The sequence below is a fragment of the Dendrobates tinctorius genome, unplaced genomic scaffold (assembly GCF_039654945.1).
Source record: "Dendrobates tinctorius isolate UK_male_01 unplaced genomic scaffold, ASM3965494v1 ptg000157l, whole genome shotgun sequence".
In the NCBI taxonomy this organism is placed as follows: domain Eukaryota; kingdom Metazoa; phylum Chordata; class Amphibia; order Anura; family Dendrobatidae; genus Dendrobates; species Dendrobates tinctorius.
In genome coordinates this window covers 3,480,237-3,552,325 of record NW_027361824.1, presented here as the reverse complement: position 1 = coordinate 3,552,325, position 72,089 = coordinate 3,480,237, and the positions used below count along the sequence as shown (strand labels likewise).

The 72,089-nt window shown below is 51.3% G+C and overlaps 2 protein-coding genes across 4 annotated transcripts; one reads left to right on the top strand and one right to left on the bottom strand.

Moving 5' to 3' along the window:
- Positions 1-23,595: 23,595 nt before the first annotated feature.
- Positions 23,596-38,598, top strand: LAMTOR1 (late endosomal/lysosomal adaptor, MAPK and MTOR activator 1). The gene is made up of 5 exons (XM_073548465.1): positions 23,596-23,775; positions 29,905-30,053; positions 30,149-30,226; positions 30,436-30,562; positions 37,754-38,598. Exons 1-5 carry the CDS (start codon positions 23,734-23,736, stop codon positions 37,844-37,846), a joined length of 489 nt encoding a protein of 162 aa, XP_073404566.1. The 5' UTR covers positions 23,596-23,733; the 3' UTR covers positions 37,847-38,598.
- Positions 38,599-39,956: 1,358 nt separating this feature from the next.
- LRRC51 (leucine rich repeat containing 51) lies at positions 39,957-62,706 on the bottom strand. 3 transcript variants are annotated; one of them, XM_073548462.1, is made up of 5 exons: positions 62,587-62,706; positions 50,266-50,352; positions 46,999-47,204; positions 46,772-46,920; positions 39,957-46,439 (listed from the first exon to the last, which is right to left on the bottom strand). In XM_073548462.1, exons 1-5 carry the CDS (start codon positions 62,642-62,644, stop codon positions 46,301-46,303), a joined length of 639 nt encoding a protein of 212 aa, XP_073404563.1. In that variant the 5' UTR covers positions 62,645-62,706; the 3' UTR covers positions 39,957-46,300. The 3 variants fall into 3 exon arrangements, with proteins under 3 accessions (XP_073404563.1, XP_073404564.1, XP_073404565.1); XM_073548463.1 differs by lacking the exon at positions 62,587-62,706 and adding an exon at positions 60,813-60,919; XM_073548464.1 differs by lacking the exon at positions 62,587-62,706 and adding an exon at positions 60,772-60,869.
- Positions 62,707-72,089: the final 9,383 nt, after the last annotated feature.

Below are 72,089 nucleotides of genomic sequence, written 5' to 3'. Positions count from 1 at the left end.
CCTTCGGCGTCCCGCTTCTTCGACGTCAGCTTCGTGCGGCCAGAGGGGCTTGAGCTCTTCTGGTCAAACTACGAGCTGGTGCGAGAAGAGCCCGGATGGCGAGACTTCGTGGCTCAAGCGGTGTCTCGCCAAAATTCCGTCAAGCGAGTGACCGTGGTTACATGTAACGAGTCACTCGCAGGCGTGGACATCATGACGTGGCTTTCCCGTTACGGGGAGGTCACCGAGGTCCCAAAAAAGAACAGGGACGAGTTTGGCATCTGGTCGGGGGGCTGGACCTTCATGGTCAAATTGAAGGTTTCCGGCGGCACGGTCACCCACATCCCTTCCTCGGCGTTCCTGGGAAGGGACAGGATCCTGGTCTTCTACCAGGGGCAACCGAAGGTCTGCCACAAGTGCGGCGACCCCACTCACTTCAGCGCCAACTGCAAGGTGCAGAAGTGCGCGTTGTGTGGTGGGGTAGGTCACCTGGCTGCCTTGTGCAAAGACATTCGGTGCCACCTGTGTGGTGACCTGGGTCACCCTCTCAGCCGCTGCCCTCGCTCTTTCTCTAATGCCGCCACAGGCCCGGTGGGGGGAGACCGCGGGGGGGCAACCCCCGGTGGCGCTGCTTCTGCTGTGGCAGGTGGTGGCGGAGGGGGAAGGGCTGAGGGGCCAGTGAGGAAGGGCAATGCTGCAAGGGGCCCCGCGTACCAGCGGAGGCAGGAAAAGCGCCAGGGAGGTAAGGGACAGGTGGAGCCTCGGGCAACCGGGGTGATGCCTGCTCCTCCCTCCAGGCCCGTGGCCAAAGCCTCTGAGGCCCTGGGGGAGAGTGCGGTGAGTGAGGAGATCAGGAGGATGGAGAGAGAGGAGAAAGCGGCTGACTCGGACAATTCCTCTCAGCATGAAAGTGTTGATGAGGATGTCCAAGAGCAGCCTACAGCACCAGGTGGCAAAACCAGGCGTGCCAAGCGCAAAGCGGTGGGGAGGAAGGCTGACAAGCCTTCAAAGTCCCCCCCGCCCCCGACCGCAAGGGTGCATACGGAAGGGCCCGCTGACCGCCCTCTGATCAGACTCTCCAACCGGTTCAGCGCCCTCGGGGGTTCAGATGATGAACCGCAAGACGAGGGTACTGGGCCGGGGGCAACACCGGAGGGTCCTTCAGGGGATGGCGGAGTCCGTCCCTCAGGGGGCATTGCTCCTCCTGAGGGGGGGACAGACCTGGAACCCGGGGGCGAGGACACCGGGGGGGGTGGGATGGACACGTCGGGAGCTTCCCTGAAAAGGAAGGTGTCTGACCCCTCCCCAGGAGGAGGTAATAGCGGGGTAGGGAAGAAATTGGCCATCCAACTCGATCACCCATGATGGCTGAACTCGCCCCGTTGACGCTGGCGTCTATTAATGTCGCCAGCATTAAGTCAGATGCGGCTCGCTTCACGGCCTTTGATTTTTTCTCCCGGATTGAGGCAGAAATTTTATTCTTGCAAGAGACCAGACTAACAGACATGGGGGCCATCTATAAAGCACGGAGGGAGTGGAGGTGCGGGCCCTCATACTGGTCTCTTGCGGCCGAGCCGTATAGCGGGGTGGCAGTCCTTTTTAAGACTGCAGCAGTTGAATGCCGACGGGTTACTGAGTTGGAAATGGGGAGGTGCCTGATCCTAGATGTCTTCATGAGGGGACAAGAGCTTCGGCTCATCAACATCTACGGCCCGCAGTCCAAGTGGGACCGCAAATGTCTCTTCCTGAGGATCAAGCCCTTTCTTTTTACGAGCCGACAGGTGGTCTTCGGTGGGGACTTCAACACCATTACGAGGTCCCGTGACCGGGGGGGTCCCGGAGATCGCCTGGCTTATGATAGCGTCGCGTTGAATAGCATAGCCAGTGAAGCTCGCCTGGTGGATGCCCACATCCGGCACACCCCAGGTCACGGGGGTTTCACCTACCATAGGGGTAGCAGTAGGTCTAGAATAGACAGGTTTTTTTTGAAGGAGGACGCCATCTTTTCTGCTGTGTCCGCCGTTGAGGTGGAGTTCTCCGATCACTGTCTAATTTTCTTTTCTCTGAATGTTGCAGAGACTCCTCGGATGGGAAGAGGGCTGTGGAAGCTCAATTCGTCCCTGCTGGAAGAAGCGGAGGTGAGACAATCCTTCGAGGATTTTCTTCAGAGCCAGGTACCGCTGTTGGATCTCTGTAGTAGTAAGTCAGAGTGGTGGGAGATCTTCAAAAAGCGGGTGGTGGGGTTCTTCCGTCAGCTCTCGAGCCTCAGGAGTCTGAACAGGCACCGCTTGTACCAGGCTCTGGGGAGGAAACTCGAGCAGCTTGTCTCGACTGGAGGTGACCGAGAGGAAATCTCCAGAGTGAAATCTTTGCTCAAGAGGTGTCAGTATGATAGGCACACATCCTTGGTTTTTGAGAGGGACTTCGGGAAGTACCGCTCGCCCGACCCTTACAGAAACTGTAAGATGTCAGTGAATTGTAAGATGGTGACAGGACTGATCGACAGTACGGGGTCCCTGAACAGATCCAAATCAGGGATCCTGGAGGTAGTCAGATCCTTCTACTCACACCTCTTGGAAAAGAAGGATCTGGATCGGGACAGGATGTCGGCTTTCCTGGCTGAAGCCATCCCTGAGCCAGGGGGTGACCCCTCTCTTGGTGTTTTGGCAGAAGAAATCAGGGAAGAGGAAGTGAGACTGGCCATTGATGGGCTTCGGCTCAAGAAATCGCCAGGTCCGGATGGCTTAACATCTGAGTTCTATAAGACTTTTAGGGACTCCTTTGTCCCCCTCTTGACAGGGGTCTTTAATGAGTGTCTCTCCTCGGGCACTCTTCCCGGCTCAATGAGGAAGTCAGCCCTCATTATTCTGTCAAAGGGTAAGGATCCGTCCCGAATCGAGAACTGGCGTCCCATAGCGCTTCTCGATACGGACCGGAAGGTTCTGGCCAAGGTGCTGTTTAATCGGCTGGTGAAGTTTGCACCCCGGCTCCTTTCAGGGGCCCAGCATTGCTCTGTTCCAGGCCGCAGTACTTTTAGTGCTGTGCTCGGTGTCCGAGAGGCAGTGGAGCAGGGTAGGGCAGGTCACTGGAAGGGGTACTTGCTGTCATTAGATCAAGCGAAAGCCTTTGACCGGGTCAACCACGAGTACCTCTGGTCCGTCCTTTTGAGGTATGGTCTGCCTGGGAGGTTTGTAAAATGGTTAGAGATCTTGTACCAAGGGGCTGAGACTTTTCCGCTGGTGAATGGTTGGTCAGGTCGTCCTTTTGAGGTGGGTTCTGGGGTCCGTCAGGGCTGTCCGCTGAGCCCGCTTTTATACGTGTTCGCGATCGATCCCTTCTTAAGGAGGGTAGATCGTGGACCGTTGGCGGGAGTCGGGATGGACCGGGCGGGCTCTGGCTCCTCTCTGAGGGTGGTGGCGTACGCCGATGATGTTTCCCTGTTCGTATCCTCGAGAGGGGAGGCGGACTGGGTCATGTCGGAGGTAGTGCGCTACTCGGAGGCATCCGGGTCCATGATCAACCGGGATAAGTGTGAAAGTCTCTGGCTGGGAGGGGGAGATCCTAGTTTTGATCTCCCGGACACCCTTCCAGGGCCCCAGGCCACCGCCAAAATTCTAGGCATCGAATTTGGCCCCGGGGACTACCCCCAGCAAAATTGGGAGGGCAGACTTAAGATCGCCGCCCAAAAGGTGGACCAATGGAAGGGTTGGTCTTTAACCCTGAGGGAAAGGGTTGCCCTGGCTAAAGGCTATCTGCTACCTTTATTGATATACCTGGGCAGTGTGTGCATCTTGCCGGAACCTCTCTGGACGCGGGTCTATAGCCTGTTCTTCCAATTGTTATGGGGGAATAGGCTTAACCTAATCAAGAGGGAGGTTACATACCGTACGAGGAGACTAGGCGGGTTGGGTATGGTCAACCCGGTGGTGTTTCTAGTAAACACCTTTCTTAAGACTAACATCTCCAACCTCTGGCTAGAGAGGGCTCCTCCGTGGGTAGTCTCCTGCAAGGGTTGGCTTTGGCCTTTCTTCCAGGAATGGGAGACAGGAGGGCGGGTGAAGGACCTACGCACACCTCATGGGCATCTCCCGGCTTATGCTACCCCGGTTCTGAAGGTGATCCGCCGGTGGGGTCTGGGAATGTGGGAAATCAGGACCATGTCGAGGCAGTGCCTTGACAGGAGGGTCCTGTTGACCCATTTCCAGAAGCCCCTGGCCCTTAAGGATTGCCCAGGCCGGGATCTGGAGGTCGGGCTGGGGCTTTTAAATTCTAAGCGGATCCCCATGAAGTTTTGGGACTTGACCTGGCGTTGCTTCCACGGGAGGCTGTATGTAAGGGACAACTTGAAGTGCAGGAACTCCGATGACCGGGGTTGCCCTCGTGAGGAGTGTGGCGACGTGCTGGAAAGCATGGAGCACTTCCTGCTTCATTGTCCCTTTAATGCAGAGGTTTACAACAGGGTGGGTGCCTCCATACGTTGGCCGCAGCTGGCGTCCCTCTCCTACGCTGAATGGGCCTATGGAGCATTCAGATCCCTGGGTGGCCGGGACCCGTGCACTTTATTCCTAGTCAGTGCAGCGGTTAGGTTCCACACTTGGAATGCACGGTGCCTAGTTACGACGCGGAAAAAAACCCTCCCAAGGGATGAGGTGGTAGGAAACATCTTGGGTGACCTGGTGAAGGTCCGTTCTTTGGAGTTCGAAAGGTTGGGTGTGAGGAAGGCCTCTTGGCTTTGGAGAGACCTCTCCTTTTAAAAACGCACTCAAGGGAGAGCTAGCTCCGTGTGAATGAGGGTAGGGATAGCATAAGTTTCACTGGGTGTGTTAGGGACAGAAGTAGGGGCAGATAGGGACAGGGAGGGACAGGCACTGAGGGACAGATAGTTAGTTATGATAAGTTAGGTAGAGTAGGGGCAGGTAGGGACAGATAGGGACAGGTTTCTTTTTTTAGGGACAGAAGTAGGGACAGTCTTAGTTCTTGAGGGATAGGGTGAATGTGTTAGTGAGGGATGGAGCCTCTAGAACCCCGTTTTCCTGGTGGTGGGCTGGTGCATGCCACCTTAGCTTTTTGTTTTAAAAACAGGACATATAATGGATATTGGGCTTACAGGTGCCAAACTTGGGCCTTGGGTATGTAAATGCTGTGTTTAGTTTGTATATTAATGCGTAAGTAGATGGGATGGTATTGAGAGTTTTGGAAAATGTCTTTTGGTTGTGCTTTGGTAAAAGGAAAAACATATAACACACTTTTTTTGTTTTTTTAGTTAGAATGTGTGGATGGGGTGTAGTCAGGTTGGGAGGGGGGTGCATGGGGGGTGGTGGATGGATGACCGGATGCCAAGAGCAACATGAAGGAGCAGAGGAGCAGGGCAGGAGAAGTAGACTCTGCGGACCCTGGAAATAGTTTTCGTGTGGAATCAAAAGGCCATAAACTTTCGTGGACCAGATTTTGCAGTGACAAGGCTACAAACTTGTAGGACCTGCGGTGCAAGGTGGTGGGAAAAAAGGCTGCGAACTTGTTGCCATGTGTGGGAGAGGAAAAAAAAAAAAAAAAAAAAAATCTTTGCTGTGTAATAGGAGGTAAGGTTTGTCGGCCAAAGTGGCAGAGTTCTTGTTTTTTTTCAAGGCGGAGGGCCAGGAAAGGGTTATTTTCGTTTGGTTTTTGTAAATAGTAAAATTGTAAATAGTAAACTAGTAAAATCGGTGAGGTGTGAATGGGGGTGAATGGGGGTGAACGGAGTGAGAGTGGGGAGAGGGGTTTATGTTTCTTTGTATTCTCTTTTAAGTGGATTCCTGCTGGGGGACCCTAAGCTGCCAAGCTCAGTGGAGGACAAGGAAAAGATTTGGACTTTCAGTTGTTTGCGCATGTTTTGCACATTTTATGTCTGTCTATGTTGGTTTTCTTTAGTTTATGTATTGTGGTTTGTTTCTGAGTGTAATTTTGATAATTTTGTAAAATAAAAGAGTTGGAGGACAAGGAAAGGATTTGGACTTTCAGTTGTTTGCGCATGTTTTGCACATTTTATGTCTGTCTATGTTGGTTTTCTTTAGTTTATGTATTGTGGTTTGTTTCTGAGTGTAATTTTGATAATTTTGTAAAATAAAAGAGTTGGAGGACAAGGAAAGGATTTGGACTTTCAGTTGTTTGCGCATGTTTTGCACATTTTATGTCTGTCTATGTTGGTTTTCTTTAGTTTATGTATTGTGGTTTGTTTCTGAGTGTAATTTTGATAATTTTGTAAAATAAAAGAGTTGGAGGATAAGACATGATAACTGCAGCGGGTGGCATGGTGGCTCAGTGGTTAGCGCTGCAGCCTTGCAGTGCTGGGGTCCTGTGTTCAAATCCCACCAAGGACAACATCTGCGAGGAGTTTGTATGTTCTCCCCGTATTTGCGTGGGTTTCCTCCGGGTACTCCGGTTTCCTCCCACATTTCAAAGACATACTGATAGGGAATTTAGCTTGTGAGCCCCATCAGGGACAGCAATGATAATGTGTGCAAACTGTAAAGCGCTGCGGAATTTGATAGCGCTATATAAAAATAAAGATTATTATTATAGTGAGTGGAGGTGACTGGAGGATAAGATCTGATGTAACAGAAGAACAGGGACTGCACATTTGCAAGTGACTGGAGTAGGCCGCTCTTCTGCTGGAGACTTACGACCTATAATTGAATGCTATAAGGAAACAATGAATTTCTCACATTTGAGGCCTCCTCTGTGGGATCCTCCTCCCCCAAACTACACAATAAACTTCAAAGTGTATCCTGGGGAGGATGAAAGAGTCGGACAGGAAGTCGTTATTTGGCTCCTAAAAGCTAAAATCCATCATTGTTACAGACCGACCGGAATATCATCATACAGGGGTGTATACAGACCGGCCGGTATATCATCATACAGGAGTGTATACAGACCGGCCGGTATATCATCATACAGGAGTGTATACAGACCGGCCGGAATATCATCATACAGGAGTGTATACAGACCGGCCGGTATATCATCATACAGGGGTATATACAGACCGGCCGGTATATCATCATACAGGGGTATATACAGACCGGCCGGTATATCATCATACAGGGGTGTATACAGACCGGCCGGTATATCATCATACAGGGGTGTATACAGACCGGCCGGAATATCATCATACAGGGGTGTATACAGACCGGCCGGAATATCATCATACAGGAGTGTATACAGACCGGCCGGTATATCATCATACAGGAGTGTATACAGACCGGCCGGAATATCATCATACAGGAGTGTATACAGACCGGCCGGTATATCATCATACAGGAGTGTATACAGACCGGCCGGTATATCATCATACAGGAGTGTATACAGACCGGCCGGTATATCATCATACAGGGGTGTATACAGACCGGCAGGTATATCATCATACAGGGGTGTATACAGACCGGCAGGTATATCATCATACAGGGGTATATACAGACCGGCCGGAATATCATCATACAGGAGTGTATACAGACCGGCCGGTATATCGTCATACAGGGGTATATACAGACCGGCGAGTATATCATCATACAGGATATCAGTATGATATCAGTATACTGATACTGATATCATCATACAGGGGTGTATACAGACCGGCAGGTATATCATCATACAGGGGTGTATACAGACCGGCAGGTATATCATCAGGCAGGGGTGTATACAGACCGGCCGGTATATCATCATGGAGGGGTGTATACAGACCGGCCGGTATATCATCATGGAGGGGTGTATACAGACCGGCCGGTATATCATCATACAGGGGTGTATACAGACCGGCCGGAATATCATCATGCAGGGGTGTATACAGACCGGCCGGTACATCATCATGGAGGGGTGTATACAGACCGGCCGGTATATCATCATACAGGGGTGCATACAGACCGGCCGGAATATCATCATACAGGGGTGTATACAGACCGCCGGTATATCATCATACAGGGGTGTATACAGACCGCCAGTATATCATCATACAGGGGCGTATACAGACCGGCAGGTATATCATCCTACAGGGGTGTATACAGACCGGCCGGTATATCATCATACAGGGGTGTATACAGACCGCCGGTATATCATCATACAGGGGTGTATACAGACCGGCCGGTATATCATCATACAGGGGTGTATACAGACCGGCGGGTATATCATCATACAGGGGTGTATACAGACCGCCGGTATACCATCATACAGGGGTGTATACAGACCGCCGGTATACCATCATACAGGGGTGTATACAGACCGGCAGGTATATCATCATACAGGGGTGTATACAGACCGTCGGTATATCATCATACAGGGGTGTATACAGACCGGCGGGTACATCATCATACAGGGGTGTATACAGACCGGCCGGTATATCATCACACAGGGGTGTATACAGACCGGCCGGTATATCATCATACAGGGGTGTATACAGACCCGCCGGAATATCATCATACAGGGGTGTATGCAGACCTGCTGGTATATCATCATATAGGAGTGCATACAGACCGGCCGGTATATCATCATGCAGGGGTATATACAGACCGGCCGGTATATCATCATACAGGGGTGTATACAGACCGGCCGGTATATCATCATACAGGAGTGTATACAGACCGCCGGTATATCATCATACAGGGGTGTATACAGACCGGCCGGTATATCATCATACAGGGGTGTATACAGACCGGCCGGAATATCATCATACAGGGGTGTATACAGACCGGCCGGTATATCATCATACAGGGGTGTATACAGACCGGCCGGAATATCATCATACAGGGGTGTACACAGACCGACCGGTATATCATCATACAGGAGTGTATACAGACCGCCGGTATATCATCATACAGGGGTGTATACAGACCAGACGGTATATCATCATACAGGGGTGTATACAGACCGGCCGGTATATCATCATACAGGGGTGTATACAGACCGCCGGTATACCATCATACAGGGGTGTATACAGACCGCCGATATATCATCATACAGGGGTGTATACAGACCGGCCGGTATATCATCATACAGGGGTGTATACAGACCGGACGGTATATCATCATACAGGGGTGTATACAGACCGACCGGTATATCATCATACAGGAGTGTATACAGACCGCCGGTATATCATCATACAGGGGTGTATACAGACCAGACGGTATATCATCATACAGGGGTGTATACAGACCGGCCGGTATATCATCATACAGGGGTGTATACAGACCGCCGGTATACCATCATACAGGGGTGTATACAGACCGCCGGTATATCATCATACAGGGGTGTATACAGACCGGCAGGTATATCATCATACAGGGGTGTATACAGACCGGCCGGTATATCATCATACAGGGGTGTATACAGACCGGCCGGTATATCATCACACAGGGGTGTATACAGACCGGCCGGAATATCATCACACAGGGGTGTATACAGACCGGCAGGTATATCATCACACAGGGGTGTATACAGACCGGCCGGTATATCATCACACAAGGGTGTATACAGACCGGCCGGTATATCATCATACAGGGGTGTATACAGACCGGCCGGTATATCATCATACAGGGGTGTATACAGACCGGCCGGTATATCATCATACAGGGGTGTATACAGACCGGCCGGTATATCATCATATAGGGGTGTATACAGACCGGCAGGTTTATCATCACACAGGGGTGTATACAGACCGTCCGGTATATCATCACACAAGGGTGTATACAGACCGGCCGGAATATCATCATGCAGGGGTGTATACAGACCGGCCGGTATATCATCATACAGGGGTGTATACAGACCGGCCGGTATATCATCATACAGGGGTGTATACAGACCGGCCGGTATATCATCATACAGGAGTGTATACAGACCGCCGGTATATCATCATACAGGGGTGTATACAGACCGGCCGGTATATCATCATACAGGGGTGTATACACACCGGCCGGAATATCATCATACAGGGGTGTATACAGACCGGCCGGTATATCATCATACAGGGGTGTATACAGACCGGCCGGTATATCATCATACAGGGGTGTATACAGACCGCCGGTATATCATCATACAGGGGTGTATACAGACCGGCCGGTATATCATCATACAGGGGTGTATACAGACCGGCCGGTATATCATCATACAGGGGTGTATACACACCGGCCGGAATATCATCATACAGGGGTGTATACACACCGGCCGGAATATCATCATACAGGGGTGTATATAGACCGGCCGGTATATCATCATACAGGGGTGTATACAGACCGGCCGGTATATCATCATACAGGAGTGTATACAGACCGGCAGGTATATCATCATACAGGGGTGTATACAGACCGGCCGGAATATCATCATACAGGGGTGTATACAGACCGGCCGGTATATCATCATACAGGAGTGTATACAGACCGGCAGGTATATCATCATACAGGGGTGTATACATACCGGCCGGTATATCATCATACAGGGGTGTATACAGACCGGCCGGAATATCATCATACAGGAGTGTATACAGACCGGCCGGAATATCATCATACAGGGGTGTATACAGACCGGCCGGAATATCATCATACAGGAGTGTATACAGACCGGCCGGAATATCATCATACAGGGGTGTATACAGACCGGCCGGTATATCATCATACAGGGGTGTATACAGACCGGCCGGAATATCATCATACAGGAGTGTATACAGACCGGCCGGAATATCATCATACAGGGGTGTATACAGACCGGCCGGAATATCATCATACAGGAGTGTATACAGACCGGCCGGTATATCATCATACAGGGGTGCATACAGACCGGCCGGAATATCATCATACAGGAGTGTATACAGACCGGCCGGAATATCATCATACAGGGGTGTATACAGACCGGCCGGAATATCATCATACAGGAGTGTATACAGACCGGCCGGTATATCATCATACAGGGGTGCATACAGACCGGCCGGAATATCATCATACAGGAGTGTATACAGACCGGCCGGAATATCATCATACAGGGGTGTATACAGACCGGCGGGTATATCATCATACAGGGGTGTATACTGACCGCCGGTATACCATCATACAGGGGTGTATACAGACCGCCGGTATACCATAATACAGGGGTGTATACAGACCGCCGGTATATCATCATACAGGGGTATATACAGACCGGCGGGTACATCATCATACAGGGGTGTATACAGACCGGCCGGTATATCATCATACAGGGGTGTATACAGACCGGTCGGAATATCATCATACAGGGGTGTATACAGACCGGCGGGTATATCATCATACAGGGGTGTATACAGACCGGCCGGAATATCATCATACAGGGGTGTATACAGACAGCCGGTATATCATCATACAGGGGTGTATACAGACCGGTCGGAATATCATCATACAGGGGTGTATACAGACAGCCGGTATATCATCATACAGGGGTGAATACAGACCGGCCGGTATATCATCATACAGGGGTGTATACAGACCGGTCGGAATATCATCATACAGGGGTGTATACAGACCGGCGGGTATATCATCATACAGGAGTGTATACAGACCGGCCGGTATATCATCATACAGGGGTATATACAGACCGCCGGTATATCATCATACAGGAGTGTATACAGACCGGCCGGTATATCGTCATACAGGGGTATATACAGACCGGCCGGTATATCATCATACAGGGGTGTATACAGACCGGCGGGTATATCATCATACAGGATATCAGTATGATATCAGTATACTGATACTGATATCATCATACAGGGGTGTATACAGACCGGCAGGTATATCATCATACAGGGGTGTATACAGACCGGCAGGTATATCATCAGGCAGGGGTGTATACAGACCGGCCGGTATATCATCATGGAGGGGTGTATACAGACCGGCCGGTATATCATCATACAGGGGTGTATACAGACCGGCCGGAATATCATCATGCAGGGGTGTATACAGACCGGCCGGTACATCATCATGGAGGGGTGTATACAGACCGGCCGGTATATCATCATACAGGGGTGCATACAGACCGGCCGGTATATCATCATACAGGGGTGTATACAGACCGCCGGTATATCATCATACAGGGGTGTATACAGACCGCCAGTATATCATCATACAGGGGCGTATACAGACCGGCAGGTATATCATCCTACAGGGGTGTATACAGACCGGCCGGTATATCATCATACAGGGGTGTATACAGACCGCCGGTATATCATCATACAGGGGTGTATACAGACCGGCCGGTATATCATCATACAGGGGTGTATACAGACCAGCGGGTATATCATCATACAGGGGTGTATACAGACCGCCGGTATACCATCATACAGGGGTGTATACAGACCGCCGGTATACCATCATACAGGGGTGTATACAGACCGGCAGGTATATCATCATACAGGGGTGTATACAGACCGGCCGGTACATCATCATACAGGGGTGTATACAGACCGTCGGTATATCATCATACAGGGGTGTATACAGACCGGCGGGTACATCATCATACAGGGGTGTATACAGACCGGTCGGTATATCATCACACAGGGGTGTATACAGACCGGCCGGTATATCATCATACAGGGGTGTATACAGACCCGCCGGAATATTATCATACAGGGGTGTATGCAGACCTGCTGGTATATCATCATATAGGAGTGCATACAGACCGGCCGGTATATCATCATGCAGGGGTATATACAGACCGGCCGGTATATCATCATACAGGGGTGTATACAGACCGGCCGGTATATCATCATACAGGAGTGTATACAGACCGCCGGTATATCATCATACAGGGGTGTATACAGACCGGCCGGTATATCATCATACAGGGGTGTATACAGACCGGCCGGTATATCATCATACAGGGGTGTATACAGACCGGCCGGAATATCATCATACAGGGGTATATACAGACCGACCGGTATATCATCATACAGGAGTGTATACAGACCGCCGGTATATCATCATACAGGGGTGTATACAGACCAGACGGTATATCATCATACAGGGGTGTATACAGACCGGCCGGTATATCATCATACAGGGGTGTATACAGACCGCCGGTATACCATCATACAGGGGTGTATACAGACCGCCGGTATATCATCATACAGGGGTGTATACAGACCGGCAGGTATATCATCATACAGGGGTGTATACAGACCAGACGGTATATCATCATACAGGGGTGTATACAGACCGGCCGGTATATCATCATACAGGGGTGTATACAGACCGCCGGTATACCATCATACAGGGGTGTATACAGACCGCCGATATATCATCATACAGGGGTGTATACAGACCGGCCGGTATATCATCATACAGGGGTGTATACAGACCGGACGGTATATCATCATACAGGGGTGTATACAGACCGACCGGTATATCATCATACAGGAGTGTATACAGACCGCCGGTATATCATCATACAGGGGTGTATACAGACCAGACGGTATATCATCATACAGGGGTGTATACAGACCGGCCGGTATATCATCATACAGGGGTGTATACAGACCGCCGGTATACCATCATACAGGGGTGTATACAGACCGCCGGTATATCATCATACAGGGGTGTATACAGACCGGCAGGTATATCATCATACAGGGGTGTATACAGACTGGCCGGTATATCATCATACAGGGGTGTATACAGACCGGCCGGTATATCATCATACAGGAGTGTATACAGACCGCCGGTATATCATCATACAGGGGTGTATACAGACCGGCCGGTATATCATCACACAGGGGTGTATACAGACCGGCCGGAATATCATCACACAGGGGTGTATACAGACCGGCAGGTATATCATCACACAGGGGTGTATACAGACCGGCCGGTATATCATCACACAAGGGTGTATACAGACCGGCCGGTATATCATCATACAGGGGTGTATACAGACCGGCCGGTATATCATCATACAGGGGTGTATACAGACCGGCCGGTATATCATCATATAGGGGTGTATACAGACCGGCAGGTTTATCATCACACAGGGGTGTATACAGACCGTCCGGTATATCATCACACAAGGGTGTATACAGACCGGCCGGAATATCATCATGCAGGGGTGTATACAGACCGGCCGGTATATCATCATACAGGGGTGTATACAGACCGGCCGGTATATCATCATACAGGGGTGTATACAGACCGGCCGGTATATCATCATACAGGAGTGTATACAGACCGCCGGTATATCATCATACAGGGGTGTATACAGACCGGCCGGTATATCATCATACAGGGGTGTATACACACCGGCCGGAATATCATCATACAGGGGTGTATACAGACCGGCCGGTATATCATCATACAGGGGTGTATACAGACCGGCCGGTATATCATCATACAGGGGTGTATACAGACCGCCGGTATATCATCATACAGGGGTGTATACAGACCGGCCGGTATATCATCATACAGGGGTGTATACACACCGGCCGGAATATCATCATACAGGGGTGTATACAGACCGGCCGGTATATCATCATACAGGGGTGTATACAGACCGGCCGGTATATCATCATACAGGAGTGTATACAGACCGGCCGGAATATCATCATACAGGGGTGTATACAGACCGGCCGGAATATCATCATACAGGAGTGTATACAGACCGGCCGGAATATCATCATACAGGGGTGTATACAGACCGGCGGGTATATCATCATACAGGGGTGTATACTGACCGCCGGTATACCATCATACAGGGGTGTATACAGACCGCCGGTATACCATAATACAGGGGTGTATACAGACCGCCGGTATATCATCATACAGGGGTATATACAGACCGGCGGGTACATCATCATACAGGGGTGTATACAGACCGGCCGGTATATCATCATACAGGGGTGTATACAGACCGGTCGGAATATCATCATACAGGGGTGTATACAGACCGGCGGGTATATCATCATACAGGGGTGTATACAGACCGGCCGGAATATCATCATACAGGGGTGTATACAGACAGCCGGTATATCATCATACAGGGGTGTATACAGACCGGTCGGAATATCATCATACAGGGGTGTATACAGACAGCCGGTATATCATCATACAGGGGTGAATACAGACCGGCCGGTATATCATCATACAGGGGTGTATACAGACCGGTCGGAATATCATCATACAGGGGTGTATACAGACCGGCGGGTATATCATCATACAGGGGTGTATACAGACCGGCCGGAATATCATCATACAGGAGTGTATACAGACCGGCCAGAATATCATCATACAGGGGTGTATACACACCGCCGGTATACCATCATACAGGGGTATATACAGACCGCCGGTATATCATCATACAGGGGTGTATACAGACCGGCGGGTACATCATCATACAGGGGTGTATACAGACCGCCGGTATATCATCATACAGGGGTGTATACAGACCGGCCGGTATATCATCATACAGGAGTGTATACAGACAGCCGGTATTTCATCATACAGGGGTGTATACAGACCGGCCGGTATATCATCATACAGGGGTGTATACAGACCGGTCGGAATATCATCATACAGGGGTGTATACAGACCGGCCGGTATATCATCACACAGGGGTGTATACAGACCGGCCGGTATATCATCACACAGGGGTGTATACAGACCGGCCGGTATATCATCATACAGGGGTGTATACAGTCCGGCCGGAATATCATCATACAGGGGTGCATGCAGACCTGCCGGTATATCATCATATAGGAGTGCATGCAGACCAGCCGGTATATCATCATACAGGGGTGTATACAGACCGGCCGGTATATCATCATACAGGGGTGTATACAGACCGGCCGGTATATCATCATACAGGAGTGTATACAGACCGCCGGTATATCATCATACAGGGGTGTATACAGACCGGCCGGTATATCATCATACAGGAGTGTATACAGACCGCCGGTATATCATCATACAGGGGTGTATACAGACCGCCGGTATATTATCATACAGGGGTGTATACAGACCGGACGGTATATCATCATACAGGGGTGTATACAGACCGGCCGGTATATCATCATACAGGGGTGTATACAGACCGGCCGGTATATCATCATACAGGAGTGTATACAGACCGCCGGTATATCATCATACAGGGGTGTATACAGACCGGCAGGTATATCATCATGCAGGGGTGTATACAGACCGGCCGGTATATCATACAGGAGTGTATACAGACCGCCGGTATATCATCATGCAGGGGTGTATACAGACCGGCAGGTATATCATCACACAGGGGTGCATACAGACCGGCAGGTATATCATCACACAGGAGTGTATACCGACCGGCCGGTATATCATCACACGGGTGTATACAGACCGGCAGGTATATCATCACACAGGAGTGTATACAGACCGGAAGGTATATCATCACACAGGGGTGTATACAGACCGGAAGGTATATCATCACACAGGGGTGTATACAGACCGGCCGGTATATCATCATACAGGGGTGTATACAGACCGGCAGGTATATCATCATACAGGAGTGTATACAGACCGGCCGGTATATCATCATACAGGGGTGTATACAGACCCGGCAGGTATATCATCATATAGGAGTGCATGCAGACCAGCCGGTATATCATCATACAGGGGTGTATACAGACCGGCCGGTATATCATCATACAGGGGTGTTTACAGACCGGCCGGTATATCATCATACAGGAGTGTATACAGACCGCCGGTATATCATCATACAGGAGTGTATACAGACCGGCCGGTATATCATCATACAGGAGTGTATACAGACCGGACGGTATATAGACCGGCCGGTATATCATCATACAGGAGTGTATACAGACCGCCGGTATATCATCATACAGGGGTGTATACAGACCGCCGGTATATTATCATACAGGGGTGTATACAGACCGGACGGTATATCATCATACAGGGGTGTATACAGACCGGCCGGTATATCATCATACAGGGGTGTATACAGACCGGCCGGTATATCATCATACAGGAGTGTATACAGACCGCCGGTATATCATCATACAGGGGTGTATACAGACCGGCAGGTATATCATCATGCAGGGGTGTATACAGACCGGCCGGTATATCATACAGGAGTGTATACAGACCGCCGGTATATCATCATGCAGGGGTGTATACAGACCGGCAGGTATATCATCACACAGGGGTGCATACAGACCGGCAGGTATATCATCACACAGGAGTGTATACCGACCGGCCGGTATATCATCACACGGGTGTATACAGACCGGCAGGTATATCATCACACAGGAGTGTATACAGACCGGAAGGTATATCATCACACAGGGGTGTATACAGACCGGAAGGTATATCATCACACAGGGGTGTATACAGACCGGCCGGTATATCATCATACAGGGGTGTATACAGACCGGCAGGTATATCATCATACAGGAGTGTATACAGACCGGCCGGTATATCATCATACAGGGGTGTATACAGACCCGGCAGGTATATCATCATATAGGAGTGCATGCAGACCAGCCGGTATATCATCATACAGGGGTGTATACAGACCGGCCGGTATATCATCATACAGGGGTGTTTACAGACCGGCCGGTATATCATCATACAGGAGTGTATACAGACCGCCGGTATATCATCATACAGGAGTGTATACAGACCGGCCGGTATATCATCATACAGGAGTGTATACAGACCGGACGGTATATAGACCGCCGGTATATCATCATACAGGGGTGTATACAGACCGGCCGGTATATCATCATACAGGAGTGTATACAGACCGCCGGTATATCATCATACAGGGGTGTATACAGACCGCCGGTATATTATCATACAGGGGTGTATACAGACCGGACGGTATATCATCATACAGGGGTGTATACAGACCGGCCGGTATATCATCATACAGGGGTGTATACAGACCGGCCGGTATATCATCATACAGGAGTGTATACAGACCGCCGGTATATCATCATACAGGGGTGTATACAGACCGGCAGGTATATCATCATGCAGGGGTGTATACAGACCGGCCGGTATATCATACAGGAGTGTATACAGACCGCCGGTATATCATCATGCAGGGGTGTATACAGACCGGCAGGTATATCATCACACAGGGGTGCATACAGACCGGCAGGTATATCATCACACAGGAGTGTATACCGACCGGCCGGTATATCATCACACGGGTGTATACAGACCGGCAGGTATATCATCACACAGGAGTGTATACAGACCGGAAGGTATATCATCACACAGGGGTGTATACAGACCGGAAGGTATATCATCACACAGGGGTGTATACAGACCGGCCGGTATATCATCATACAGGGGTGTATACAGACCGGCAGGTATATCATCATACAGGAGTGTATACAGACCGGCCGGTATATCATCATACAGGGGTGTATACAGACCCGGCAGGTATATCATCACACAGGGGTGTATACAGACCGGAAGGTATATCATCACACAGGGGTGTATACAGACCGGAAGGTATATCATCACACAGGGGTGTATACAGACCGGAAGGTATATCATCATACAGGGGTGTATACAGACCGGTAGGTATATCATCATACAGGGGTGTATACAGACCGGCCGGTATATCATCATACAGGGGTGTATACAGACCGGCAGGTATATCATCATACAGGGGTGTATACAGACCGGTGGGTATATCATCATACAGGGGTGCATACAGACCGGCAGGTATATCATCATACAGGGGTGTATACAGACCGGCGGGTATATCATCATACAGGGGTGTATACAGACCGCCGGTATATCATCATACAGGGGTGTATACAGACCGGCAGGTATATCATCATACAGGGGTGTATACATACCGGCCGGTATATCATCATACAGGGGTGTATACAGACCGGCGGGTATATGATCATACAGGGGTGTATACAGACCGGCGGGTATATCATCATGCAGGGGTGTATACAGACCGGCAGGTATATCATACAGGGGTGTATACAGACCGGCCGGTATATCATCATACAGGGGTGTATACAGACCGGCGGGTATATGATCATACAGGGGTGTATACAGACCGGAAGGTATATCATCATACAGGGGTGTATACAGACCGGTGGGTATATCATCATACAGGGGTGTATACAGACCGCCGGTATATCATCATACAGGGGTGTATACAGACCGGCAGGTATATCATACAGGGGTGTATACAGACCGGCCGGTATATCATCATACAGGGGTGTATACAGACCGGCGGGTATATGATCATACAGGGGTGTATACAGACCGGCAGGTATATCATCATACAGGGGTGTATACAGACCGGCGGGTATATCATCATACAGGGGTGTATACAGACCGCCGGTATATCATCATACAGGGGTGTATACAGACCGGCAGGTATATCATCATACAGGGGTGTATACATACCGGCCGGTATATCATCATACAGGGGTGTATACAGACCGGCGGGTATATGATCATACAGGGGTGTATACAGACCGGCGGGTATATCATCATGCAGGGGTGTATACAGACCGGCAGGTATATCATACAGGGGTGTATACAGACCGGCCGGTATATCATCATACAGGGGTGTATACAGACCGGCAGGTCTGCTTTGAGCAGGGGGTTGGACCAGATGGCCCAGGAGGTCCCTTCCAACTCTACGATTCTATGATTCTATGATTCTATGATTCATCATACAGGGGTGTATACATACCGGCCGGTATATCATCATACAGGGGTGTATACAGACCGGCGGGTATATGATCATACAGGGGTGTATACAGACCGGCGGGTATATCATCATGCAGGGGTGTATACAGACCGGCAGGTATATCATACAGGGGTGTATACAGACCGGCCGGTATATCATCATACAGGGGTGTATACAGACCGGCGGGTATATGATCATACAGGGGTGTATACAGACCGGAAGGTATATCATCACACAGGGGTGTATACAGACCGGAAGGTATATCATCACACAGGGGTGTATACAGACCGGCCGGTATATCATCATACAGGGGTGTATACAGACCGGCCGGTATATCATCATACAGGGGTGTATACAGACCGGCAGGTATATCATCATACAGGGGTGTATACAGACCGGCGGGTATATCATCATACAGGGGTGTATACAGACCGCCGGTATATCATCATACAGGGGTGTATACAGACCGGCAGGTATATCATCATACAGGGGTGTATACATACCGGCCGGTATATCATCATACAGGGGTGTATACAGACCGGCGGGTATATGATCATACAGGGGTGTATACAGACCGGCGGGTATATCATCATGCAGGGGTGTATACAGACCGGCAGGTATATCATACAGGGGTGTATACAGACCGGCCGGTATATCATCATACAGGGGTGTATACAGACCGGCGGGTATATGATCATGCAGGGGTGTATACAGACCGGCAGGTATATCATACAGGGGTGTATACAGACCGGCCGGTATATCATCATACAGGGGTGTATACAGACCGGCAGGTATATCATCATGCAGGGGTGTATACAGACCAGACGGTATATCATCATACAGGGGTGTATACAGACCAGACGGTATATCATCATACAGGGGTGTATACAGACCAGACGGTATATCATCATACAGGGGTGTATACAGACCGGCAGGTATATCATCATACAGGGGTGTATACAGACCGGCGGGTATATCATCATGCAGGGGTGTATACAGACCGGCAGGTATATCATACAGGGGTGTATACAGACCGGCCGGTATATCATCATACAGGGGTGTATACAGACCGGCAGGTATATCATCATGCAGGGGTGTATACAGACCAGCGGTGTGACGGGGTATACGACAGAGCAAGAAGGGACAACAGGCCGAAGGACGATCCAGCGAGATTTATTAAGGCAGGGAGCATACAACATCAAATATCCATAATGTCCTTGGAGTCCATGAGAAGTCCACAATAAGTCCACACAATGGAATCAAATCCGGGCACCTCACGATAGTCCTTGTTCCAGATGCGATAACAATAATCCTTGCAATAGTCCACAGGATTCCACACAATCCCACGGACGTCACGAGCTGGCCTCAACTCAGTTCGTGACTCCTTCCACATCCACACTCAAATCACAACTGATCTTAAAAAAAGAATGTATTGTCAGGGCTCCTGGGATCAGCCTATCTGAAGGGGGGTTGATGGACCAATGGTTTGGTCCATCAGAAGATTCTAGAAATGTAAGGGCTCCACTGAGTCTACAGGATGTGTATTGTAGGTTATCTTCTGCTTACGAAACAATAGCCACAGTTCCACTAGCTGTTGACACAAGCCTAAATTAGATTATGGTCCAGGTACATCATAAGACATTGCAAAGTATTGGGGAAAGGAGACATGGTTAATTTACAGCAAATACAACCAGAGAAAAGTTACATGATATATTATACAAAATACAGGACAGGGCAAAACTACAAATCATGACATCACCTATGTTGCAGGAGGGAAAAGTTAAGGCCCCGGACCGTTCCGGGCAGTTGAATGTCGATATGCCTGTGTAAAAGCTCCCGCTGTGATGCGACGGGGAAGATTAGGTTAGAGCCTGGGACGACAAAGCGATTCCACAAAAGACTGCCGACTGAGTTCTGTACTGACAGCGCTGCCACTGCGGACACCGCTGACTGTGAGTGACAAGGTCTGTGAATGGGACGTCGGCGTGCACCCATACGGTACGATGAATCGGGCTGTCCGTTGTGAACTGTGTTTGGGCAGTGCTGCACGTCTCCATAGTGTTGGGGCAATCACAGCTGGGGATGAGGACATTATTCTCTTTGCCTCCACATCTTCTGGACCCAAAACCCGCGTCAGGACCATGAGGAATCACCGCCAACATCAGGACCACGAGAGAACACTGCCAACATCAGGACCACAAGGAATCACCACCAACATCAGTACCACGAGAGAACACTGCCAACATCAGGACCTCAAGATAACACCGCCAACATCAGGACCATGAGGAATCACCACCATCAGGACCACGAGGAATCACCACCAACATCAGGGACCACGAGGAATCACCGCCAACATCAGGACCATGAGGAATCACCACCATCAGGACCACGAGGAATCACCACCAACATCAGGGACCACGAGGAATCACTGCCAACATCAGGACCATGAGGAATCACCACCATCAGGACCACGAGGAATCACCACCAACATCAGGACCACGAGAGAACACCGCCAACATCAGGGACCATGAGGAATCACCGCCAACATCAGGACCATGAGGAATCACCACCATCAGGACCACGAGGAATCACCACCAACATCAGGGACCACGAGGAATCACCGCCAACATCAGGACCATGAGGAATCACCACCATCAGGACCACGAGGAATCACCGCCAACATCAGGGACCACGAGGAATCACTGCCAACATCAGGACCATGAGGAATCACCACCATCAGGACCACGAGGAATCACCACCAACATCAGGACCAGAGAGAACACCGCCAACATCAGGGACCATGAGGAATCACCACCATCAGGACCACGAGGAATCACCGCCAACATCAGGGACCACGAGGAATCACTGCCAACATCAGGACCATGAGGAATCACCACCATCAGGACCACGAGGAATCACCACCAACATCAGGACCAGAGAGAACACCGCCAACATCAGGACCATGAGGAATCACCACCATCAGGACCACGAGGAATCACCGCCAACATCAGGGACCACGAGGAATCACCGCCAACATCAGGACCATGAGGAATCACCACCATCAGGACCACGAGGAATCACCACCAACATCAGGGACCACGAGGAATCACTGCCAACATCAGGACCATGAGGAATCACCACCATCAGGACCACGAGGAATCACCACCAACATCAGGACCAGAGAGAACACCGCCAACATCAGGGACCATGAGGAATCACCGCCAACATCAGGGACCATGAGGAATCACCGCCAACATCAGGCCCATGAGAGAACACCGCCATCGCCAGGATTCAGTGTACCATCTTCCTCAGGGCCGCGTCAGACCCCCACTGGGTCACGATCTAAGCATTACTGGCTACATTCTGGAGATTAACCATGGCTGGTGCCAGAGTGATGAGTTGTATATAATTGAACTTGCCGTCTTATTTGTTCCTGTGCCTTAAGTTATCCTCTATTGTTCTTGTCTGTATTAGGGAACATTATCCCTCTGCTCCTCCCTGCGTGGAGCGTCCACTGTATAATAAACCCGCTACCCTTGGTCCGTCACTGACTCCTACATGCCTGCCTGTCTGGTTACAGCCTATGTTTGTCCGTTCTATTAACGCTCCTACATAGGCTGGTGACAGTGTGTGTGGTGTGTGAACGCGTGTTTTTTTCCTGCATTTTTCCTGCCTAGAGATGCAGAGCCCTCGCAGACATGGAGTGCACTGGGTCTAAACAGTTTCTGGTTTCTGCAAATTGAGAAAAAAAAAATTAGTCCGAAACATCCTCATCAGTCCAAGGGGTGGGGCTGAAACCCTACCAACCAATCATCAGCCTCCACACAACCGCCTAGCGCCAAAATGAAAGCAGTGATTTGATTGGCTGCTTATGGATGACTCCTCCCCTTCTCAGGTGCTACTTCTTCTCTGCGCCCCTCCCGGGTGGTTTCGATCTCCATGGCAACTCGTCACATGACGCGAGCTGCCCGGAAGCGGAAGTGCTGTGATGTACCGCGGTTTCCGGTGGTCATGTGATAGAGAAGTGTTGTCGGTCTCACCGAGCTGCCCCGAGCGGACATGGGCTGCTGCTACAGCGGGGAGTCCGAGAACGGCAAGGGGGTGAGTGCGGGGGTCCTGAGAGTGACGGAGGGAGCGGGGAGAGGACCGGCAGTGCCCGGGGAGGGCGACACTGCGGCCGGGGCAGCATGAGAACACGTGACTTTGGGCCCCTCGCAGGGAGTTTTGGCCCCTTGTTTTTTTGCATTTTCTATTCATCCTCACAGGAGAAAGTGCTGCGGGTTACAGTGGTGATTCCCCCCGCTCACCGATGGAGGAAAAGGGGGGGCCTTCCGTGTGTGTCGCGGGACCCCCCGCCGGCCCGGCCCTCCGTGTGCGTGTCGCGTGACCCCCCCCGGCCCGGCTCTCCGTGTGCGTGTCGCGGGACCCCCCCCCCCCCCCGGCCCTCCGTGTGCGTGTCGCGGGACCCCCCCCCCCCCCGGCCCTCCGTGTGCGTGTCGCGGGACCCCCCCCCCCCCCCGGCCCTCCGTGTGCGTGTCGCGGGACCCCCCCCCCCCCGGCCCTCCGTGTGCGTGTCGCGGGACCCCCCCCCCCCCGGCCCTCCGTGTGCGTGTCGCGTGACCCCACCCCCCCCCGGCCCTCCGTGTGCGTGTCGCGTGACCCCCCCCCCCCCCCCGGCCCTCCGTGTGCGTGTCGCGTGACCCCCCCCGGCCCTCCGTGTGCGTGTCGCGTGACCCCCCCCGGCCCTCCGTGTGCGTGTCGCGTGACCCCCCCCGGCCCTCCGTGTGCGTGTCGCGTGACCCCCCCCGGCCCTCCGTGTGCGTGTCGCGTGACCCCCCCCCGGCCCTCCGTGTGCGTGTCGCGTGACCCCCCCCCGGCCCTCCGTGTGCGTGTCGCGTGACCCCCCCCCGGCCCTCCGTGTGCGTGTCGCGTGACCCCCCCCGGCCCTCCGTGTGCGTGTCGCGTGACCCCCCCCGGCCCTCCGTGTGCGTGTCGCGTGACCCCCCCCGGCCCTCCGTGTGCGTGTCGCGTGACCCCCCCCGGCCCTCCGTGTGCGTGTCGCGTGACCCCCCCCGGCCCTCCGTGTGCGTGTCGCGTGACCCCCCCCGGCCCTCCGTGTGCGTGTCGCGTGACCCCCCCCGGCCCTCCGTGTGCGTGTCGCGTGACCCCCCCCGGCCCTCCGTGTGCGTGTCGCGTGACCCCCCCCGGCCCTCCGTGTGCGTGTCGCGTGACCCCCCCCGGCCCTCCGTGTGCGTGTCGCGTGACCCCCCCCGGCCCTCCGTGTGCGTGTCGCGTGACCCCCCCCGGCCCTCCGTGTGCGTGTCGCGTGACCCCCCCCGGCCCTCCGTGTGCGTGTCGCGTGACCCCCCCCGGCCCTCCGTGTGCGTGTCGCGTGACCCCCCCCGGCCCTCCGTGTGCGTGTCGCGTGACCCCCCCCGGCCCTCCGTGTGCGTGTCGCGTGACCCCCCCCGGCCCTCCGTGTGCGTGTCGCGTGACCCCCCCCGGCCCTCCGTGTGCGTGTCGCGTGACCCCCCCCGGCCCTCCGTGTGCGTGTCGCGTGACCCCCCCCGGCCCTCCGTGTGCGTGTCGCGTGACCCCCCCCGGCCCTCCGTGTGCGTGTCGCGTGACCCCCCCCGGCCCTCCGTGTGCGTGTCGCGTGACCCCCCCCGGCCCTCCGTGTGCGTGTCGCGTGACCCCCCCCGGCCCTCCGTGTGCGTGTCGCGTGACCCCCCCCGGCCCTCCGTGTGCGTGTCGCGTGACCCCCCCCGGCCCTCCGTGTGCGTGTCGCGTGACCCCCCCCGGCCCTCCGTGTGCGTGTCGCGTGACCCCCCCCGGCCCTCCGTGTGCGTGTCGCGTGACCCCCCCCGGCCCTCCGTGTGCGTGTCGCGTGACCCCCCCCGGCCCTCCGTGTGCGTGTCGCGTGACCCCCCCCGGCCCTCCGTGTGCGTGTCGCGTGACCCCCCCCGGCCCTCCGTGTGCGTGTCGCGTGACCCCCCCCCGGCCCTCCGTGTGCGTGTCGCGTGACCCCCCCCCGGCCCTCCGTGTGCGTGTCGCGTGACCCCCCCCCGGCCCTCCGTGTGCGTGTCGCGTGACCCCCCCCCGGCCCTCCGTGTGCGTGTCGCGTGACCCCCCCCCGGCCCTCCGTGTGCGTGTCGCGTGACCCCCCCCCGGCCCTCCGTGTGCGTGTCGCGTGACCCCCCCCCGGCCCTCCGTGTGCGTGTCGCGTGACCCCCCCCCGGCCCTCCGTGTGCGTGTCGCGTGACCCCCCCCCGGCCCTCCGTGTGCGTGTCGCGTGACCCCCCCCCGGCCCTCCGTGTGCGTGTCGCGTGACCCCCCCCCGGCCCTCCGTGTGCGTGTCGCGTGACCCCCCCCCGGCCCTCCGTGTGCGTGTCGCGTGACCCCCCCCCGGCCCTCCGTGTGCGTGTCGCGTGACCCCCCCCCGGCCCTCCGTGTGCGTGTCGCGTGACCCCCCCCCGGCCCTCCGTGTGCGTGTCGCGTGACCCCCCCCCGGCCCTCCGTGTGCGTGTCGCGTGACCCCCCCCCGGCCCTCCGTGTGCGTGTCGCGTGACCCCCCCCCGGCCCTCCGTGTGCGTGTCGCGTGACCCCCCCCGGCCCTCCGTGTGCGTGTCGCGTGACCCCCCCCCGGCCCTCCGTGTGCGTGTCGCGTGACCCCCCCCCGGCCCTCCGTGTGCGTGTCGCGTGACCCCCCCCCGGCCCTCCGTGTGCGTGTCGCGTGACCCCCCCCCGGCCCTCCGTGTGCGTGTCGCGTGACCCCCCCCCGGCCCTCCGTGTGCGTGTCGCGTGACCCCCCCCCGGCCCTCCGTGTGCGTGTCGCGTGACCCCCCCCCGGCCCTCCGTGTGCGTGTCGCGTGACCCCCCCCCGGCCCTCCGTGTGCGTGTCGCGTGACCCCCCCCCGGCCCTCCGTGTGCGTGTCGCGTGACCCCCCCCCGGCCCTCCGTGTGCGTGTCGCGTGACCCCCCCCCGGCCCTCCGTGTGCGTGTCGCGTGACCCCCCCCCGGCCCTCCGTGTGCGTGTCGCGTGACCCCCCCCCGGCCCTCCGTGTGCGTGTCGCGTGACCCCCCCCCGGCCCTCCGTGTGCGTGTCGCGTGACCCCCCCCCGGCCCTCCGTGTGCGTGTCGCGTGACCCCCCCCCGGCCCTCCGTGTGCGTGTCGCGTGACCCCCCCCCGGCCCTCCGTGTGCGTGTCGCGTGACCCCCCCCCGGCCCTCCGTGTGCGTGTCGCGTGACCCCCCCCCGGCCCTCCGTGTGCGTGTCGCGTGACCCCCCCCCGGCCCTCCGTGTGCGTGTCGCGTGACCCCCCCCCGGCCCTCCGTGTGCGTGTCGCGTGACCCCCCCCCGGCCCTCCGTGTGCGTGTCGCGTGACCCCCCCCCGGCCCTCCGTGTGCGTGTCGCGTGACCCCCCCCCGGCCCTCCGTGTGCGTGTCGCGTGACCCCCCCCCGGCCCTCCGTGTGCGTGTCGCGTGACCCCCCCCCGGCCCTCCGTGTGCGTGTCGCGTGACCCCCCCCCGGCCCTCCGTGTGCGTGTCGCGTGACCCCCCCCCGGCCCTCCGTGTGCGTGTCGCGTGACCCCCCCCCGGCCCTCCGTGTGCGTGTCGCGTGACCCCCCCCCGGCCCTCCGTGTGCGTGTCGCGTGACCCCCCCCCGGCCCTCCGTGTGCGTGTCGCGTGACCCCCCCCCGGCCCTCCGTGTGCGTGTCGCGTGACCCCCCCCCGGCCCTCCGTGTGCGTGTCGCGTGACCCCCCCCCCGGCCCTCCGTGTGCGTGTCGCGTGACCCCCCCCCGGCCCTCCGTGTGCGTGTCGCGTGACCCCCCCCCGGCCCTCCGTGTGCGTGTCGCGTGACCCCCCCCCGGCCCTCCGTGTGCGTGTCGCGTGACCCCCCCCCGGCCCTCCGTGTGCGTGTCGCGTGACCCCCCCCCGGCCCTCCGTGTGCGTGTCGCGTGACCCCCCCCCGGCCCTCCGTGTGCGTGTCGCGTGACCCCCCCCCGGCCCTCCGTGTGCGTGTCGCGTGACCCCCCCCCGGCCCTCCGTGTGCGTGTCGCGTGACCCCCCCCCGGCCCTCCGTGTGCGTGTCGCGTGACCCCCCCCCGGCCCTCCGTGTGCGTGTCGCGTGACCCCCCCCCGGCCCTCCGTGTGCGTGTCGCGTGACCCCCCCCCGGCCCTCCGTGTGCGTGTCGCGTGACCCCCCCCCGGCCCTCCGTGTGCGTGTCGCGTGACCCCCCCCCGGCCCTCCGTGTGCGTGTCGCGTGACCCCCCCCCGGCCCTCCGTGTGCGTGTCGCGTGACCCCCCCCCGGCCCTCCGTGTGCGTGTCGCGTGACCCCCCCCCGGCCCTCCGTGTGCGTGTCGCGTGACCCCCCCCCGGCCCTCCGTGTGCGTGTCGCGTGACCCCCCCCCGGCCCTCCGTGTGCGTGTCGCGTGACCCCCCCCCGGCCCTCCGTGTGCGTGTCGCGTGACCCCCCCCCGGCCCTCCGTGTGCGTGTCGCGTGACCCCCCCCCGGCCCTCCGTGTGCGTGTCGCGTGACCCCCCCCCGGCCCTCCGTGTGCGTGTCGCGTGACCCCCCCCCGGCCCTCCGTGTGCGTGTCGCGTGACCCCCCCCCGGCCCTCCGTGTGCGTGTCGCGTGACCCCCCCCCGGCCCTCCGTGTGCGTGTCGCGTGACCCCCCCCCGGCCCTCCGTGTGCGTGTCGCGTGACCCCCCCCCCGGCCCTCCGTGTGCGTGTCGCGTGACCCCCCCCCCGGCCCTCCGTGTGCGTGTCGCGTGACCCCCCCCCCGGCCCTCCGTGTGCGTGTCGCGTGACCCCCCCCCGGCCCTCCGTGTGCGTGTCGCGTGACCCCCCCCCGGCCCTCCGTGTGCGTGTCGCGTGACCCCCCCCCGGCCCTCCGTGTGCGTGTCGCGTGACCCCCCCCCGGCCCTCCGTGTGCGTGTCGCGTGACCCCCCCCGCCCTCCCTCCGTGGTGCGTGTCCGTGTGACCCCCCTCCCCCCCCCCCCCCCGGCCCACTGCCGGTGTGCGGTCGTCCCCCCCCCTCGACCCCCCCCTCCGTGTGCGTGTCTGCGTGACCCCCCCCCGGCCCCTCCGTGTGCGTGTCGCGTGACCCCCCCCCGGCCCTCCGTGTGCGTGTCGCGTGACCCCCCCCGCCTCCGTGTGCGTGTCGCGTGACCCCCCCCCCGGCCCTCCGTGTGCGTGTCGCGTGACCCCCCCCGGCCCTCCGTGTGCGTGTCGCGTGACCCCCCCCGGCCCTCCGTGTGCGTGTCGCGTGACCCCCCCCCCCGGCCCTCCGTGTGCGTGTCGCGTGACCCCCCCCCGGCCCTCCGTGTGCGTGTCGCGTGACCCCCCGCCCCGGCCCTTCCGTGTGCGTGTCGCGTGACCCCCCCCCCCGGCCCTCCGTGTGCGTGTCGCGTGACCCCCCCCACCGCCCCCGTTCCCCCTCCCCCTGTGTGTGTGTCACGTGACCCCCCTCCCCCCTGTGTGTGTCGCGTTATGTGGACACCTGTGTGTTGATAATTTGCAGGGATTAGTTCATATTTGTTGTAGGAAAAATTCTTTTCCACAAGAATTTAACATTTTTTTCCCCCCAAAAAATGGATTGTGAACACCAGAAAGAGATGGACTGTATTTCTGACCTGTGTTGCTAGTCTTTTTTTTGTACTTGTATCTCCATTGTCTACTTTTTAAAAGCAACATGTTTGTTTTGAATAAAGATGGATTACTATTTCTTATGATAAGACGTTGACTTCCATTTTTTGTAGGATGTATGCCTGCCATCATCAGCATGCGCTAGCGATGTGCCGTCATTCAGTGACGGAGCTTCGGTCATGGGCTGCAGCGTCTGAGGCTCCATCACCGCTAGCGCGGTATAGCATGACGCGATCACATTATGCTATAGCGTCAGCGCTATGTGTTGAATGGGATTCTGTAACGCAGTATGAACCTGGTCTAAGGGGGGTGGTTTATTGCAACGCATTTCGAAGTATATAACTTCTTCAGGAGAAACATGCCAAACAGCATTTGGCTCCCTGTGTGAATCCTTTGGCCGGTAGTGCTGGTGTTTCCGTTTGTGATCGTCGTCCTCTGCTGCGTGTTAGTGCTGAGCTTTGCTGCTTCTGATTGTGAAATGACCACTAGGGGCAGTGTGTGTGAGGAGAGAACAGACCTTGCGATCTCTGGATTCTGATCATCGCTGTCTTTCATGTTACACTTTTTTTTTTACAGGACCAGGGAGAAAGGCAACACTTGTTACCCCCCAACGAGAGCCTTCCCAACAGGACACCAAATGGATCCGAACCCAACTCTACGAATAACCCGTCTGCTCGGACGGATGAGCAGGCCCTACTGTCCCATATCCTGGCGAGGACAGCGCAGTAAGTGTGAGGAGGGCAGTACTTCTGTAGTGGGGCAGGACAGGTGCCCTCTGACTGGCCGTGCTCGTTCATTAACCCTTCTCTCTTCTCTGCAGGAACATTATTGATGTGTCAGCCGTAGAGTCACAGGGAATGGAACAGCACGAATGTATGGACCGGGCCAGACAGTACAGGTGAGCAGCTGGTGCAGCAGGTGTGATCCGGAGGTGCACACACTGTACACAGACTGCTACATCTCCTCACTGCGATCTCTTTTGTATCATTTCCCCTGTTTTGCTGGATTTCAAGATTTATGTTTCTTGGCTGTTGTTACCCCGTCCTCCAAGAGTCAATGCCGGACTTTGTTCTTCTGATGCTTTATTGTTCTATTGTTTCCTTGCAGCACAAAACTAGCAAAACTCAGCAGTAACCTGACACACTGGAGGAAGGTGCCCCCTCTGCCCTCACTCACGGCCCAACCACACCAAATACTTGCCAGCGAGCCAGTCCCTTATGCAGACATACAGCAGGTACGTGCGCAACTGTCTACTCAATGCTTCATATTCCTGTCATTATCCTAATCTCTGTGTGCTGTCAATGAATAAAGGATTTGTTTACATTATGAGGGTGCCCTTCATTAGAGGGACTAGCGCCACCCCTGACCCATTGGTCATGTATGGTATTACAACTCTGTCCTGTGGAAGTGAACAAAGATGAGCTGTAACCCCAAGCACATCCCATAGTTGGGTGAATAAGAAGAAAAAAGTTTTTCTAATTTTTTTTTTTTTTTTTTTTTTAAACTGGACAAACCCCTTCACCTGTCCACAATGAGCGAATACTTTTCATAGCTGGGAGTTTGTTACAGTTGCATCCAGACTGGAAAATACTGAGATGAAACCCATCAGTAGTTTTAGGGTGTGTGCGCACACGCTGCGGATTCTGCTGCGGATCTGCAGCGGTTTTGGTCCTGTGGATCCTCACCAGATTTAGCTGCGGCGTACAGTACCATTATAACTTATGAAACACAAAAAACGCAGTGCACAGGGTTTTTCCGCTTCTGCTACGGTTTCAAAACCGCAGCATGTCACTTCTTTGTGCGGAATCTGCAGCGGTTTCACACCTTCTCCATTGTAGAGGTGTTAAACTGTAGGGTGAATCCGCAGCGTGTGCACACAGCCCTAGTCTCTCTCGTTCTCATAGTTTGCTACAATGTATCGAGACGGAGCAGCATGTGCTGTATAATCCTGATGAGTGAGATTATCATTGTTGTAACAAACCCACAGCTGTGAGAGGAAGTAGATCTGGAGTGGCTTGCCACCTCTCAACAAGTAGAGATCTTGAAAATGACCTCAAGCCCATTAGTCGATTGCAAAACCTTGTGCAATGATTTCCATTTATTTGCTATGTAAAGGGAATCTGACAGCAGCTGATGTAGAAGAGACCTTAGTACCAGCGATGTTTTACTAGCTGGGCTGCAGTTTTGATAACACTCCACAGGAAATGCACGAGAGGTTAAAAGGTCCCCTCCCACACCACACTCCAGTGTTTTTCCTGTCCCTGTAAGGACAGGCACGAGAGCGCCGCAGCCGCGGCATACAAGGATCTTACCAGGGCCAGGAGGTTCGGGGTCCTAACTGCCAACTCCTCCGGGTCGGACGATATAAGCGGCACCCCCCTAAGGGGGGTTCCCCGCTGGGTGTCCCGTGGAGCGTCGCTCTGGGACCCATCCCCGCTTCCCCCAGCGCGGCTCCCGCGGCCAGAACGCATCAGAGTGGCGGCGCGTCACTTCCGGGCGCCCAGGGATGACGACTTCCGGTCGGGGCACGGAGGACGCGTTAGAGGGCGGCAGAAGGAGCGTTCCTGCGCAAGACAAGGTAGGATAAGAGCGGGGGGGAAGCGGGAGACCAGCAGCAGATTGAGAGGTGACAGACGCCTAGGTTTCTGTCAGACGCCGCCAGGACCAGAACCAGCGTCCGTGAGTAAAGGGCACAGGGGCAAGATGGCCAGAGACAGGAGCTTTTTTGTAAAGGGAGGACTCCTGTCTTTTAGGATAAGGCGACACCGGCTCCAGCAACAGCCAGGACATCAGGCAAACCCAAATGCCCCATCTGTGCCAGCAAACTGCCGAGCGCATGGAAGAAACCCCTATGCGAGGATTGCACACTCCGAATTGTCAGAGGCGAGCAGGCAGCCTTTCTCACGGAGATGCGCGCAGTAGTCAGAGACGAAGTTAAAGCCTCGGTCTCTGGAATGCTACCTACTCAGTCTTCCGGCCGTTCCCAGTCCAAAAGACCTAGATGGGAGTCAGACCTATCATCGGAAGAAGAGATACGGGGCACGGACTCGGAGGAAGAGGGCGAGATTACCTCGGAACCCCTAGAAACAGGGAAGAGGTACCTCTTTACATCAGAGAACACGGAAGAGCTGCTCAGGGCAGTAAGAAGTACAATGCAGATCGAGGAAACCCCGAAAGAACAATCCATCCAGGACGCAATGTTCGGGGGACTTAAAGCCAGGATTCGTCAGGTCTTACCAGTTAATGATATATCCGGGCAATGATCCTGGAAGAATGGGAAGATGCGGAGAAAAGACTGATCGTGCCGCGAGACTTTAAACTGCGACTTCCATTTAACTAGGAGGACATCAGCACTTGGGACGAGGTGCCTAAGATCGATTCACCGGTGGCCAAGGTGTCGAGGAAAACTTCGATTCCTTTTGAAGATTCTTCCAGTCTCAAGGAGCCCATGGACAAAAAGGCCGACGTGCTCTTAAAAAGAGCTTGGGAGGCCTCAGCGGCAGTGATAAAAGCAAATATAGCCGCTACATCGGTCGCTAGATCCATGCACCTATGGATCGACCACTTGGAACAACAGTTAAAGGACAAAACCCCTAGGGGTGATATCCTTGAGAGTATTCCCCTGTTGAAAATCGCGACCGGTTTTCTGGCAGATGCTTCTGCAGAATCAGTACGGTTTGCGGCCAGAAATAATTCCCTATCCAACGCGGCATCTAAAAATAAGTTATGTTCCATACCCCTCTCGGGCGGGAAGGTATTTGGGCCAGCTTTGGATAAAACTCTAGAGAGTGCCTCCGACGACAAAAAAGGTTTTCCAGAGGAAAAACCAAAAAGGCAATTTCCCTTTCAGAGACCCCGCCCATACCAGAGGCAGGAATATAGAGGGAAAGGGAAATCTTCTTGCTGGGAGTACTCGAGGGGGGGAACAAGTAGAGCTCCCCGTCTCGCTCCGGGCAAAGTTCCAGGAGCAGAAGGCAATGACGCCATGCCTGTAGGGGGGCGACTCAAACACTTTGCAGGGGCATGGCAGCGCATCTCCCAGAACCCGTGGGTCCTCAATACAATCGCCCAGGGCTATACCCTCGAGTTCACAAGATCCCCTCCAGCACGATTTGTGGTTACAAAACCCCGTTCCAAGGCCATGATGATAGACCCTATATGGGCAGACATGAGACCTGTTAAAGACAGAAGTAGTAATTCCTGTCCCAGAGGTAGAGAGAGGTCAGGGCCACTATTCTACACTCTTCACGATAAAAAAAACCGTCGGGGGGGAAAGCCGAACTATCATAAATTTAAAGCCAATGAATCAATGGGTTCGTTACAAAAGGTTCCAAATGGAGTCCCTGAAAACCGCCATCACGCTAATAGACCAGAACGCATCCATGTGCACTATAGATTTAAAGAACGCATATTATCACGTTCCCATCCATCCTCAATCTCAGAGGTTCCTGCGTTTCGCCCTAGAGAAAAGAGGCAAACACTACCACTTCCAGTTTCAGGCTCTTCTGTTCGGCTTGGCATCAGCACCTCGTGTTTTTACAAAACTTGTGGCCGAAGTCGTGGCAGACTTAAGACAAAGAGACATAATTATTGTACCTTATTTAGACGACTTCTTGGTAATATCCCAGTCAGCATCCGAATTAAAAGAACAGTTCAGCTCAATAATTTTCAGCCTCGAGAGCCTAGGTTGGATCCTAAACAGAGAAAAATCATCTGCGGCCCAGCACCCAGAAAAAATTCCTAGGGGTAATGCTAGACTCCAGAAGAAGGGTCTCGTTCTTGCCGGAGGTAAAGAAGAAGCCCATCATGGACAAGGTTCGGCAGCTCGGCCATCACCAGGTTTCGATAAGGACCGCGACGGAAATCCTGGGCACCCTAACCACATGCATACCCTGTATCATGTGGAGCCAGGCTCACACAAGAATCCTACAAAAGGAGATCCTTACAAAATGGGACAGACGGCAGTCCTCGCTGGACAAGAAGTTCCGACCGTCTCTGGCGCTGAGATCATCTCTGAAATGGTGGATCAGCAACAAACATCAGCCGGGGGGTTCCTTGGATCCTGTCTCCATGCGTGACCATCACTACAGATGCCAGCAGGGAAGGATGGGGAGCCCACCTAGTAGGAAGATTCTTACAAGGAACGTGGCCCAAGAGAATCGGCTTACAGTTCCCAAACTACCGAGAGCTGCGAGCAGTTTGGGAGACTCTGAAGAGAAGCGGTTCAAGACTACAGAACCAACATATAAAGATCATGTCTGACAAAGTGACCACAGTAGCCTTCCTACGCCACCAGGGGGGCCCAAGGCACGGGAAACTTCAGAGGCTAGCAGCTCGCATCCTCACCTGGGCGGAAAACAATTCTCGCTCCCTGTCAGCAGTGCACCTGGAAGGCTCCCAAAACAGGATAGCCGACTATCTAAGCAGACAAGAAGTCCGAACCACCGAATGGGAGCTAAAAGAAGAGATCTTCAAGGATCTTTGCCATCGCTGGGGGGACACCCCAGCTGGACCTCTTCGTGACAAGAAAAAAACACCAAGCTGAAGAGGTTCTACTCCCTCAACCCGGCGGACCATCCAGAAGAAATCAACGCCCTGGACCAGAATTGGGGAAGGGGACTCCTATACGGTTTTCCACCGATCGCCATAATACCGAGGGTCCTCAGGAAGATCCAGGAGGAAGGAGCTCGGGTGATGCTGGTCGTACCTTTTTGGCCCAGGCGGAGTTGGTTTCCCCTCCTCAGAAAGATGGCTGAGGGGGCCACTCCACCTACCAATAATACCAGACTTGCTCTCCCAGGGTCCAGTGCTACACCCAAACCCAGGAAGCCTGCAACTGGCAGCATGGATCCTGAGAGGGACATCCTAAAGTCCATTGGCCTCTCGGACCAGGTGATCTCCACATTGCAGGCCAGCCGGAAACCGGTGAAGAGAGCAATATATTGTAAAATCTGGAAGAGATTTTGTACAGAAAGTGGTAGTGCTCCTTTAGACCTATCTCGGCCTGATATCCCTCGGATCCTGGACTTCCTACAGGCTGGATTCGATAAGGGCTTGACCCCGAGCACACTCAAAGTCCAGATAGCGGCCTTAAGTACCTTCTTTAATTTCACCCTATCCTCCCATCCATGGATAGCGCGATTTATTAAAGCCACCCAGAGGTTAAGACCCACATTGAGAAAAACTGTCCCCCCCATGGGACCTAAATCTGGTACTCAACACGCTGTGTAGGCCCCCTTATGAGCCAATTTCGGAGATAGACATTTCAAAGCTCGCACAAAAAAACTGCTTTTTTGGTAGCTATCACCTCAGCTAAACGTTTAGGTGAAATCCAGGCCCTCTCAATCCAGAATCCCTACATTCAGATCTTCGAGGACCACATAACGCTCAAACTAGATCCAAAGTTTCTCCCTAAGGTAGTGTCGCCGCAGAATCTAAACCAAGAAATAATCCTGCCCTCGTTTTGTCCAGCCCCAAAGAATGATAAAGAAAAATTTTCATTCTCTGGATGTTAGACGTACGGTCACCAACGCGTTACCTGGAAGTCACCAGGGACTGGCGACAGGACACAAAACTATTTGTCCAGTACGGCGGCAAAAATAAAGGTAGAAGTGCGGCTACACAGACTCTAGCGAGGTGGATAACAATAATCTCCTCGGCGTACAAGGCCGAGGTCTTGCCGGTACCTGAGGGGCTTAGGGCTCATTCCACCAGGGCAATAGCGACTTCATGGGCAGAGAGGGCGGGTGCCTCAGTAGAACAGATATGCAGGGCTGCCACCTGGTCGACACCAAATACTTTCTGTAGACACTATAAGTTGGACACTCTATCAGCTAGCCAGGCGACCTTTGGTCGCAGAGTGCTACAAGCAGTAGTCCCACCCTAAGCGAATTCCTACTTTGGTAGGATTTGTATTGGTATCATTATGCTTGTACTAAATCTAAATAAAATTTAATTGCATCCATACTGGTGTGGTACTTGGAAAAATCACTGGAGTGTGGTGTGGGAGGGGACCTTTTAACCTCTCGTGCATTTCCTGTCCCTGGAAGGATGAAAGGACAACCCCCCCCCCCCCACGGTGCTGTCAGGATGGACTCCTGGAAATAACATTACCGGTAGGTCTAATCTCCGTTTTTCTCTGCTGCAGATCTGAGTTCTGTATAACCCTGCTCACACCTCCCGACCGGCAGCTATGTGTACACTGTGCATAGCCAGAAAGCTGCCCATCAGTGGTCAGAGCGGGATTATACAGACTTAAGAATATGGATGACTACTAGGCTGCAGGTTTATAGTCCTCTAGTGATAATCTCCTGCTGATAAAACTGATTTTATCAAATAAGAACTAATTACACTGGTGCTGACCACTCAGGAAGGGGTTGGGGGGGGGGGCAGAAAAGAAGAAGAAACTCGGCTGCAGCTGGTGAGACAACAGGCTCTGTGTCAACTCCTGTTACAATATGAAAGTCAAATTTGTATATACAAGAAACACCACGCTATACTGGGGAAAAAAAGAGAATGGTAGTGGATATAGTGCGTACTAAAGATGTCAATAATTTCAATATACTCACGTGATGCTGATGTTGGAATGTATTCATGGACCCAATTAAATGCAGGATATTTCCATCAGCTTATAGATATCACTGGTGACATAATAGCAATGATGATCCAATATGTGATAATTGTTGTACAAGTTGAAATGATCTGTTTAAAATCAGAGTGTTTATTTAGAGAGTAGTGTTACATGTATAAGGCTATGTGCACACGATGCTGATTTGTTGCATTTCCGCAGCATTTTTTTCCTGCTCGAAAGTGCACCAGAACTGCTAAGGATTACGAAAGCAATGTTAATCATTGGGAATTCAGACTTGTTGTGCACATGATGTGGAAAATTCCGTCCTGATTCGCAGCGTTTTATTTTCCGCAGCATGTCAATTATTTTTTTTTTTTTTTTTTTGTGGATCTGCAACGTTTTTCACCCATTGACTTCCATTGAGTCACTCAAATCTGTAGCAAAAACGCAGATGTAAATTTTTTTATTTTTTTTTTAATCTTTATTTAGATAACACATCCGCACACAATGCAACATAGAAATCCACACAAAAAACTTGTGGAATTTATCTGCCAAGAGATGCAGAAATTTCTGCAAGCAAATCTGCAACGTGCGCACATAGCCTAAAAGCTATTGGGGTCCAGTCTTTAAATTGGGGAAGCCCTTTTAATAATCAGACGACTTGATGGCAGCTCATGCATATCTGCTGCACACGGGGTAGAACTCCTGTAACTTGGCCCCATCTGACCCCTCAATACGGTGAGTGATGGTGGCATGCAGGATACGGAGAGCTGCTACCCTAACAGCCCCCGGACCTGACATGGACGATCTCCATGGACCGTGGCCCAATAAGTGAACCTCTGCCTTGTTTTTCAGGTTTCAAAGACAGCAGCTTATGCCTTCAGTGCTCTTTCACAGATCCGCGTGGACGCCAAGGAGGACCTAGTTGTACAGTTCGGGATTCCCTAGATTGTCTACCTCCTTCCTTCCCACCCCTCCTCATCATATCTTGTCACCCCCTCCCCCACCATACACCGCACTGACTCTTCACCCCTCTGCGTTGTCTCCTGCACTGTTCAGTACTTTATAAAGCTGCTGATGGAGCACGGCGGCAGGACCTGATTAATTAACCCTTTCCTTTATACCTTCTGTCACAATTGATTTTTGGTTGAGGTTGCAGACTGATGTGTAAAATGCACGATGTCGTGTTATCGACTGCACATCAGGACAGGTTTACCACTGTCACAAAGGGGTTAACAGCCCGTACAGGAGCCTGGGATTGCTGAGTAATAATCCTGTGACTGGCTGTCATCACTGTAGATCACTTCTCATTAACCCTTACTACTCCGTGCACATATCTATCCAGGGACATTTCTGTTGTGTGGCCTTTAACGTCCCATGAAGTACAGACTCTTGTATCCCCCCCTCCCCTGCGCTCAGCACAGGACACGATGTCGGGCCAATATGGGAAATTACAGGTGACTTATTTCCTAAAATCTGAGCTCACGTGACTCCAGCGCGCGGGGAGGGGGTGGGTGAGATGCCGGATGAGGAGACCGGATGGACTCAGATTCTTTTTCTTTCCTTCTATATCTAATTTCAGGCAGAATTGTAATAAATCAACCTTGAATCTGAGCAGTTTGGAATAATTGACCTTTGGCCCCTCTCTGTTCTTTTGTTTTTCTTTACTTTCTGACTGTAGATTAAACGTTTTCCTCTGACGCGTCGTCTTCTTTGTATCTATAGTTTTAGTTCTGCGACTCGTGTAACCTCCATCCTGTCCCCTAATGTCTGAACCAGGATGTTTAATGGGGAAAAGGGTGAATTTTAGAGAGTGTGTGGTACATCTAATTTTACAAGTCCCCTTCTTAAATACTATAGCCCCCTCTGACGACATTTATTCTTATTTGTGATAGATGTATTAGTCAGTAGGTCAAGAGACATGAGCCACTGTTCATATGAGCTTGAACCTTGACTCTTTTTGTATCGCCCCTGCAAATTATTATTCTGATAACCTGCGTCATTGTCGTCAAAAGGCTAATTGAACAATCAATGTTTCACCCCTGAGCCTGTTTTCACCTTCCTGACCTGTCCAAATTTTACAATTCTGACCACTATCACTTTATGAGGTTATAACTCTGGAATGCTTTAACAGATCTCAGTGATTCTGAGATTTTTTTTTTTTGTGACATATTGTACTTCATGATAGTGGTAAAACTTGTTCGGTATCGTTTGTTTATTTGCGCAACTGTTTGGAAAATTTCGTAATCTTCAAACCTTTAACTTTTTATGTCCTTAAATCAGAAAGATATGTCACACAAAATACTGTAGTTTTCAGACCATAAGGTGCACCGGACCATAACACATATCCCAAAGGTGGAAAGTGGCAGAAAAAAGACTTTTATAAGATGGGGTTCCAAATTTCAGGTATCTTACCTGAGGGCCGGTGGTGGTGGTGGTAGAGCAGGGTCACGGGAGGTATGGCACCCTTCCTTAAGAAGTTGGCGGCAGAAGTGGGGGCAATGCTGCGGTGAGTCAGAGCATGGAGCAGGGTCCCTTCCTTAGGATGCCGTGGCCCGGTGTCCACTGCGAGCAGAGCTCACTGCATCACCGGTTTCTTGGTGGCCACCTTCCTGAGGTTGCATGTGCGCAGATTATGATCTCTGCTTCAGTAAAATGGCCACCGATATCTGTTTGCGCATGCTTCACCTCCGACGACTCACGGCTTTAAGAAGATGACCGCAGGGCAACCAATGATGCTCTCCGCACTGCCGACACTGAGCCTCGGCATCGCCACACCTCTGCTGCCTCCGGATGCAACCCCCCGGGAAGTCTGTGTTCGGACTATAAGATGCACCGCCTATTTTTTTTTTTTTTTTTTTTTTGGGGGGGGGAGGGAGAGTGTGTGTATGTATATATAAATTTTGTGGTTAATTTTATGGGTTAAATTTTTCCAACAACAATACCATTTATCTTAGGGACCACCTCCCATTTGAAGTGACTTCAGGGATCTATATGACAGAAGATACTCAAAAAGTGACACCATTATAAAAACTACACCCCTCAAGGGGCTCAAAACCACATTCAAGAAGTTTATTAACCCTTCAGGTGCTTCACAGAAATTAATGGAATGTGGAAGGAAAAGAAAAATGAACAGTTAAGTGTTTTGTTTTTTATACAAATGTTACTTTAGACCTATGCTTTTTTTCTTTTTTTTTTACTTTCACAAGGATTATCAGGAGAGAATAAAGGCCCTTTTACATTTAGCGATGCACCAGCGATCCGACCCGGTCAGGGTCATACATATATATAAACCTCCAGTCCGCCACTGCCAGGATCGGGTCAGAAACCAACCGCAGGTAGCGTATAAGTACTAGTCGGACTCTCAGACGTGGGAAATTGGGTTCCGAGATATCATGTCACATTACTGTTTCTTACTTGTGGATAGAGGGAAGCTCTCGTATCCACAGGCACCTTCTTAGTTTCTGGTCCGTCTCTACTTGTGACGTGACGCGGCTTCCATGGCAGAACAATGACAATGACAAAGGCTAAAGGCTAGCTTTTAACCCCTAGCTCGCCCCTTCCCATATTTGCCACCGTCCCTCGGGTTGGACTGAACTCTCCTCCCTTGACCTCCTATAAGTCCCAATATCTAGGATGGGTCATAACTTCCTAGCGGGAGGTCTAAATGGGACGACTGGCATTTCAATGGGTTCGTTGGGGCTGGACCGATATGGAGAGTCCAAACTTGGGTCGGCTAAGTGGTTCTGGAGAGCCAGTCTCGATAGCTCGGTATCCGGACGGCTAGAGAAATATGAGATGCAGGTGTGTGTGCGGATTCCTAGGGTTCTGGTGGTATAATGGACTTAACCCTGAGAATCACGGTACTCTCATAATTCATCTCTAGATGTCGGTAACGCTCGGGCTGGAGCTTCCATTGATGTCAGCTGCCTTGCCCAAAAGACAGCAGGGGGTCTCAGTTCTGCTCCTCCTTGCCTTCATTAATACGTGGCCTCTCATTCTCTGTCCATATGGTAAAGTTCTTGTCTTTTGGGAATTGTGTACTTATCCCAAGGGTGGGGGCCTCAACCCTGCTGTGGAAGGGAGCTCACTGAATAATCTATGGGGCCTGAATTAATCCAAAATGGAGTCTCCCTCGTCCTTCACAGACTTCATGGGTGTTTTACATGGACAAGGAACAGTGGATGTTGCTGAGTGAAAATTGCAAACTTCCGTTGTAGTGAACAGTACGTTGCAATCACCAGTACGTTATGTCCAGCCCGTGCTCCTGGAGACACGCAACCATAAATTAGGAGGGCTCTCATCGCTACAGAAATGCCAAACACGTGGGTGCTAAATGTGGTTTAGGCACACTGCGGCTCAGAAGGGAGCAGGGATTTGGGAACGGAGAATTTACTGAATTTTTTTTTTGGTGGGTGAGGAGTCATTTTGCTTTTCCAGAGCCTTTGTACTAACAGTAATGTGGAAGCCCCTATATTTCCATTAACAGATGACAGAACTGAGTGGGGACTTGATTTTTTTGTGGATGGAGTTGAGTCTTTTATTGGGAACATTTTACATAACATTTAGGATCACATTTATCCGACGCTCTACACTGAGCACTTACATCGGGGTCACGTGACCGCAGAAAACACTGAGGGATCCATTCACTATAATGAGGTAACTGCCGGATTACAGGTTAGATGGCGTCCACAGTGTCTCCATCTGCCTCATTATAGGGAATCTTCCGCCAGAGGTTCTGTCTGAATCACATATTTCAGAGACTTGCATGTAAACCCCGATGCAAGCGCTCAGTGCAGAGCACAAGATAAATGTGCGCCGAGCCTTACTGCGATCTTTGGGAGGCAGAATGAAAAAATCAACAGCTGGTGTAAGTGGTAACAGCGGTTAAAGTGATTAGGTGACTTTATTCTTTGGGTTGGTGCGATTACAGAGGTACCAGATTTATAGCGGGTTTTTATGTTTGGCTGCTGTCACAGTTAAAAATGCTTTTTTTTTTTTTTTTTTTTTTATTATACAAAAGATACATCACCATATTTTGAGAGCTATTCTTCCATATTTTGGCCCACAGAGTCATGTCACAGACGCAGTGATGCCGTATATGTATACTTTTTATTATTTTTTACATAAAAGTTCAGCTCTGTTTGTCTTAGATTTTTTTGATTTAAAAAAAATATATTTTTTTTCCACTTTTTTTTTTTTGGCCTCTCTGTGCGCTTTTCACAGCTCTGATTTCTGTGATAAAGCATAGACCTGCTAATGGAGCAGAAATTATCTGCTATGAAGGCAGGCCACGAGGCAATGCTCATAGCAGATCTGCAATGACAAACCCATCGCCACCCCACGACCATATGACAGAGATTGATGGCTTCAGTTAACATGTTAACAGCTGCAGGTGGATCACGGTTCCACCTGCGGCTGTTAGCGGCACATGACACCTGATCAGGTCAGCTGTCCTGTGCCGGAAAAGTTGCGGTTTCAACTCCAGAGCCTGCACCAAAGGAGGATACACAACATGTGACGTACTTATACATCATATCTCGTGAAGTGGTTAATATGAATGCCTGCTGATTACCCCTTGTACCAGCCCTGCAGATTAATTTAACACTCGCACAATGAGGGATTACCTCCACTCACCTTCCCACAACTCTGTGGAGTATAAGAGGGGGAGCTGCCTTTGTTTCCGGTGAGACTCTACTGGACAAAAGCTGAGGCACCATGATCTATTGCCCATCACTGAACCCATGGAGATGTTTGGAAAAGCCAGGTTGGATCCATCCGGTCAACTGGCCCCATGGAGACGTTCGTAGTTTGAGACCATCCCATGCCTGGCTGTCTTTAGAAAGACCGCATGGACCAGGGTCTTGAATGCCAGCTCTCCTTTCACCGTGGGCAGAATACTACTCGGACAACACGGGGGAGGGTAACACACTGCTGTAATACTTTATTGAACTACAAAAACACATAGAACGGTCCCAGCAAATACCCAACAGAGTGCACATTACAGAGCCTCACCCTTCCCGCTGACTCACCGAGATAAGAGCAGCTGTGACTTCAGAGCTTCCAGGGCCGACTAACCCACCTGTGGCACGCACAGAGAGGAGGTAACGACAAGTGTAGGAACATGGCAATCCATTGAGGTACAAGGCCAGGTAACCGTAAGGTCACATCCTGGCTTCCCTGAACATCTCCATGGATCCAGGCGACTGATGGTGCCCAATCCTGACTAACCCAATCCTGTCCATGGAGCTCAGGTGACTGGTGGGTCCAAATCCTGACTACCCCAAATGTATCCGTGGTGCAGTGATGGTTAATGGAGAAAATCTGGATTCTTTCAGTCCGGCCGAGTCCCCTAAGCTGGCATCCTGTAGAATAATAAATCTGTGTTTCCCGTGATGGAGCCATGATGTATTGGCTGCTGTCCTGTAGAGAGTCTGGTTCTTTGGATGTATTGGCCGAATCTCTGGATGTTTCTCTGTATGTCTCATGTTATAGAGGCATATAACCTCTTATTATAGTTAGCAAGTGTCCTTCATCCAGTATTCACAGTTAACGGGGAAGAATGGTGATGAGACCAACTCGCACTGTTTGATTATGCAATCTATTTGCATAGTTTTTCCTCCTGTGCTTTGCAAATCCACAAACTGGCTGGCCTGGACAATGTGTAATCAGCCTATCAGCAAACAACACAAAGTCATCCAGGATAACAGCACGATATGTGCTGTTCCAAGTCAACTTCCAAGTCAATATTACAGGCTTACAACAGCAAAAGGCTGTGATTTTTTTGAACAACCAGAAAGAAACACACAAATTCAAAAGTCAGCATATAGATAAGTCTATTCCTCCTGGCTTACTAAAAATAGACATCTGGATAATGGAGATAAAATGCTGTCGTCACAGGAGGGGATGTGATAAGGGGAGAAATGTGATACGAGAGAGTGCGATATAAGGGGATTGATGCGATACAAAGGCATGCTATACAAGGACGGGATGCGATATGAGAGAGTGCGATACGAGGGGAGAGGATGTGATACGAGAGTGCGATATAAGGGGAGGGCAGCGATACAAAGGCATGCTATACAAGGACGGGATGCGATATGAGAGAGTGCGATACGAGGGGAGAGGATGTGATACGAGAGTGCGATATAAGGGGATGGCAGCGATACAAAGGCATGCTATACAAGGACGGGATGCGATATGAGAGAGTGCGATACGAGGGGAGAGGATGTGATACGAGAGTGCGATATGAGGGGAGGGCAGCGATACAAAGGGATGCTATACGAGGGGAGGGGATGCGATATGAGGGGAGGGGATGCGATACGAGGGAGTGTGATATGAGGGGAGGGGATGCGATACGAGAGAGTGCGATATGAGGGGAGAAGATGTGATACGAGGGAGTGCGATATGAGGGGAGAGCAGCGATACAAAGGGATGCTATACGAGGGGAGGGGATATGAGGGGAGGGGATTCGATACGAGGGAGTGCGATATGAGGGGAGAGCAGCGATACAAAGGGATGCTATACGAGGGGAGGGGATATGAGGGGAGGGGATGCGATACGAGGGAGTGCGATATGAGGGGAGGGGATGCGATACGAGAGTGCGATATAAGGGGAGGGCAGCGATACAAAGGCATGCTATACGATGGGAGGGGATGCAATACGAGAGAGTGCGATATGAGGGGAGGGCAACGATACAAAGGGATGCTATACGAGGGGATGCGAAACGAGGGGATGTAATATAAGAGGAGGGGATACAATGTGTGTGAGGGGATATAATAGGAGAGGCCGCTCCGCATTGTGCTGCAGTGACAAGATCGAGCTGCTGAAACCACAACAGACGATGCAAATCACGTCCTCGCTGACATCCAGCCGTCTGGTTCTGTCGTGTCACAGAAGTTGTCAGGGTCTGCACGTGGACGACGTTCATGATGGAGGACAGGAAGGTCCCAGCTCTGAATGCCTCCTCTCTGGCGGCTCTCTGCCTCCTCTCGCGCCCCTCACCCTCCTCATTTGGACCACTGATGAAATAAGAATTCAGAAGCCACAAAACCTCTTCCTGCATCGTACAACGGTCTCTATTAACCCCGTGGCTGCTGCCTGACTACGATCTACAGCGGACGGTCAAGTCTGTCCTGCAAAAGCAAGAGGCGCTGGTGGCAGCTACATGGGAGAGAGCGGGGGGGGCAGGTGTTTTTGCAGCTAATAAGTGTTAGCAGAGCGCGTCCTGCAGGGTAATCTTTACTGCTCTTTATTACTCCTCTGTCGTTTCAAAGTTGAGAGCAGGAAAAATCTCAGTATGTCTGATAGAAGGGGGTCCCATCTGTACGCCCCACACTGCAACCCCACACAGCATGGCCGTCGCTCTCAATGTGGATACGGCCCCCTGGGCAGGGGTGCGGGGACATTGGTGAGACCCCCATCTATCAGGATATGCCAGGATATCTGCCTCCCTGTACAAAGGACCTTTCCAAATAGACTCTGGACCGGATCCATCAAGATAGTCGCACGAAGGCGCCGGCTGCAGAGATATGGCGGCTTTATTAAGAAATGTAACCTTTCACCCGCCAAGCGCCAACATGACAGATGGACGCCCGTTAGGGACCGGACTACTGTCGTCACTTATGGCACTTTTTAGTGTGTCGGCTGCACCCTTTTCACAGTAAAATCTGCCCATTTTTGATAAAGTAGAGCAGGCAGTCTTGGACATTTCAACACTATTATGCTAAAATTCTGAATCAAAAGTATGACTCAGGGGCACAGGGTTTCAATCTCCAACTTTTTTTTGAGATCTCTGCTGGCGGCCTGTGAATAGAAGATTTCTGCATGCGGAGGACATCTGAAGAATTCACACATCTGCAGACTGAGGGCAGTGCTGCGGGACGAGTTCTGCTCTGAGGGTAGTGCTGCAGTGCGAGTTCTGCTCTGAGGGCATTTATTGCTGCGGGGCGAGCTCTGCTCCGAGGGCATTTATTGGTGCGGGACGAGTTCTGCTCTGAGGGCATTTATTGCTGCGGGGCGAGCTCTGCTCTGAGGGCATTTATTGGTGCGGGACGAGTTTTGCTCTGAGGGCCTTTATTGCTGCGGGGCGAGCTCTGCTCTAAGGGCATTTATTGGTGCGGGACGAGTTCTGCTCTGAGGGCATTTATTTCTGCGGGACGAGATCTGCTTTGAGGGCATTTATTGCTGCGGGGCGAGCTCTGCTCTGAGGGCATTTATTGCTGCGGGACGAGTTCTGCTCTGAGGGCATTTATTGCTGCAGGACAAGATCTGCTTTGAGGGCATTTATTGCTGCGGGACGAGTTCTGCTCTGAGGGCATTCATTGCTGCGGGCGAGTTCTGCTTTGACGGCATTTATTGCTGCCCCCGCCTACCACATATCTGACACAATGATTTTGGGGTCTGTCACTCCTTCTTGGACCTTTTCACACGTGTGGCTTTTGGGGTCATTCGTCTCCACACGTCGGCTGTGACCCGGTCTTGCTTGGTGACTGCGCTGAAGTCAAGGGTCTTGAGATTGGGCAGAAGAGACAGAATGTAGGACCTGTGAGGGGCACAAAGCGGTGGTTAGGCTGTGACTCTGCCATCCTCGCCCTGTTATGGACTGCGACGCTGGGTGGTGGTGATCCGGCCTGCACCATATCCCACCCTAATATCACATGAACCATGGGGGACTCTACCGCCGGAGCCTCCATCGCTCTGGAGCCGCCATACTTACAAAAAGTAAAAAATAACAATGAACTTTGCTTTGCAGCCAATCTCTGGTTGGATCATGGCACAATCACGTCCATCACGGCATCATGTGACCACGAGCAAACAGCGCATTGATCACTTGGGTTTGCGCCTCTGCGGCCCCCTTATTGCCAGCGGTCTCACCTGTAGCTTTTCTCGGTTTCGATGGGGTTTCCGTGCAGGCTGAGGCTCCTCAGGTCGGGCAGAGCGGCCAGCTTGTCCACTTCGCTCAGGTCACTGATGCTGTTTCCATGCAGGTTGAGCACCGACAAATGCCGGTACATGGTCAGGACCTTCCAGGGCACAGTCACAAATTACTGTAATACTCTGTGCTGCTGCCGGTAAAATGCTCTCTATACTCTGCGACTTACGGGGTCTATGCTGGGAAGGTCATTGAAGGACAGGTCTATCCAGCAGAGGTGGGACGGGTCGCTCAGAAGTTTCTCCACGATTTCTCCAAAGCCATGGAGATCCGTCAGGGTGTTATTGTTCAGCCGCAGCGCCCGAGTCATCAGCTTCCTGTTTTCACAGCGCTTTATGGGTTTTGGTCCTTCACGGGGGTCCTCCTGTAAGACATCTGTGGGGGTGGAGAAGTATTTAAAGATTTAAAAGGGTTTCCTCACTAGAGACCTTTACGGCAAGTGGATATTGCACAAATAGGGGGTGCATGTGCCAGCTCCCCCATCCCTCTGATCACCGGTGACTAGTCAGGTGGGGGTGCATGTGCCGGCTCCCCCCATCCCTCTGATCAATGGTGACTAGTCAGGTGGGGGTGCATGTGCCGGCTCCCCCCATCCCTCTGATCACCGGTGACTAGTCAGGTGGGGGTGCATGTGCCGGCTCCCCCCATCCCTCTGATCACCAGTGACTAGTCAGGTGGGGGTGCATGTGCCGGCTCCCCCCATCCCTCTGATCACCGGTGACTAGTCAGGTGGGGGGGCAATGTGCCGGCTCCCCCCATCCCTCTGAGCATCGGTGACTAGTCAGGTGGGGGTGCATGGTGCCGGCTCCCCCCATCCCTCTGATCACCGGTGACTAGTCAGGTGGGGGGGCAATGTGCTGACTCCCCCCATCCCTCTGATCACCGGTGACTAGTCAGGTGGGGGTGCATGTGCCGGCTCCCCCCATCCCTCTGATCACCGGTGACTAGTCAGGTGGGGGTGCATGTGCCAGCTCCCCCCATCCCTCTGATCACCGGTGACTAGTCAGGTGGGGGTGCATGTGCCGGCTCCCCCCATCCCTCTGATCACTGGTGACTAGTCAGGTGGGGGTGCATGTGCCGACTACCCCCATCCCTCTGATCACCAGTGACTAGTCAGGTGGTGGGACATGGTGCCGACTCCCCCCATCCCTCTGATCACCGGTGACTAGTCAGGTGGGGGGCAATATGCTGGCTCCCCCAATCCCTCTGAACACCAGTGACTATCAACAATTAAATCGTCATGTGTAGACTATATACTGTATCTGTCTTGTTAGATGTTACTTGTTGTATCTGTTGTTATATATTATGTTGCCTCTTTGCCACAAAGAATTCCTTGTATATATGTAATATGTACTTGGCGATAATAAATTTGATTTGATTTTGATTTGACTAGTCAGGTGGGGGTGCATGGTGCCGACTCCCCCCATCCCTCTGATCACCAGTGATTAGTCAGGTGGGGGTGCATGGTGCCGACTCCCCCCATCCCTCTGATCACCAGTGACTAGTCGGGTGGGGGGGCAATGTGCTGGCTCCCCCTATCCCTCTGATCACCGGTGACTAGTCAGGTGGGGGGGCAATGTGCTGGCTCCCCCAATCCCTCTGATCACCAGTGACTAGTCAGGTGGGGGTGCATGGTGCCGACTCCCCCCATCCCTCTGATCACCAGTGATTAGTCAGGTGGGGGTGCATGGTGCCGACTCCCCCCATCCCTCTGATCACCAGTGACTAGTCGGGTGGGGGGGCAATGTGCTGGCTCCCCCTATCCCTCTGATCACCAGTGACTAGTCAGGTGGGGGTGCATGGTGCCGACTCCCCCCATCCCTCTGATCACCAGTGACTAGTCAGGTGGGGGTGCATGCGCCGGCTCCCCCAATCCCTCTAATCACCGGTGACTAGTCATGAGGGGGTGCAAGTGCCGGCTCTCCTCTTCCATTTTTTAGATGTTTTCCAACAATCTCATCTGTATTTGGATCTCCAATAGGAATAAATGGGGAGAGCCGGCACATGCACCCCCTCCTCACTAGTCACCGGTGGTCGGATGCCAGTGGGATCACGAGACCCCATTCTGAAGTTGGTTGCAGAATTGATCCAATGTATCTATTACACATGTCTCTTGTACAGAGCCCCTTTAGATGTTTAAAGGGGGTATCCACTGTTCAGACAACCCCTTCTCAATCAGTATGTTTCCCCTCATAGTAGCAGCTATACTCCCCTCCAGCATCAGTGGCACAGAAGTGCTTCTCACAAAATGAGAATATCATCAAAAAGTGAATTTATTTCAGTTCTTCAATACAAAGAGTGACTCTCCTCTATTCTATAGAGTCATTACACACAGAGTGATCTATTCCAAGTGTTTATTTCTGGTAATGTTGATGATTATGGCTTACAGCCAATGAAAACCCAAAAGTCATTATCTCAGTAAATTAGAATACTTTATAACACCAGCTTGAAAAATGATTGTAAAATCTGAAATGTTGTCCTCCTGAAATGTACGGTCAGTAAATGCACTCAATACTTGGTCGAGCTCCTTTGGCATCAATTACTGCATCAATGCGGTGAGGCATGGAGGCGATCAGCCTGTGGCACTGCTGAGGGGATATGGAAGCCCAGGTTGCTTTGATAGCAGCCTTCAGCTCGTCTGCATTGTTGGGTCTGGTGTCTCTCATCTTCCTCTTGACAATACTCCATAGATTCTCTATGGGGGTTAAGGTCAGGCGAGTTTGCTGCCAATCAAGCCCAGTGATACTGTTGTGTGTACACCAGGTATTGGTACTTTTGGCAGTGTGGACAGGGGCCAAGTCCTGCTGGAGAATGACATTTCCATCTCCATAAAGCTTGTCGGCAGAGGGAAGCATGAAGAGCTCTAACATGTCCTGGTAGACGGCTGCGCTGACTTTGGTCTTGATAAAACACAGTGGACCTACACCAGCAGATGACACGGCTCCCCAAACCATCACTGATGGTGGAGACTTCACACTAGACCTCCAGCAGCTTGGATTGTGGCCTCTCCACTCTTCCTCCAGACTCTGGGACCGCGATTTCCAAATCAAATGCAAAAATGATTTTCCTTGTGGAGTGTGTCAGTGACGGCCTTCTGGACATCTGTCAGGTCAGCAGTCTTCCCCATGATTGTGGAGCTACTGAAACAGACTAAGGACCTTTATAAACACTTAGGAGCCTTCACAGGGGTTTTTTCTATTACAATTAGTCTAATTTCCTGAGATAATGACTTTTGGGTTCTCATTGGCTGTAAGCCATAATCATCAACATTACCAGAAATAAATCCGTGGAATAGATCGCTCTGTGTGCAATGACTCTATAGAATAGAGGAGAGGCACTGTTTGTATTGAAGAACTGAAATAAATTAACTCAGAACATTTCTGGTTGTTACTTACAAAGTATTATATTACTGGAGTGTTTAGTGATCGGCCATTACCTTCCATGCAGGTGATGCACTTGAACGCCAGGTCTACGGGGAGTCCCGAATCACAGTCATTGTCGATGCGTTTACTCATTGTGAGACCTGCAGATGAGACGCAGGAATCAAGTCAGCACCACATGTATCCACCCAAATATCCGGGGTCCACCATGGCAGCCCCATCTCCCCATCCCCGTATGGTTCCGATAGCTGAGAGGACCCCAGAAACCACCAACGATACCGTGTGAATGTGACGCCACGTGTTATCTGCGGCTACTGTCCTGGGCTGACCTGTGACATGTGCCTATTATTAGGCCATGAAAACGACTCCAAAGATTCACAAACGTAAAGAACATTCCTGATGTGGATTCCACTATATCGCCTCAAAAAGACGTATTTGTTTACAGCTTGTTGCCTTGGAGACCGACCACCGCTGCTGGACAGCAGAGCCTGCGCAGTGCTCTTATCTACCAATATGGTTAGCGCTGCCCTGAAGCTGCACAGTGGAACCTCCTAATCCAACTCCAGCGGAAGTGTTGACAGCAGCGGTGGTCGGTCTCCTAGGCAACAAACAGGAAACAAAAGAAAAATGTGTTTATAGCTCAAGAAAGGCTGCAAAAGGAAAGAAGCAGCAACATGGCAGAATATCCTGCAGCCACAGGCTGCATCCGACTCTATCCATCTATGAGAATGGGAACGGGCCCGCACCGGAGCCGATAACTAGCGCTGAGTAGCCAGAGAGCTGGAGGAGGGAAGTGGAACTGACGGAAGGAGATGCCAAGCTGATCCAGTCACCCAGCGGATCCTTACAGCCCGCGGATCCAGTCACCAAGAGGATCCCGACAACCAGCGGATCCAGTCACCCAACGGATCCTGACAACCAGCAGATCCAGTCACCTAGCGGATCCCTACAACCAGCGGATCCCGACGGAAATGTGAAATACAGTTGTGCTCAAAAGTTTACATACCCCGGCAGAATTTTTGCTTTCTTGGCCTTTTTTCAGAGAATATAAGTGATAACACCAAAACTTTTCCTCCACTCATGGTTAGTGGTCGGGTGAAGCCATTTATTGTCAGACTACTGTGTTTTCTCTTTTTACATCATAATGACAACCCAAAACATCCAAATGACCCTGATCATAAGTTCACATCCCCCGGAGATTTTGGCCTGATAACATGCACAGAAGGTAACACAATGGGTGTGATGACTACTGAAGGTAACATCCTCACCGCTGACCTGTGACAACTGCCAGGAAAACTGTTCTGCTAAGAAAAACCACAAAATAACGTCAGCTGAAATACTGGACTCTCTGGAAACTAGCGGTGTGGCTGCTTCATGATGCACAATAAGGAGGCACTAGATGAAAAACGGGCTGCATGGTGGAGTCACCAGAAGAAAGCCATTACTGCGCAAATGCCACAAAGTATCTCACATACAATACGCAAAACAGCACAGGGACAAGCCTCAAAACTTCTGGAACAAGGTAATTTGGAGTGAGGAGACCAAAATTGAAGTTTTTGGCCACAGCCATAAATCTTACATTTGGAGAGAGGTCAACAAAGCCTATGATGAAAGGAACACCATTCCTACTGTAAAGCATGGAGGTGGATCGCTGATGTTTTGGGGATATGTGAGTTCCAAAGGCACAGGAAACTTGGTCAAAGTTGACGGAAAGATAAATGCAGCACGTTATCACCAAATACTGGATGTAAATTTGCAATCTTAAGCCCGGAAGCTGCGCATGGGACGTACTTGGACCTTCCAACATGACAACGATCTAAAACACAAGGCCAAATTGACCTGTCATTGCCTACAGCAGAACAAAGTGAAGGTTCTGGAGTGGCAATCTCAGTCTCCTGACCTCAGTATCATTGAGCCACTCTGGGGAGATCTCAAGTGCGCAGTTCATGCTAGACAGCCCAGGAATTTACAGGAATTGGAGGCTTTTTGCCAAGAAGAGTGGGCAGCTTTACCATCTGAGAAAATGAAGAACCTCATCTACAACTACCACAAAAGACTTCAAGCTGTCATTGATGTTACAGGGGGCGATACACGGTGTAAGGAATGGGGTATGTAAACTTTTGATCAGGGTCATTATGATGCTTCACCCAACCACTAACCATGAGTGGAGAAAAAGGTTTGGTCTTATCCTTCATATTCTCTGAAAAACAGGCCAAGAAAACAAAAATTCTTCCGGGGTGTGTAAACTTTTCAGCACAACTGTAAGTGTCCTAGCGAAGGTGTTGACCGAGCAATGGACAGAGAGACCGAAGCACACATATTTGCTGAAAAATAGGACACTACAGATCCCAGCACAGGATATAATATAGGCGCATGTCATATACTCCAGACACAGCCTATAATCACAGCGTATAATTCAGGCGCACAGCCTATAATCCAGGAGCACAGCCTATAATCACAGCGTATAATCCAAGCGCACAGCCTACAATCAGAGTATAATCCAGGGGCACAGCGTATAATCACAGCGTATAATCCAGGGGCACAGACTATAATCACAGCATATAATCCAGGAGCACAGCCTTTAATCACAGTGTATAATCCAGACGCACAGCCTATAATCACAGTTTATAATCCAGGCTCACAGCCTATAATCACAGCGTATAATCCAGTGGCACAGCATATAATCCAGGCGCACAGCCTATAATCACAGCGTATAATCCAGGCACACAGCCTATAATCACAGCGTATAATCCAGGGGCACAGTCTATAATCACAGCGTATAATCCAGGCGCACAGCCTATAATCACAGCATATAATCCAGGTGCACAAACTATAATCACAGCGCATAATCCAGGAGCACAGCCTTTAATCAAAGCGTATAATCCAGACGCACAGCCTAAAATCACAGCATATAATCACAGCGTATAATCCAGATCAGTTGCACAGCCTATAGTCACAATGTATAATCCAGGGGCACAGCCTATAATCACAGCGTATAATCCAGGGGCACAGCCTATAATCACAGCATATAACAGCATATAATCCAGGAGCACAGCCTATAATCACATTTTATAATCCGGGCGCACAGACTATAATCACAGCGTATAATCCAGGGGCACAACCTATAATCATAGCGTATAATCCAGGGGCACAGCCTATAATCACAGCGTATAATCCAGGGGCACAGCTTATACTCATAGCGTATAATCCAGGCGCACACACTATAATCACAGCGTATAATCGAGGAGCACAGCCTTTAATCACAGCGTATAAGCCAGATGCACAGCCTATAATCACAGCGAATAATCCAGGCGCACAGCCTATAATCACAGGGTATAATCCAGGGGCACATCCTATAATCACAGCGTATAATCCAGGGGCACAGCCTATAATCACAGCGTATAATCCAGACGCACAGCCTAAAATCACAGCGTATAATCCAGGAGCACAGCTTATAATCACAGCGTATAATCCAGGCGCACAGCCTGTAAACACAGCGTATAATCCAGGTGCACAGACTGTAATCACAGCGTATAATCCAGACGCACAGCCTATAATTACAGAGTATAATCCAGGCGCACAGCCTATAATCACAGCGAGTAATCCAGACGCACAGACTATAATCACAGCATGTAATCCAGACGCACAGCCTATAATCACAGCGTATAATCCAGACGCACAGACTATGATCACAGCGTATAATCCAGATGCACAGCCTATAATCACAGCGTATAATCCAGGGGCACAGCCTATAATCACAACGTATAATCCAGGGGCACAGTTTATAATCACAGCGTATAATCCAGGAGCACAGCCTATGATCACAGCGTATAATCCAGGCGCACAGCCTATAATCACAGTGTAAAATCGAGGGACACAGCCTATAATCACAGCGTATAATCCAGACGCACAGCCTATAATCACAGCGTATAATCCAGGGGCACAGCCTATAATCACAGCGTATAATCCAGGGGCACAGTTTATAATCACAGCGTATAATCCAGGAGCACAGCCTATAATCACAGCGTATAATCCAGGAGCACAGCCTATAATCACAGGGTATAATCCAGGCGCACAGCCTATAATCACAGAGTATAATCGAGGAGCACAGCCTTTAATCACAGCGTATAATCCAGACGCACAGCCTATAAACACAGCGTATAATCCAGGCGCACAGCCTATAATCACAGCGTATAATCCAGGCGCACAGCCTGTAATCACAGCGTATAATCAAGACGCACAGCCAATAATCACAGCGTATAATCTAGACGCACAGCCTATAATCACAGCGTATAATCCAGGAGCACAGCCTATAATCACAGCGTATTATCCAGGGGCACAGCCTATAATCACCGCCTATAATCACAACGTATAATCCAGGAGCACAGCCTATTATCACAGCGTATAATCAAGACGCACAGCCTATAATCACAGCGTATAATCTAGACGCACAGCCCATAATCACAGCATATAATCCAGGAGCACAGCCTATAATCACAGCGTATAATCCAGGAGCACAGTTAATAATCACAGCGTATAATCCAGGCGCACAGCCTATAATCACAGCGTATAATCCAGGAGCACAGCCTATAATCACAGCGTATAATCCAGGAGCACAGCCTATAATCACAGCGTATAATCCAGGAGCACAGCCTATAATTACAGCGTATAATCCAGGAGCACAGCCTATAATCACAGCGTATAATCCAGGTGCACAGCCTATAATCACAGCGTATAATCCAGGAGCACAGCCTATAATCACAGCGTATAATCCAGGAGCACAGCCTATAATCACAGCATATAATCCAGGAGCACAGCCTATAATCACAGCGTATAATCTAGGCACGCAGCCTATAATCACAGCGTATAATCCAGGCGCGCAGCCTATAATCACAGCGTATAATCCAGACGCACAGCCTATAATCACAGCGTATAATCCAGACGCACCGCCTGTAATCACAGCATATAATCCAGACGCACAGCCTGTAATCACAGCGTATAATCCAGGAGCACAGCCTATAATCACAGAGTATAATCCAGGAGCACAGACTATAATCACAGCGTATAATCGAGGAGCACAGCCTTTAATCACAGCGTATAAGCCAGAGCACAGCCTATAATCACAGCGTATAATCCAGGCGCACAGCCAATAATCACAGCGTATAATCCAGGGGCACAGCCTATAATCACAGCGTATAATCCAGGGGCACAGCCTATAATCACAGCGTATAATCCAGGAGCACAGTTTATAATCATAACGTATAAACCAGACGCACAGCCTATAATCACAGCGTATAATCTAGGCACGCAGCCTATAATCACAGCGCATAATCCAGGCGCGCAGCCTATAATCACAGAGTATAATCCAGACGCACAGCGTAAAATCCAGGCGCACAGCCTGTAATCACAGCGTATAATCCAGACGCACAGCCTGTAATCACAGCGTATAATCCAGGGGCACAACCTATAATCATAGCGTATAATCCAGGGGCACAGCCTATAATCACAGCGTATAATCCAGGGGCACAGCTTATACTCATAGCGTATAATCCAGGCGCACACACTATAATCACAGCGTATAATCGAGGAGCACAGCCTTTAATCACAGCGTATAAGCCAGATGCACAGCCTATAATCACAGCGAATAATCCAGGCGCACAGCCTATAATCACAGGGTATAATCCAGGGGCACATCCTATAATCACAGCGTATAATCCAGGGGCACAGCCTATAATCACAGCGTATAATCCAGACGCACAGCCTAAAATCACAGCGTATAATCCAGGAGCACAGCTTATAATCACAGCGTATAATCCAGACGCACAGCCTGTAATCACAGCATATAATCCAGACGCACAGCCTGTAATCACAGCGTATAATCCAGGAGCACAGCCTATAATCACAGAGTATAATCCAGGAGCACAGACTATAATCACAGCGTATAAGCCAGAGCACAGCCTATAATCACAGCGTATAATCCAGGCGCACAGCCAATAATCACAGCGTATAATCCAGGGGCACAGCCTATAATCACAGCGTATAATCCAGGGGCACAGCCTATAATCACAGCGTATAAGCCAGACGCACAGCCTATAATCACAGCGTATAATCCAGGCGCACAGCCTATAATCACAGCGTATAATCCAGGGGCACAGCCTATAATCACAGCGTATAATCCAGGAGCACAGTTTATAATCACAGCGTATAATCCAGGCGCACAGCCTATAATCACAGCGTATAATCCAGGAGCACAGCCTATAATCACAGCGTGTAATCCAGGAGCACAGCCTATAATCACAGCGTATAATCCAGGAGCACAGCCTATAGTCACAGCGTATAATCTAGGCACGCAGCCTATAATCACAGCATATAATCCAGGCGCGCAGCCTATAATCACAGCGTATAATCCAGGGGCACAGACTATAATCACAGCGTATAATCCAGACGCACAGCCTGTAATCACAGCGTATAATCCAGACGCACAGCCTGTAATCACAGAGTATAATCCAGGAGCACAGCCTATAATCACAGCGTATAATCTAGGCACACAGCCTATAATCACAGCGCATAATCCAGGCACGCAGCCTATAATCACAGCGTATAATCCAGGAGCACAGCCTATAGTCACAGCGTATAATCTAGGCACGCAGCCTATAATCACAGCATATAATCCAGGCGCGCAGCCTATAATCACAGCGTATAATCCAGGGGCACAGACTATAATCACAGCGTATAATCCAGACGCACAGCCTGTAATCACAGCGTATAATCCAGACGCACAGCCTGTAATCACAGAGTATAATCCAGGAGCACAGCCTATAATCACAGCGTATAATCTAGGCACACAGCCTATAATCACAGCGCATAATCCAGGCACGCAGCCTATAATCACAGAGTATAATCCAGACGCACAGCGTAAAATCCAGGCGCACAGCCTGTAATCACAGCGTATAATCCAGACGCACAGCCTGTAATCACAGCGTATAATCCAGACGCACAGCCTGTCATCACAGCGTATAATCCAGACGCACAGCCTGAAACCACAGCGTATAATCCAGGAGCACAGCCTGTAATCACAGAGTATAATCCAGGATCACAGCCTATAGTCACAGCGTATAATCCAGACGCAGAGCCTATAATCACAGCGTATAATTCAGAAGCACAGCCTATAATCCAGGGGCACAGCCTATAATCACAGCGTATAATCCAGGGGCACAGCTTATACTCATAGCGTATAATCCAGGCGCACAGACTATAATCACAGCGTATAATTCAGGAGCACAGTCTTTAATCACAGCGTATAATCCAGACGCACAGCCTATAATCACAGCGAATAATCCAGGCGCACAGCCTATAATCACAGCGTATAATCCAGGGGCACAGACTATAATCACAGCGTATAATCCAGGGGCACAGCCTACAATCACAGTTTTGTAATCCGGGAGCACAGCCTATAATCACAGCGTATAATCCAGGGACACAGCCTATAATCACAGCGTATAATCCAGGGGCACAGCCTATAATCACAGCGTATAATCCAGGGGCACAGCCTATAATCTCAGCGTATAATCCAGGGGCACAGCCTATAATCACAGCGTATAATCCAGGGGCACAGCTTATAATCACAGCGTATAATCCAGACGCACAGCCTATAATCACAGCGAGAAATCCAGACGCACAGACTATAATCACAGCGTGTAATCCAGACGCACAGCCTATAATCACAGCGTATAATCAAGACGCACAGACTATGATCACAGCGTATAATCCAGGGGCACAGCCTATAATCACAGCGTATAATCCAGGGGCACAGCCTATAATCACAGCGTATAATCCAGGGGCACAGCCTATAATCACAGCGTATAATCCAGGGGCACAGTTTATAATCACAGCCTATAATCCATGAGCACAGCCAATAATCACAGCGCATAATCCAAGAGCACAGCCAATAATCACAGCGCATAATCCAGGCGCACAGCCTATAATCACAGAGTATAATCCAGATGCACAGCCTATAATCACAGCGTATAATCCAGGAGCACAGCCTATAGTCACAGCATATAATCCAGGAGCACAGCCTATTATCACAGCGTATAATCAAGACGCACAGCCTATAATACAGCATATAATCCAGGAGCACAGCCTATAATCACATCGTATAATCCAGATGCACAGCCTATAATCACAGCGTATAATCAAGGAGCACAGTTAATAATCACAGCGTATAATCCAGGCGCACAGCCTATAATCACAGTGTATAATCCAGGAGCACAGCCTATAATCACAGCGTATAATCCAGGAGCACAGTCTATCATCACAGCGTATAATCCAGGAGCACAGCCTATAATCACAGCGTATAATCTAGGCACGCAGCCTATAATCACAGCGTATAATCCAGGCACGCAGCCTATAATCACAGCGTATAATCCAGGAGCGCAGCCTATAATCACAGAGTATAAACCAGGAGCACAGCCTATAATCACAGGGTATAATCCAAGCGCACAGCCTATAATCACAGCGTATAATCGAGGAGCACAGCCTTTAATCATAGCGTATAATCCAGGCGCACAGCCTATAATCACAGCGTATTATCCAGGCGCACAGCCTATAATCACAGCGTATAATCCAGGCGCACAGCCTATAATCACAGCGTATAATCTAGACGCACAGCCTATAATCACAGCGCATAATCCAGATGCACAGCCTGTAGTCACAGCGTGTAATCCAGGGGCACAGCCTGTAGTCACAGCGTATAATACAGGGGCACAGCCTATAATCACAGCGTATAATCCAGGAGCGCAGCCTATAATCACAGCGTATAATCCAGGAGCGCAGCCTATAATCACAGCGTATAATCCAGGAGCGCAGCCTATAATCACAGCGTATAATCCAGGGGCTCAGCCTATAATCACAGCGTATAATCCAGGAGCACAGCCTATAATCACAGCGTATAATCCAGGGGCACAGCCTATAATCACAGCGTATAATCCAGGAGCACAGCCTATAATCACAGCGTATAATCCAGGGGCACAGCCTATAATCACAGCGTATAATCCAGAAGCACAGCCTATAATCACAGCGTATAATCCAGGGGCACAGCCTATAATCACAGCGTATAATCCAGGGGCACAGCCTATAATCACAGCGTATAATCCAGGAGCACAGCCTATAATCACAGCGTATAATCCAGGGGCACAGCCTATAATCACAGCGTATAATCCAGGAGCACAGCCGATAATCACAGCGTATAATCCAGAAGCACAGTCTATAATCACAGAGTATAATCGAGGAGCACAGCCTATAATCACAGCGTATAATCCAGGAGCACAGCCTATAATCACAGGGTATAATCCAGGAGCACAGCCTATAATCACAGCGTATAATCCAGGAGCACAGCCTATAATCACAGGGTATAATCCAGGAGCACAGCCTATAATCACAGCGTATAATCCAGGAGCACAGCCTATAATCACAGGGCATAATCCAGGCGCACAGCCTATAGTCACAGTGTATAATCCAGGCGCACAGCCTATAATCACAGCGCAAAATTCAGGGGCACAGCCTATAATCACAGCGTATAATCCAGGAGCACAGACTATAATCACAGCGTATAATTCAGGAGCACAGCCTATAATCACAGCGTATAATCCAGGGGCACAGCCTACAATCACAGCGTATAATCCAGGAGCACAGCCTATAATCACAGCGTATAATCCAGGAGCACAGCCTATAATCACAGCGTATAATCCAGGAGCACAGCCTACAATCACAGCGTATAATCCAGGAGCACAGCCTATAATCACAGCGTATAATCCAGGAGCACAGCCTATAATCACAGCGTATAATCCAGGGGCACAGCCTACAATCACAGCGTATAATCCAGGAGCACAGCCTACAATCACAGCGTATAATCCAGGAGCACAGCCTATAATCACAGCGTATAATCCAGGAGCACAGCCTATAATCACAGCGTATAATCCAGGAGCACAGCCTATAATCACAGGGTATAATCCAGGAGCACAGCCTACAATCACAGCGTATAATCCAGGGGCACAGCCTATAATCACAGCGTATAATCCAGGAGCACAGCCTATAATCACAGCGTATAATCCAGGGGCACAGCCTATAATCACAGCGTATAATCCAGGGGCACAGCCTATAATCACAGCGTATAATCCAGGAGCACAGCCTATAATCACAGCGTATAATCCAGGGGCACAGCCTATAATCACAGCGTATAATCCAGGAGCACAGCCTATAGTCACAGCGTATAATCCAGGAGCACAGCCTATAATCACAGCGTATAATCCAGGAGCACAGCCTATAATCACAGCGTATAATCCAGGGGCACAGCCTATAATCACAGCATATAATCCAGGAGCACAGCCTATAATCACAGCGTATAATCCAGGGGCACAGCCTACAATCACAGCGTATAATCCAGGAGCACAGCCTATAATCACAGCGTATAATCCAGGAGCACAGCCTATAATCACAGCGTATAATCCAGGGGCACAGCCTATAATCACAGCGTATAATCCAGGGGCACAGCCTATAATCACAGCGTATAATCCAGACGCTCTTCTGCCTCCGTTCAACTCACAGACCCGTCCTGTAACCTAGCGACAGATCACCATGGCAACCGATCACAACGGACTCCGGCAGGAAGCATCGTATCATCTGACCGGAAGTCTCCGTCACCTGACCGGAAGTCTCCATTACTTGCTAGAACAGACCGGAAGTGCTTTCGCCCCCTGTGGTTGCTCTGTTGTGTACCGGACTTCCGGTTATTGTGGAACTACAAGTGTCAGCATTCCTCCGCCTCAATGTGTTTTCTATCTGTAACCATAAAGCTGTGTTCAGAGGGTTTCCTCTCGGGCTCTGGATACCGCACAGTGTGAATGTTCCTTTCCTGTTCTCGGGCTCCTGGTCACATTCAGCAGATTACAGGCTGAGGTATTTTTTGGTCGTGGACTATATGATGGGATATCAATATCAGATTTGTGGGGCGCAACGCCCGGAGCTCAGTGATCAGATGTAGAGTGTAGGACAGCGCCCCCGCTGTATAGCGGCCAGGACGGGTCCTGCAGATCCCCCCACTGTAAGGCCGTGTGCCCACGTTGCGTTTTTCTAGCGTTTCCGTCTTGGAAACGCAATCCTATGGGATTCTGCAGTTGCTGTGCTAATGCTGCGGATATTTCCGCTGTGGAATCACATAGCAGTAAAATCCGCAGCATGTCCATTATTTCTGCAGAGTCGCGGCAATTCCTCCGCTATAGAATTGCATTGAAACGCTCAATTTACACACGTGGCTGTGCCCACCATGCATGAAGTGAGCGTTCAATGTGCGGATGGTACCCAGGGTCCGGAGGAGAGGAGACTCCATGCCCTGTGAACCATATTCCTGTAAAAAATAGAATTAAAATAAAAAATAGTGACTTACTCACCCTCTGTCGGCCCCCGGAGGCAGCCCACCTCTCAGCCACGCTGCCAGCCAGCTGCGTTCCCAGGGATGCATTGCGAGAATCACCTGAGGTGACGTCACATTCTCGCAAAGCACGCCTGGGAGCGGAATGCATCGGGAGCGCCGCTGAGGACATCGGGGCCATCAGAAGGTGAGAATAAACAGCTTTTTATTTTTTACATTCTATATTTACTATTGATGCCGCATAGGCCGCCTCAGTAGTAAAATGTTGGTCACACCTGTCAAGCGCTATGCTGTGTGTGATCAACCTGTCCATCACTTTTCCAAGAGATGCTACAAATCGCTTGGAAACCGCAAGCGTTCTGCAAGATAAAAACGCTTGTGTTTAGCGGGAAAACGCATGTAAATTCCGCATGTGTTTTACCCGCGGCAGGGAGTTGTGAAAATGCTGCGGACAATTCCACAGCATTTCTGCAACGTGTTACATAGCTTAAGAGTATGTGCACACGTTGTGGATCCGCAGCAGATTCTCATGCGGTACACAGTACCATTTTATCTAATGCAAATTTAAAAACCGCTGTGCACATGAGGAAAATTCAGCACGGAAACGCAGCGGTTTATTTTCCGCAGCATGTCAATTCTTTGTGCAGATTCGGCAGCGTTTTTACACCTATTCCATTATAGGAATCCGCACAAAAACCACAGGCTATTTGCCCACGTATGCGGGAAATTCCTGACTGAAAACCAGGCTCCTTCCCAGAAAACGCGTGTTTTTTTCCCCGCATTTTTGGTGGGATTTTTTTTTTTTTTTTTACCGCAGCGTCCCCAGTCTCATAGAAAATGGTTTGAAATGTGGATTTTTACGTGTGCGCACACCCTAAATCCGCAGGTAAAATGCAGATCATTTTACCTGCGGATTCCGCAAGTAAAAATCCACAACGTGTGCACATACCCGGCGTGATGCTGGTCTGCCACTCTGACAGCGGTGCTGGGTGTCGCCCTCCACCCATGGAGGCCTTCTATATAATAGCACTGGACAGCCGTGCTGGGTGTCGCCCCCCACCCATGGAAGCCTTCTATATAAGAGCCCTAGACAGCGGTGCTGGGTGTCGCCCCCCCATGGAGGCCTTCTATATAAGAGCCCTGGACAGCGGTGCTGGGTGTCTCCCCCCACCCATGGAGGCCTTCTATATAATAGCACTGGACAGCTGTGCTGGGTGTTGCCCCCCACCCATGGAGGCCTTCTATATAAGAGCACTGGACAGCTGTGCTGGGTGTTGCCCCCCCCCCACCCATGGAAGCCTTCTATATAAGAGCACTGGACACTGGGTGTTGCCCCACACCCATGCAGGCCTTCTATATAATAGCACTGTACAGCAGTGCTGGGTGTCGCCCCCCCATGGAGGCCTTCTATATAATAGCACTGGACAGCTGTGCTGGATGTCGCCCCCCACCCATGGAGGCCTTCTATATAAGAGCACTGGACAGCTGTGCTGGGTGTTGCCCCCCCACCCATGGAGGCCTTCTATATAAGAGCCCTGGACAGCGGTGCTGGGTGTCGCCCCCCACCCATGGAAGCCTTCTATATAAGAGCACTGGACACTGGGTGTTGCCCCCACACCCATGCAGGCCTTCTATATAAGAGCACTGGACAGCGGTGCTGGGTGTCACCCCCACCCATGGAGGCCTTCTATATAAGAGCACTGGACAGCGGTGCTGGGTGATGCCCCCCACCCATGGAGGCCTTCTATATAAGAGCCCTGGACAGCAGTGCTGGGTGTCGCCCCCCACCCATGGAAGCCTTCTATATAAGAGCACTGGACACTGGGTGTTGCCCCCACACCCATGCAGGCCTTCTATATAAGAGCACTGGACAGCGGTGCTGGGTGTCACCCCCACCCATGGAGGCCTTCTATATAAGAGCACTGGACAGCGGTGCTGGGTGATGCCCCCCACCCATGGAGGCCTTCTATATAAGAGCACTGGACACTGGGTGTTGCCCCCACACCCATGCAGGCCTTCTATATAAGAGCACTGGACAGCGGCGCTGGGTGTCACCCCCACCCATGGAGGCCTTCTATATAAGAGCCCTGGACAGCAGTGCTGGGTGTTGCCCCCCACCCATGGAGGCCTTCTATTAAGAGCCCTGGACAGCGGTGCTGGGTGTCGCCCCCCACCCATGGAAGCCTTCTATATAAGAGCACTGGACACTGGGTGTTGCCCCCACACCCATGCAGGCCTTCTATATAAGAGCACTGGACAGCGGTGCTGGGTGTCACCCCCACCCATGGAGGCCTTCTATATAAGAGCACTGGACAGCGGTGCTGGGTGATGCCCCCCACCCATGGAGGCCTTCTATATAAGAGCCCTGGACAGCAGTGCTGGGTGTCGCCCCCCACCCATGGAAGCCTTCTATATAAGAGCACTGGACACTGGGTGTTGCCCCCACACCCATGCAGGCCTTCTATATAAGAGCACTGGACAGCGGTGCTGGGTGTCACCCCCACCCATGGAGGCCTTCTATATAAGAGCACTGGACAGCGGTGCTGGGTGATGCCCCCCACCCATGGAGGCCTTCTATATAAGAGCACTGGACACTGGGTGTTGCCCCCACACCCATGCAGGCCTTCTATATAAGAGCACTGGACAGCGGCGCTGGGTGTCACCCCCACCCATGGAGGCCTTCTATATAAGAGCCCTGGACAGCAGTGCTGGGTGTTGCCCCCCACCCATGGAGGCCTTCTATTAAGAGCCCTGGACAGCGGTGCTGGGTGTCGCCCCCCACCCATGGAAGCCTTCTATATAAGAGCACTGGACACTGGGTGTTGCCCCCACACCCATGCAGGCCTTCTATATAAGAGCACTGGACAGCGGTGCTGGGTGTCACCCCCACCCATGGAGGCCTTCTATATAAGAGCACTGGACAGCGGTGCTGGGTGATGCCCCCCACCCATGGAGGCCTTCTATATAAGAGCCCTGGACAGCAGTGCTGGGTGTCGCCCCCCACCCATGGAAGCCTTCTATATAAGAGCACTGGACACTGGGTGTTGCCCCCACACCCATGCAGGCCTGCTATATAAGAGCACTGGACAGCGGTGCTGGGTGTCACCCCCACCCATGGAGGCCTTCTATATAAGAGCACTGGACAGCGGTGCTGGGTGTCGCCCCCCACCCATGGAAGCCTTCTATATAAGAGCACTGGACACTGGGTGTTGCCCCCACACCCATGCAGGCCTTCTATATAAGAGCACTGGACAGCGGCGCTGGGTGTCACCCCCACCCATGGAGGCCTTCTATATAAGAGCCCTGGACAGCAGTGCTGGGTGTTGCCCCCCACCCATGGAGGCCTTCTATTAAGAGCCCTGGACAGCGGTGCTGGGTGTCGCCCCCCCACCCATGGAGGTCTTCTATCTAAGAGCACTGGACAGCTGTTCTGGGTGTCTCCCCCCCACCCATGGAGGCCTTCTATATAAGAGCACTGGACAGCGGTGCTGGTGTCGCCCCCCACCCATGGAGGCCTTCTATATAAGAGCACTGGACAGCGGTGCTGGGTGTCACCCCCCACCCATGGAGGCCTTCTATATAAGAGCACTGGACACTGGGTGTCACACACCCACCCATGGAGGCCTTCTATCTAAGAGCACTGGACAGTGGTGCTGAGTGTCACCCCCCCCCCAATGGAGGCCTTCTATGTAATAACACTGGAAAGTGGTGCTGGGTGTTGCCCCCACACCCATGGAGGTCTTCTATATAGGAGCCCTGGACACTGGGTGTCACACCCCCACCCATGGAGGCCTTCTATATAAGAGCACAGGACAGCTGTGCTGAGTGTCACCCCCCAATAGAGGCCTTCTATATAAGAGCACTGGACAGCTGTTCTGGGTGTCTCTCCCCCACCCATGGAGGCCTTCTATATAAGAGCACTGGACAGCTGTGCTGGGTGTCGCCCCCCACCCATGGAGGCCTTCTATGTAACAGCACTGGACAGCTGTTCTGGGTGTCTCCCCCACCCATGGAGGCCTTCTATATAAGAGCACTGGACAGCTGTGCTGGGTGTCGCCCCCCCACCCATGGAGGCCTTCTATATAAGAGCACTGGACAGCGGTGCTGGGTGTCGCCCCCCACCCATGGAGGCCTTCTATCTAAGAGCACTGGACAGCGGTACTGGGTGTCACCCCCCCACCCATGGAGGCCTTCTATATAGGAGCACTGGACAGCTTTGCTGGGTGTCGCCCCCCACCCATGGAAGCCTTCTATATAAGAGCACTGGACAGCGGTGCTGGGTGTCGCCCCCCCCCTCCCATGGAGGCCTTCTATATAAGAGTACTGGACAGCGGTGCTGGGTGTCTCCCCCCCCCCACCCAAGGAGGCCTTCTATATAAGAGCACTGGACAGCGGTGCTGGGTGTCACCCCCACCCACGGAGGCCTTCTATATAAGAGCACTGGACAGCTGTGCTGGGTGTCGCCCCCCCACCCATGGAGGCCTTCTATATAAGAGCACTGGACAGCGGTGCTGGGTGTCGTCCCCCACCCATGGAGGCCTTCTATATAAGAGCACTGGACAACGGTGGTGGGTGTCTCCCCCCCACCCCCCAAAAAGCCTTCTATATAAGAGCACTGGACAGCGGTGGTGGGTGTCTCCCCCCACCCATGGAGGCCTTCTATATAAGAGCACTGGTCAGCGGTGTTGGGTGTCTCCCCCCACCCATGGAGGCCTTCTATATAAGAGCACTGGACAGCAGTGCTGGGTGTCGCCCCCCACCCATGGAGGCCTTCTATATAAGAGCACTGGACAGCAGTGCTGGGTGTCTCCCCCCACCCATGGAGGCCTTCTATATAAGAGCACTGGTCAGCAGTGCTGGGTGTCTCCCCCCACCCATGGAGGCCTTCTATATAAGAGCACTGGACAGCAGTGCTGGGTGTCTCCCCCCACCCATGGAGGCCTTCTATATAAGAGCACTGGTCAGCAGTGCTGGGTGTCTCCCCCCCACCCATGGAGGCCTTCTATATAAGAGCACTGGTCAGCAGTGCTGGGTGTCTCCCCCCACCCATGGAGGCCTTCTATATAAGAGCACTGGTCAGCAGTGCTGGGTGTCACCCCCCACCCATGGAGGCCTTCTATATAAGAGCACTGGACAGCGGTACTGGGTGTCACCCCCCACCCATGGAGGCCTTCTATACAAGAGCACTGGACAACCCCTTTACATAAGGGGAATGTCATGCAATCCAGGGTACAATAACACATAAAAGACTGCAGTGCTCCGGTCATGGCCGTATATTTACAGCGGGGGCCGCGTCCCACTCACCACATAGATCTAGATGGGGAGATGTCGCCTCCGTTTTGCTCCCGGATGGATTCCTCAGGGGTCGGTGGACGGAGCTCGGATCCAGATCATGAATTGAGTCGGCAGCAAATATCCTGATGACGGGCAAACTGTGGCAATCCATCACACTGCTCTGGAGTAACAGATTAAGGCCGGGGTCACACTAGAGAGACACACGGGCGAGTGAGAGGCGTGAAAACCAGGCATTGCACACGGACCAATGATTCTCCATGGGGCAGCTCCCATCAGCCGTATATTTCTCGCTCGTATTCTTCGCTCCGTGCCAATCGCAGCATGCTGCGTATGTCAGCGTATTCCGCCTGTAGTACGCCAATGCAAGTCTATGGGTGCGCAAAAAATACGGATTACACACGGACCACACATGTGACCTGCGAGAAATACGCAGCCGGTGTCCTTTAGAAAAGCCGGCAATTCAGTGCGCGATACAGTAAATGACAGGTTTAATAAAGAAACAGAAGAATAGATATATACACATAGAATACATATATGGGGAGTGCAGTATACTGTATGGAGGACTATGGGGGGTGCAGTATACTGTATGGAGGACTATGGGGAGTGCAGTATACTGTATGAAGGACTATGGGGAGTGCAGTATACTGTATGGAGGACTATGGGGAGTGCAGTGTTCTGTATGGAGGACTATGGGGAGTGCAGTATACTGTATGGAGGACTATGGGGAGTGCAGTATACTGTATGGAGGACTATGGGGAGTGCAGTGTTCTGTATGGAGGACTATGGGGAGTGCAGTATACTGTATGGAGGACTATGGGGAGTGCAGTATACTGTATGGAAAACTATGGGGAGTGCAGTGTACTGTATGGAGGACTATGGGGAGTGCAGTATACTGTATGGAGGACTATGGGGAGTGCAGTATACTGTATGGAGGACTATGGGGAGTGCAGTATACTGTATGGAGGACTATGGGGAGTGCAGTATACTGTATGGAGGACTATGGGGAGTGCAGTATACTGTATGGAGGACTATGGGGAGTGCAGTATACTGTATGGAGGACTATGGGGAGTGCAGTATACGGTATGGAGGACTATGGGGAGTGCAGTGTTCTGTATGGGGGACTATGGGGAGTGCAGTATACTGTATGGAGGACTATGGGGAGTGCAGTATACTGTATGGAGGACTATGGGGAGTGCAGTATACTGTATGGAGGACTATGGGGAGTGCAGTATACTGTATGGAGGACTATGGGGAGTGTATTATACTGTATGGGGGACTATGGGGAGTGCAGTATACTGTATGGAGGACTGTTGTGAGTTCATTTTTCCCTTCACCATTGAGGTCTGATGAACTCCCTCCTCAAGTGAAGGAAGGTAGTGAGACTGATTACCAAACACCTGGGCAGCTAGATGATGACTGGGTGGCTGGAATTGAGGACTGGATATAAGGCTGCCGACACCCTTCTTCCTGGCTGGTGATTTTCCTGCTGGATTCTTGGAGACCAGTCTGATTCCTGCATCTCAAAGCTAAGTTTTTCTGCTCTGCTTTGTACTCTTCAGTTTTGTTTTTGTTTTGCCTTGCTTTTTGGGAGTTCTGCCATCCCCGGCCAGGGGTGAGCTGAATTTCATTTTTGTCTCTGTTCTGTTGATATTTTGCTCTGTCTTCAGAATATACCTGAGTGCTGATATAGTCTTTTGAAGCCTAGCGACTTCAGGGCCTGTTTTTCCTATCAGTTGGTTGGCTCATTTTGATAGGGTTTTTGCGGATGGCAGACAGCAGCTTTCCTATCCTGTCCTATGTAGTTAGCCTGGGCCCCATCATTTGCTCAACCTATCTTTCTATCTGTGTTAGTGTTTTCATCTTGCTTCACCGTCATTATATGTTGGGGGCTGCCTATTGCTTTGGGGTCTGCTCTGGGGCAGTTTAGTTTTTCCCCTTTCTGCCTTTAGGCTATATAGTTCTCCGGCTGTGATCGAGGGGTCTAGGGCATCGTAGGAACCCCCCACGGCTACTGCTAGTTGTTATGGATAGGTTCAGGGGTCTGCAATCCGATAGCTGCCAACCTCTCTGGTTTTTCTGGACTTAGCTGGTATTTTGTTTTTTCCTCCTTCGGTGACTCATCATAACAGAATCACCAGCCATACCGCAGATCCTAGGGTACTCAATAGCAGGAGAGAATTGTAAAAAAAAAAGAAAGAGAAAAGTGTCAGAATTTTTTTTTTTTTGTGTGCATATTTTTTCCTCTATATCTCTGAGGCCGAATTTTTCTCTCAATGGAGATGAAGCAATTGTCTGATCGTGTGGAGCAGCTCGCTGGTGAAGTGCGGAGAATTTCCGCCTATCTTGCTCATTCACATGCTGCTGAACCAAAGATTCCTTCTCCTGATGTATTTTTGGGGATCGGTCTAAATTCTTGAATTTCAAGAATAATTGTAAATTATTTTTTGCCTTGAAGCCTAACTCGTCGGGGAACTCCGCGCAGCAGGTTAAAATTGTCATCTCTTTGCTGCGCGGCGATCCCCAGGATTGGGCGTTTTCTATGAAACCTGATGATCCTATTCTGAATAATGTGAACGCATTTTTTCAAGCCTTGGGGTTGTTGTATGATGAACCTAATGCTATTGATCAGGCTGAAAAGACCCTGTTGGCATTAAGCCAGGGTCGGGATTCGGCAGAGTTGTACTGTCAAAAATTCTGAAAGTGGGCGGTCCTTACTACCTGGAATGAGAGTGCCTTGGCAGCCCTCTTTCGGAAGGGTTTGTCAGAAACTGTAAAAGATACTATGGGCGGCACGGTGGCTCAGTGGTTAGCGCTGCAGCCTTGCAGCGCTGGGGTCCTGGGTTCGTATCCCACCAAGGACAACATCTGCAAGGAGTTTGTATGTTCTCCCCGTGTTTGCGTGGGTTTCCTCCGGGTACTCCGGTTTCCTCCCACATTCTAAAGACATACTAATAGGGAATTTAGATTGTGAGCCCCATCGGGGACAGTGATGATGTGTGTGCAAAAACTGTAAAGCGCTGCGGAATATGTTAGCGCTATATAAAAATAAAGATTATTATTATTTATTATGGTGGGATTTCCTGTTCCCTCTGGTCTTGACGATTCTATGTCATTAGCCATTCAGGTTGATCGGCGTTTACGTGAACGCAAAACTACACGAGAGATGTTACCACCTGTTGAACAAATGTCTGAACCTATGCAATGTGATAGAGTTTTGTCCAGAGAGCAGCGTCATGAGTTCAGAAGGCGTAATAAGCTGTGTTTTTTTTGTGGAGATGCCTCGCATATTATTTCTGTCTGCCCTAAACGAGAGAAACGTTGTGCACACACGTTTTCTGTGGGTGGTGTTCAACCTAAGTTTCTTCTGGCAATTACTCTGATCTGCTCCCTGTCCACAATTTTCCACCAAGGCTTTTCATAGAATCATAGAATCGTAGAGTTGGAAGGGACCTCCTGGGCCATCTGGTCCAACCCCCTGCTCAAAGCAGGATTCGCTAAATCATCCCAGTTAGATGTCTGTCCAGCCTCTGTTTGAAGACTTCCATTGAAGGAGAACTCACCACTTCTCGTGGCAGCCTGTTCCACTCATTGATCACTCTAACTGTCAAAAAGTTTTTTCTAATATCTAATCTGTGTCTCCTCCCATTCAGCTTCTTCCCATTGCTTCTAGTCTTTCCTTGTGCAAATGAGAATAAAGTTGATCCTTCTACAATGTGACAGCCCTTTAGATATTTGTAGACAGCTATTAAGTCTCCTCTCAGTCTTCTCTTTTGCAAACTAAACATTCCCAAATCCTGCAACCTTTCCTCATAAGACAGGGTTTGCAGACCGGTCACCATTCTGGTCGCTCTTTTCTGAACTTGCTCCAGTTTGTTGATGTCTTTTTTAAAATGTGGTGCCCAAAATTGGACACAATATTCCAGATGAGGTCTGACCAAAGAGGAGTAGAGGGAAATAATGACTTCACGTGATCTAGACTGTATGCTTCTGTTAATACATCCTAGAATTGCATTTGCCCTTTTTGCTGCTGCATCACACTGTTGACTCATATTCAGTCTGTGATCTATTAGTATACCCAAGTCTTTTTCACATGTGCTGTCACTTAGCCCTATTCCTCCCATTCTGTATATGCTTTTTTCATTTTTATTGCCCAGATGTAGTACTTTGCATTTCTCCCTGTTAAAAAACCATTCTGTTAGTTGCTGCCCACTGCTCCAGTTTATTTAAATCTTTTTGAATCCTCTCTCTCTCTTCTCTAGTATTAGCTATCCCTCCTAGCTTTGTGTCATCAGCAAATTTAATCAGTTTACCCTCAATTCCTTCATCTAAATCGTTGATAAAGATGTTGAACAATACAGGGCCCAGGACAGAGCCCTGTGGTACCCCACTTGAGACATTCTTCCAACTGGATGTGCAGCCATTTACGACCACTCTTTGGGTCCGATCACTAAGCCAGTTATGAATCCACCTAACAGTTGCCTTGTCCATTCCATACTTAGTCATTTTTTCAATAAGGATTGTATGAGAGACTTTGTCAAATGCTTTGCTGAAGTCAAGATATACTATATCTACAGCATTTCCTTGATCCACCCAATCAGTGATACCGTCATAGAAGGAAATTAAGTTAGTCTGACATGACTTATTAGTTACAAACCCATGCTGACTCTGTTTAATCACTTCATTCTTATCCAGGTATTGACATACATGTTGTTTAATAATTTGTTCAAAGATCTTTCCTGGTATAGAAGTCAGACTCACCGGCCTATAGTTGCCTGGGTCCACCTTCTTCCCCTTTTTGAAGATAGGAACAACATTTGCTCTTCTCCAGTCTTCTGGCACTTCTCCTGTTCTCCAAGAATTTTCAAAGATTATGGAGAGGGGTTCAAAAATTTCTTCTGCTATCTCCTTCAGTACTCTGGGGTGTAATTCATCTGGACCTGGAGACTTGAATACATTTAGGTTAGCTAAGTGTTTCCTCACTATCTTTCTGTTTATAGATATCCTGGATTCTTCTATTCCCTTAATAGGACAGTGAATAACAGTTGATGTTACATTTCCTTTCTGAGAGAAAACAGATGCAAAATAGGAATTTAAAAGTTCAGCCTTCTCAACATCCTGTCTTACCATTTCATCATTTTCATCCTGTAAAAATCCTAT

Excerpts from the sequence above, each read along its gene's own strand:
- LAMTOR1 (XM_073548465.1), top strand. The coding sequence starts at position 23,734 with ATGGGCTGCTGCTACAGCGGGGAGTCCGAGAACGGCAAGGGG. Across the intron at positions 30,054-30,148 it reads ATCCTGGCGAGGACAGCGCA|GAACATTATTGATGTGTCAG; the intron begins GTAAGTGTGAGG and ends TCTTCTCTGCAG. Across the intron at positions 30,227-30,435 it reads GACCGGGCCAGACAGTACAG|CACAAAACTAGCAAAACTCA; the intron begins GTGAGCAGCTGG and ends GTTTCCTTGCAG.
- LRRC51 (XM_073548462.1), bottom strand. The coding sequence starts at position 62,644 with ATGGGTGGAGGGCGACACCCAGCACCGCTGTCAGAGTGGCAGACCAGC. Across the intron at positions 50,353-62,586 it reads GCAGACCAGCATCACGCCGG|GTCTCACAATGAGTAAACGC; the intron begins GTATGTGCACAC and ends TCTCATCTGCAG. Across the intron at positions 47,205-50,265 it reads GTGCATCACCTGCATGGAAG|ATGTCTTACAGGAGGACCCC; the intron begins GTAATGGCCGAT and ends CCACCCCCACAG.